Here is a 72,089-nt window from a genome sequence, read left to right on the forward strand (position 1 = left end):
AGTGGGCTGCTTTGTCCTGGACAATGTCAAGCTTCTTGAGTCTTGTGGGAGCTGCACTCACCCAGGCAAGTGGGAAGTATTCCATCACACTCCTGACTTGTGCCTTGTAGCTGGTGGATAGGCTTCGGGGAATCAGGAGCTGCGTAGTTTGTCGCAGGATTTCACATCTCTGACCTGCTCTTGCAGCCACAGTATTTATATGGCTGGTCCAGTTCAGTTTCTGGTCAGGATGTTGCTGGTGGGGGATTCAGTGATGACAATGCCATTGAACGTCAAGGGGCGATGGTTAGATTCCCTCTTGTTGGAAATGGTCATTGCCTGGCACTTGTGTGGCACAAATATTACTTGCCACTTGTCAGCCCAAGCCTGGACATTATCCAGGTCTTGCTGCATTTGGACATGGACTGGTTCAGTATCTGAGGAGCGGCGAATGTTGCTGAACATCGTGTAATCATCAGCGAACCCAAGGCAGTGTCAGGAACTGGACTTCAGTGAGAGTTGTTACCAAGAGTTATGAACCTCAGCCAGTCTCAGCTACCTCAGGAGAGGAGGGGAAGAAATAAATAGGAACAGTGTGAAATGCTCAAGTTATTGGGCAGTGAGACCCACACCAGCTTCACCTACTCAGTGAAGAAATGGTGGTGTGTCCCGCGGTTGGAGTGCAGCATGGCCACTGGGTTCCCACTTTCTGCCATTGCAGGAAACCCAAGAAATGAAACTGTGCAGACATGAAACCCGAATGTGAAATTGTTTTCTCCCGGGTCACTAACACCAGCGGCCGGCAGATCAATCTTCCATTCCAGGCGACTCCCAAACAGGGAGGGTTGACAATCCTGAGTGTGTGAACTGGAATCAATTGTAAAATAGCTTCCCGAGTGTTCAGACTTCCCGGGAACCGGCACTCTGAGAGTTAATGGTTTCTAATGTCAAGTAACATTTCCATAATGATTCAGCTATTGCGTTTCTTCAACACAATTTGTTGCTACCTGCAGCTAAACAAAATTGAAAATCATCTTCATGAAACAATGTAAAAAGACCTGAGCTCTCTGCTCAATCTGCAGATCCACCTGAAGGTGCTGAGAGTCATTCAGTGCGTTCACCTGTGATCTGAGCAGACACCAGGATGCTGAGACTCTTCCTAACTGTGTCTGTCCTCTTCTGGCAGCAACTTGCTGCACAGGATGAGCTCCAAGAGGTGATCGACTTCTGTAATGAAAGTGACTGCATTGAGCCCGCAGAAGTCATTCAGCACATGGTAAGTATTGTTCAGAGTTGACTGCGTTCTGTCATGTTTGTACGTGGGGAAATTATTTAATGCCCAATTTTGGGGTACATAAACTGTGGTGAATTGACAGCGCATCCCCCAACCCTGAAACATGAGAATGGACTGAAACATAGAAACTAGGAGCAGGAGTAGGCTGTTCGGCCCTTCGAGCCTGCTCCACCATTCATTATGATCATGGCTGATCATCCAACTGAATAGCCTGCTCCCACTTTCTCCCCATATCCTTTGATCCCTTTCGCCCCAAGAGCTATATCTAACTCCTTCTTGAAAACATACAATGTTTTGGCCTCAATTACTTTCTGTGGTAGCGAATTCCACTGGCTCACCACTCTCTGGGTGAAGAAATTTCTCCTCATCTCAGTCCTAAATGGTTTACCCCATATCCTCAGACTGTGACCCCTGGTTCTGGACTCCCCCACCATCGGGAACATCCTTCCTGCATCTACCCTGTCTAGTCCTGTTAGAATTTTATAGGTTTCTATGAGATCCCCCCTCATTCTTCTGAACTCCAGCGAATGTAATCCTAATCGACTCAATGCCTCCTCATATGTCAGTCCCACCATCCCAGGAATCAACCTGGTAAATCTTCGCTGCACTCCCTCTATAGCAAGAACATCCTTCCTCAGATAAGGAGACCAAAACTGCACACAATATTCCAGGTGTGGTCTCACCAATGCCCTGTATAATTGCAGCAAGACACCCCTGCTCCTGTACTCGAATCCTCTCGCTATGAAGGCCAACATACCATTTGCCTTCTTTATCACCTGCTGCACCTGCATGATTACCTTCAGCGACTGGTATACGAGGACAACCAGGTCTTGTTGCACATTCTCTTCTCTCAATTAATAGCCATTCAGATAATAATCTGCCTTCCTGTTTTTGCTACCAAAGTGGATAACCTCACATTCATTCACATTATACTGCATCTGGCATGCATTTGCCCCCTCACTCAGCTTGTCCAAATCACACTGAAGCATCTCTGCATCCTCCTCACAGCACACCCTCCCACCCAGCTTTGTGTCATCTGCAAATTTGGAGATATTACATTTAATTCCCTCATCTAAATCATTAATATATTGTGAATAACTGGGGTCCCAGCACTGATCCCTGCGGTACCCCACTCATCATTGCCTGCCATTTGGAAAAAGACCCGTTTATTCCTACTCTTTGTTTCCTGTCTGTTAGCCAGTTTTCTATCCATCTCAATACACTACCCCCAATCCCATGCGCTTTAATTTTACACGCCTTCTGAAAGTTCAAATAAACCACATCCACTGGCTCCCCCTCATTAACTCTACTCGTTACAGCCTCAAAATATTCCAGTAGATTTGTCAAGCATGATTTCCCATTCGTGAATCCATGGTGACACTGTACGATTCTGCCACTGTTTTCCAAGTGCTCAGCTATTAAATCTTTTATAATAGATTCTAGAATTTTCCCCACTACCAACGTCAGGCTGACTGGTCTATAATTACCTGTTTTCTTTCCACCTCCCTTGTTAAATAGTGGGGTTACATTAGCTACCCTCCAATCTGTAGGAACTGTTCCAGAGTCTATAGAATCTCGGAAGATGACCACCAATGCATCCACTATTTCTAGGGCCACTTCCTTAAGTACTCTGGGATGTAGATTATCAGGCCCTGGGGGTTTATCGGCCTTCAATCCCATCAATTTCCCCAATGCCATTTCCCTAATAATACTGATTTCTTTTAGTTCCTCCCCTCACTAAACCCTGTGTTCCCCAACATTTCTGATATGTTAGTTGTGTCCTCCTTTGTGAAGACAGAACCAAAGTAACTATTATATGGTCAGCCATTTCTTTGTTCCCCTTTATGAATTCCCCTGTTTCTGACTGTAAGGGACCTACTTTTGTCTTCACCAATCTTTTTCTCTTCACATACCTAAATAAACTTTTACAGTCAGTTTACGATTTTCCCCTTTTTAATCAATCCCTTGGTCCTCCTTTGCTGAATTCTAAACTGCTCCGAATGCTCAGGTCTGATGCTTTTTTTAGCCAATCTGTATGGCTCTTCCTTGGACCTAATACTATCTCTAATTTAAAAGCAAAATACTGCGGATGTGGAAATCTGGAAATCTATCTCTAATTTCCCTTGTAAGCCATGGGTTGGCCACCTTTCTCGTTTTATTTTTGCGCCAGGCAGGAATAAACAATTGTTGCAGTTCACCCATGTGCTTTTGAATGTTTGCCATTGCCTATCCACCGTTATCCCTTTTAGTAACGTTCCCAATCCATCATAGTCAACTGGCGCCTCATACCATCGTAATTTCCTTTATTAAGATTCAGGACCCTACTCTGAATCAAGTACGTCACTCTCCATCTTGATGAAGAATTCTTATTATGGTCGCTCATCCTGAATCATGAAATTGGTCCTTGGGTCTTATTAACATTTTATACATGAGCTGCTGTCGGCTGATTGGTCTCCACTGCCAGTTTGTGTAGTCATAATATCAGGGTTTCCATCTCCAGCAGAGGGTCAAGAGAGCGGTTGGCGTGGTAGTAGAGAGGTTAGAGGGACGATGAGAAGGTCTCTAGAGTCGGGAACATTCCTCCCACTCCTGTATTCACTGAATCTAACCCAATTTCGGAAATTTATAACAGACTTAAGTTCACTATGTTACATCTGTAAGAAGCCAAGTCTTGTTTTAGGCGATACCCCCACACCACAGATACCTGGAAAGTCACATCAATACAGCAGTGTCCTTAAAGCAGGTTTGGCTGTGACAATTACATTCCATCCTTGCTAGGGTAATATAAATTGGCCCAGAACTTCTGATCTCTGGGGAGTTTTACCCAGGAGGTTCCCCTGAAGATGTGCTGGGGACACCGCAGATGTGCCCATGCAAGGACTGCACAGGATTTGTCCAGGAATGTTTAAACTCCCGATGGGCAATTATCCTATACTGGGAACTATCCGATACTCCGATTTACATCAGTGACTTTGGATGGTTCCGACTCTCTTAGCAGAATAGTTACCCAGGAAAAGTTAGACAGATTAAACCCACTTCTAACTCCTGGCTACCTATGGTATTGAACCTCCAACTCCCCATTGGAACAAACCCCACCCCCACCCTGACCACCCCCCACTGCCCAACTACCCCTATCCCCAACCCCAACTACCCACTAACCACAAATAACCCCCCCACCCATCTGACTAAACCTCCCAACCCTGATTGCCCCCACCCATCCAATTACCACCCCTGGACTAACCACCCCAACCCCAACCATTTCCCGACTACCCCCACCCCTCCAATAACCACCCTCGGACTAACCACCCCACCCCAAACATTTCCCAACCTCCGACTACCTCCACACCTATCTAGGCCCCAATTTCCATCCAAGCCGCTCACTGCACCCCAACCCTTCCACCCAAACTCCAGATCTTCCCCCACACCGTGACTATCTCCGACCACCCCAAGCCCCATCTACCCCCCACCACAACCCAACCCCCCCCCAGACTACCCCCTGGTCCGCTCACCCCATGATTGGTCCACAACCCACTGACTAACCTTCCCACTCCCCGAGCTCCCATCTGATAGCCCACCACCCAAACCCCAGACACTCCTCCCATACCACAAATACCTCCCTCCACCTCGACTACTCCCCACCCCCTCCACCTACCCCTGGCCCTCCCACCTCCTGATTTCCCAACAGCCCCACAAACTCAGCCCCACTCCCTGACTACCCCACCACCCCGACCACTGGACCCCCGCCACCCGTCTGGCCCGCCTCGGCCCTCCTCCACTCCAAGGAGGTTGTGAGCCATTAGCATGAGTGAGGGATTGGATAATAGACAGAACGAGGACAGAAAGACCTTCCACCACTCTGACCACTCACCATCCAACCCGCGATTATCCCCTGACCCTCCCACTCCCTTATTACACTACAGCCCCCTGACTAACCCCCACACCCCACCCCTTCGAACACTGGACTCACTGCCCCTCCTCCAATCCATGACTATCCCAAAACAATCCCACCCCTGACCATCCCCCAACCACCCCCCCCACCCCCACTTACTACCTCAATGACCCTCTGACTAACCCCCACTGACCCAACTATCCCACTAGTCACGTCTATAGTCCCACCTATCACCTGAACTCCCACCTCCCCGTGAATATCCCCCGCCTCCCCTCACTGCTCCCTACCCTTCCCGACATGCTGACCCTCCCCCACACCTGGGTGAGTGAAAAGGAACGGAGTGGAAATCCGAAGGCGATTGTCACTCCCTGGATGTTATGAGCCATTAGCATGAATAGGGGATTGGATAATGGACAGAAAGAGCTATGGGAGGTTGATAAACAGCCTCAGTGAACAGGTTATTTCTAAGCAAGTGCTCCATGATAGCATTGTTGATAACCCCTTCCTTTTCTTTACTGTCGAAACTCTTGCTATCCGTTTTTACATTTCTAGCTAGCTTCCTCTCATACTTTAATTTCTTCCTTCTCATAAGCCATTTAGTAATTCGCTGCCATTCTTTGTATTCTGACCAATCACCTGACCTGCCACTCAACGATGCACAATTATCGGCTTTTTTCTTCAGTTTGGTGCTTTCTTTAACTTCTTTAGTTAACCATGGATAATCGGTCCTCCCTTTAGGATTTTTCCTTATCATAGGAATATACTTATTCTGAGTATTCTGAAATATCCCCTTAAATGCATTCAGCTGCTTCTCTGTTGATCTATCCCCTAGCCTAGTATCCCAGTTCACTTCAGCTTGCTCAGTTTTCATGCCCATGTAGTTACCCTTATTTAAGTTTAAAATACAAGTCTTAGACCCGCCTTCCTCCCTTTCAAATTGGATATAAAATTCAATCATAATGTAGTTGCTGCTATCTCAGAGTGCCTTCACTCTGAGGTCATTAATTAAAAACAAAAACAGAATTACCTGGAAAAACTCAGCAGGTCTGGCAGCATCAGCGGAGAAGAAATCAGTTAACGTTTCGAGCCTCCATGGCCCTTCAGCATCCGCAGTAGCTTTTAGCTTTTTGTTTTTGTCATTAATTAATCCTGTCACATTACACAGCGCTAGGTCTAATATAACCTGTTCTTTGTTTAGTTCTGCTGCTCTAAAAAAAAATCTCGAAAGCATTCCATGAACTCTTCATCCAGGCTATCACTGCAAGCCTGATTTGTCCAGATTATATCTAGTTTAAAGTCACCCATCCCTTTATCAAAAGCACCCAATATTTCTTCTTATATACTTTGTCCTATACTGTGGTTACTTTTAGGGGACCTGTAGACCACTCCCACGAGTGACTTCTTTGCCCTACTATTTCTCATCTCCACCCAAACCGACTCGACATCCTGATCCCCTGAACCAAGGTCATCTCTAACCATAGCACCAATGCCATCCTTGATCAACAGTGCTACCCCTCCACCTTTACCGAGCTTCCTATTCTTCTTGAATGTCATTTGCCCTTCAATATTCAGAACCCAATCCTTGTCATCCTAGCAGCTACTTCTCTGAAATGACTCTCAGATCATATTTATTTACTTCAATGTGTGCTATCAATTAATTTACTATGTACTGAATGTTTTGTGCATTCAGATACAGAGTCTTTGGTTTTGTCTTTTTGTTATCTTTGTAATAAATAGCCTTGACTGTTGGTGTATTCTTAAGTTTTTTTTCTCTCTGTCCCTGCCATTCTCTAACCCTCATTTCCTATATTACTATTTTGCTCCTCTGCCTTGTCTCTACACCTTGATTTTCAATACCCACACAAGCTTGATGCCTCACACCCTTTATTTAGTTTTACCCCTCTCTGTTTCCCCAGCTATGTAGCTCGCTAGAACACTTGTCCCAGTCAATTTGTCTTATGCCAATTTACACATGGCTCAGGGAATAATCCAGAGATTATCACCTTTGGAGTTCTGCTTCTTAATTTGGTGCCTAGTTCCTCACACTGACTATGTAGTTCCTCCTTCTTTCTCCTGCCTATGTCATTGGTACATGGACTATGACAACTGGGTTCTCCCCCTCCCAGTGCAAGTTGCTCTCCAGCCCTGAGCAAATAGCCCTATCCCTGACATCGGGCACGTAACACAGCTGCCTGGACTCTCATTCTTTGCTGCAGAGAACAGTGTCATTCTCCCTCACTATACTGTCCACGACTATCACTATATTCATTATAGCTCCCTCCACTTGAATGGCTTTGTGTTTGCCCTGGATGACAGTGGTATCCAGATCCCACATGCTGCAGCTGTGTCACATCACCTGTGCTGCCTTCCTTATGTGTTTTAATTAACAACTTAATTATTTTATTGAATTATTTATTTTATTTTATGTATTTTATTAATCTTACCATTAGTTCCTATGCTATTTGAAACCTTAGGAATAGAATAGACCTGCACCACAGACCAGATCCTCACCAAACAGCTAGCTCCTTCCCATGTAGTAGAGCAAGTACCAGTTCCTACAGGTGAAAAAGTGAGAAAAAACAGAATTGCACCTTCCTCCCTTCCTCACTGAACTCCCAGCAGTGCGATGAGGTCACACTCCAGTGCTAAGTTGCACTGAAATGTTTGAATTCATGTGCTCTGAAAATAATGGCACTAGCTGAGCCCAGGTACAGAAAAACATTGCAAGCTATCTACAGCTGCACCCAGTGTTTAGATACTCTCTCCCTGGTTGGGCCGCTGGATGAGATTTAGAATTTAAGCAGTATTGGCAGTTAATTTTTAAATGCCAAATATAAACATTATTAGACATTTAAAAAGAGATTTATGTTCCCTCAATTGACCAAACTCTCAGGACTCTGTTGAGGTCACACTCCAGTGCTCGGTCACACTGAAAGTTGCTGTCACTTTTTTTTTTCCTTTTAGGGATTCTTCTGCATAAATTACACTTTTCCACTTAATTTCCCTCTTTTGCACAGATCTCAGGAACAAGCAGATTTTTAAAAAAATTGTATTTTGACATTTATTTAGTGCAAATGAAATGCAACATCATATTGAACCTGTGGATAGGCTGTAAATTCAGTGCTCAACACAACTTGTACGACAGCTTCTGGGCGCAGGGGAATCAATCCAGTTCTTGAGTGATGGCCGTACGGAATGTTTGTACCATGTATCATTCTACTCTGAAAAATTCAGAACAACGATTCTCTCTACAATTTTTCTGAGCTGCTGGTAGATATCAGAATGTCAAATCCTTGGTTAGTGGCATTAGCATACAAGGGACCGATGCCATTTAAGGTATACGATGAGTTGGTGCCAGTGAAGTCAGAATGGCAAGGTTATATTGTTACAGAGTTGAATTGTTTTGTAAATGTAGTGTTTTCTTTGTAGCCACTTTGCTAACACTAGTCAAGTGCTCTGTGATTAATTATCCTAAGAGAATCAGCATTGGTCCTGCAATATCACCATTGCTACAGTCACTCTGCCTATCCATGCAGGTGTAATGAAAGAAAGTTAAACATGCATTTATACAGCACCTTTCACAATGTCTCAAATCACCTGATAGCCAATTAAGAGCTTTTGAGTTGTAATCACTGTTATAATTTAGGGAATGTTGTTAAATGGCAGAGCAGGCTTAATGGGCCAAATGGCTCACTCCTGCTCATAATAGTATGTTTGTGTGTCATTCTGGATGGATCCGATAAGCTGGTCCAAATGGCCTTTATCATCCATAATTATCTTGCCATCAGGAAGTTGAATCATTTCTGGAGTTCTGTTTATTTTCTTGCTGATGGAAGTTTACTGTGAGCATGTTTTGTGGAGTGGAATTACAAGGACACAAGAGCGTAATGGGCTCATAGAGAATCAGTAATCTATTTTACACCCTATGTGATTCTTAAGAGCCTTTTCCCTTGATTTCAATCTTTTTATCTACTTAACTATTAGCTTACTCTATCTTGGTGCTTTTAATGTTTCCTTGAGGCATTGAAACATCAAGATGAAGTTGTGTTGCATACTAGATATTAAAAATATATCCTAGTAAGAAGCAGCAATCAGAAGAGTGTTCAGACTTGCTGAACAAGAAAATACAAATACAAATGTGAACCATTCAGACTTTGTCCTCTGGCCTTCTAAATATTGTGTTGCACAGAGGCACATTAGGGTTCCAATGCTTCTCATTGACAGTGAAGACCATGTTGTTCCATAATTGCACTTTGTTGATCAGGAAGTATTTGATATTTCTAGCCTATGAGATTACTGATAAAGTAGAATCCAGTAATAGTCCTTGTGTGAAATAATTGTATTGAATAATATGCACCTAAGGCAGAATAAAGTATTCTACTGCTTTTATAGAATGGGATAGATCTTCTGTAGTTAATCTGAGGTGCAAGTTTAGAATATTTCCACAAATATTAATTTACTGTCATCACTGCCAGGAAGGACAATGCGTGGAATATTATAATGAGGGCTGAGGCAGTGAACAAAATCAGTGTTATCGTCTGCAGTGTTATAAATAAGTAATGGGGTATATTATACAATGCTGTTAAAGTAATATCTGTAATATCTGGTTCGTTTAGTGGTCGTGGTGGGATCACCTTTTGGGTGCAATCAAACTAACACTGCATTGTATCATTCTTGCTCTTACTATTAATGAGCCATGCTGCATAAATATCAGATGATATTTGCAGCCAGATGCTAACAATGGGATTTCCCATTTTACTGGGACCTTTCTGTGATCGTTTAGTGAATTAATTGGTGAATGTTGAATGGGGATAAATCATCCTGCATGATTGAGGGAAGAGGGTTGGGGGCCGGTGGGGGGAGGAGGTGGGGGTGGGATTAAGGGGCCGGGAAACAGGAGAAGCACTAGGGCTCAAGACTTCTCTCCCTGGCCCTGAGAACACTCAGAGGGGCTTGATTCAGTGTAAAAGGCTTCCAATAACACTCTCTAATTTTTTTTTATTGAAAACCCAAGGGGAGGAGCAAGGCCAATAGTGCAGGACAACGCTAAAGCTGAAAGAGTGAAAGAAAAAGGAAAATGAACCAGGAAGTGTTAATGCCAAGAATTCCATCAAACCTCCTAACTCTCTTTCAATCCCAGCCCATCCAGGACATGAATGCTGCTACCACACCTGGGAAACTAGGATGCCCTCTGAACACTGACGCTTTACAGAGGGAGTTCAGTTGTTTCATATGGTAATACATTCTGCTCTTTTTGTCTTAGAATTATGAAGAGGAAGAATTCCTACATTTCCAATGGATTGGAACAATGGTTCATGGAATGGATTTGAATAGTGCAATAGAGACCGGCCTGGACAGACTTTTCAATTATTCACATTTCTCTAATGCTGCAGGTACATCCAATGTTCCCTCAAAATAACAAAGGAATAGAAAACAACCTTTCGATCTTTGATCTGTCTTGTTTCAACCTAAGTGTGTAGACTGAGACACTGACCGAAAAATCCCCCCATTGTCAATCCCAGAGGCTTCATTGTTCACTTGTTCCCAGTGGGTAGAAGTGCCACTTGGGCTATTCCTTTGATATCTGCAGACTTTATGCTCCCAGAATAGGAAGGTTTCCCACATATGGGGCGGAATCTTCCCAGATTCGTACTCAGTGCCGAAGCAGGCAGGTAAAACGATGGTGGGTTTTCACGCCGTATCATCCCAAACCCACCACATTATTTATGTACTCCCGGGAAACGCGCTATTTCCATGGCGGGCGGGCTGTCATTCGCCCTCTCACCATTACCCCGCCGCTGCATCACGCCGAGCACCACATTTAAAGTCCAGCTGCAGGCACACATCTCAGTGCTTCCAGACCACAACTGCTGCACCTAAGACATGGCCCTGAAACGGAAAAGACTGCAGCCCACAGGTTCAGCGACGCGCCCCTCGAGCACCGTTTAGATGCTGTGGGGGCTCCCGGGATGTCCTCTACCCCCACTCTGGCCACAGGAAGGGCATCAACAGCACTAACCCGGCTTAGGAGGTGGTGGCATTGGTGGTCAGTGCCAACGCCCTTCAATAGAGGACAGCCACCCAGTGCTGCAAGAGGATGAATGAACTTCCTCATTCCGACAGGTTAAGTCAGGGTAAGATCTCCCCCGTTACACCAGGGTAATTAGGGCAGGTGGTAGTGTAGTGGTATTGTCACTGGACTGGTAATCCAGAGGGTAATGCTCTGGGGACCCAGGTTCAACTCTCACCACATCAGATGGTAGAGTTTGAAATTTTAATTCAATTAATATCTGGAATTGAAAGTCTGATGATGATCATGAAACCATTGTCGATTGTCATAAGAACCCAGTAATGTTCTTTAGGGAAGGAAATCTCCTGTCCTCAGCTGGCCTGGCCTACATGTGATTCCACACCTACAGAAATGTGGTTGACTCTGAAAAATGCCCTCTGAATAAGGGCAATTAGGGATGGGCAATAAATGCCGGCCTAGCCAGCAACGCCTACATCCCAATGAGCAAACAAAAATAGAAAAGCCATTCTTCTCATCGCTTTCAACACACACACTCAAAAACCCATCGCACATCCATAGGGCCATCACTCACAGCTGGCTCAAGAGCCCAATGGCGGAATGGCTGAAATCAAGGTCCTCACGGAATTTGAAAACAGAGCCGCCCAGCTGGCTGGTGATGATCTGGACCGGTCCAGTGCTGACGGTGAGGTCAGCGGTGCTCTTACAAGTGAGGGTCCAGCAGTGCAACATCCATTAGACAACTATGCTGTGAATGACATGTTCTCTTTCACAGGCCAATGCCGTGCACTAATTATCTCCCCTTGCTTGCGCAAGCACATCTGCCAAATAGCCGATGGAGTCCACAACCCAGCGCCTCCAAACAAGCCCCGAAGAAACCTCTGTGCAGGAATCTGGAGGCACCCTCCCTGAAGTCCCATCACAGTGCTGACCCTCACCCTCCACCAGCGCAGAGATACACTTTGGTGGGACCGAGCCTTAGAGTAGCCTTGGGATCACAATGTGGTGAGCACATCGCACAGCAGGCGGAGGCAGTGACCCCCGAGGTTTCTAGCACTCCGAGGACCGCTGGAGGCCAGAATTGTGCTGAGTCCGAGTCAGATGACGAGCCTCTGGACTCAGTCATGTCACAGTTGCTGGAGCTGCAAAGGCAGGCTCAGGAACATCAGGAAGGGATGTCCACTGCATTCCTCAGTTTGTAATGCATGATGGAGGAGTCTGTCAGCCTTCAGCCTGAGGTGACAGTGCCGACATGCCAATGCACTGAGGTTAACACTGGACCAGGATGTTGCTTCTGCACTGCTGTGTGGGCTCAACTCCATTGCTGATGCTCATAGTAAGCCTCCAACAATGTGTACGCAAGATGGGTGCCAGGCAGCTCGATCTCAGCCCGGCTACCCCTGCTAGTGGTCAGCCTGGGGCCCCTGGGCACCTGTAGGGAGGAGGATCAGCAGGTGCACTCTCCAGGCCCATCCATCTAAATGACTCATAGAGTATCCAGCCCACCCGACTCTCAAGAATGTCTCCCTGCCTATGGCCCCTTGTCCTGATGAGCAGTGCTTTTGTCACTCAGATATGAAACCTTTCTGCACAAGATAAAGGCAGGTGTCTCAGTCCAGGGCCTCTTCCCTCTGCTCTGTGCAGCCCTCAGAGCAAAGTGATGGTCCGGCCTCACACTCCCTGGGGCAGAAATTTGCCCTCATTGGGCGGGCTCGCTGGGGGCAAAGTGGAAGTGGTCGGGAAGCCAACAGCCACCCGTGAATGGGCCACAACCGTGATTTGACGCTGGCGGGCCAACTAAGGCCTGCCCGGTGTGAAAGGTGCAGGACAGCGCTCAGCACTGCCTGTGTAGGGGGAGGGGGAGAGGAGGGCCAGCACAGAAGTTCACACATGCACACGGTTAAGCAAAGGAAAAGCTCCCTGAGGCTCAGAGCTGCCTCACGGAGATGGAGAGTCATGGAATGAAAAGAAAGATTGTAAACATTTTAATAACATGTCCCTGCTCATGTGACTCTGTGAGATGAGCAGGGATGTGTTAGAAATTAGTTTAAACATTTAAATTTTTTTGGATGACTGATCGAAACCTCATCCTGCCCGTGGATGAGGTTTCACAAAAAATCCAAAGGCCGCTTGGCCTTTTCACCCACCCACCAACCGTAAGGTCGGACGGGTGGTGAAACATTTCATTCAATTGGACCTTTAATGTCCTTAATGAGCCTGTTAATTGTCGGCGGGTGAGCTGCCGACTGCTGCACGCGCCTGCCCACTGAAATATCGCGTGAGGGAGCGATGACGTCGGGATGCTCGCCTGATGTCATCCTGCATCATTTTACACACGTTCAGACCGGGCGCACACCCGCACGACGAACGGAAAATTCTACCCCGGGAAATATTACTGATGTCTGCACCTCGACAGTGCTTGTCATTGCTGCCAGAATGTAGTGGGCAGGTGCCACAGAGCTCGCTCATTCTCTCAGTGTGCTCTCAGCACCTTTAAGGAGGGGCTGACCCCCGTCTCTTCAGCATCTGTGACCAGTGACGCTGTGCTCCTGAAGGGCTCAGATGCTGAAGGTGGATAAAGGATCAGATGCTTCTAGAGTTTCATGGCTGTGTCTCTATATGTCCCTGATCACAGAGCACAGCCGACCTGCCCCTCAGCCAGACAGGAGACAGTCTTTGTCAGAGGCTATGTGAAGATCTATGGAGTGTCCTCACTCCATGTCATCATCATTCTCCTGCAATTAAGCAACTATTAGGGCCTCCACTGTGTCTCCATGACAGGAGAATTATCACAGAGGGTATTTGCGCTGCCATAAGCCAGACTGGAGTCAAACATTAACAGATGTGATGTGAGGAACTATGGTGTCTCCTCACTGTATGTCATCATCATCCTCCACAAATCTAGCAGCTATGAGGGCCTCCTGAGCACGCCTGCCTCATCTAGTCAGTGCGAGGGCTTCATGACCATCATCGCCGCCTCCGAGGGCCCCCTCACCCTCACCCTCACCCCCTTCAGCGTCCTCCTCATTAGAGGAGACGTGCAGCTCCTCCATTTCCTCTTCAGCCAGCTCCTCTCCATGTTGTAGGATCAGGTTGTAAAGGGCGCAGCAATGTGTGTCACCCTCTGTGGAGTGTATTGCAGGGCTCCACCAGACTTGTCCAGGCAGCAGATCCTCATCTTCAGCATCCTGATGTTCTGCTCCAGCAAGTTACGAGTTGCAGCGTGAGCCTCATTATACCATTGTTCTGCTGCAGTCTGAGGCTGCCGCACGTGTCATCAGCCCCGGCCTCTGCGGGTAGCCCTTGTCCCCAAGGAGCCAATCCTGCAGCCTCTGTGGACCCTGCAAAACTCCAGGGATCTGTGACCGACTGAGGATGTAGGCATTGTGCACACTCCCTGGAAACCGTGCGTACTCCTGCAGGATGTGTTTCTAGTGGTCGCACACTAGCTGCACATTCAGCGAATGGAACCACATGTGGTTGATATAGTCCACTATGTTGCAATGGAGACCTGAGCACCACATGGTGCAGTCAATCGCACCCTGCACCTATGGGAAACCTGAGATCTGGGAGAATCCAATCGTTCTTGCTTCCTGGCTGTCCTGGTCCCTGGTGAAATGCACAAAGTTGTGTGTCCTCGTGAAGATGGCATCCGTGATCTCATGGATGCATTTGTGGGTGGAAGCTTGTGATACCCCACAGAGGTCACCCGTGGAGCCCTGAAAGAGGCACTGGCATAGAAATTGAGTGCCACTGTCAATTTCACAGCCACTGGCATCAGATACCCTCCATGTCCCCATGGCACCAAATCCTGCAGGAGCCGGGAGATGGGACCGACCAGTTCCCCAGACATGTGCAGTCTTCGGCGACACTGGTTCCTGGTCATCTGCAGGAATGACAGGCAGCATCTATAGACCCTGGATGTGGCTAGGCGCTGGCCTGCAATGGCTCGTTGGGGCTCTTGGGTGACGTTTGCTGGAGCACCAGCTGCCCCTTCTTCCTGAGGTTGCTGCTCCTGCCTCTATGCAGCCAGGATCCTCAGTCGCTCTCTCCTCCAACGTCTTTGCATCCTGTAGGCCATCAGGCACACAGCTAGTTCACCAGGCTCCATGATCCTGATGTACTCAGCCTGCAGGATGAAAGTGAGAGACATGTGGTTAGCATGGGTGCACTAAGAACCTGTCCTGGTTAAGTGTAACGGCCCCATAACACTTCCCGGAGAGTGCTGGCCACCACTTGGATGGTCAGAGAATAGTGCGCTGCATGGCTGCCCTATTAGCTTGAGCTATTGGGGAGACGGGTCCAAACTGGAATGCTGACATTGCAAGGAGCTGTGAGCGTCTCCTGCAGTGACTGCTCCACGGCCAGCTTTAGCGAGGAGATTGTACAATGTGCGCAGTCATCCAACTGCTCTGCAGCCCACTAAAATGCTCATGAATTTGCAGTCTGCCTGTGGGGTGGGCTGAGGGCGGGTGGGTCGGCTGTGGTGTACGTGGAGCTCTGGGGCACTTGGTGGTAATTTGCTGCCTCTGTGTTGCTTGAGTGGGCAGGTTAGCCAGCAGCCCGACCCCAACCATATCAATGTGGCTGCACCTGAGCTGTCTCAGTTGCAGAGGAATGACCACTTTATACAGGTTCCCTAATGTGTAGCCACTTCCCTCACCCACCCTACCCACCCGCACTGAATACTTGGGCACTATATTCAATGCCAGGCCTGCCTTTCCCCGCCCTCCTCCCATCAGTCGCCTCAATGGCAGGGCTGCCCTTAACCCCGAACCCCCCGATTCTCCTGAAGCTTGAAGTCCAACAGGTGACCCTGGCGAGAGCTGCACAAAGTTACTGTGTACTCACCTCCGAGTTCCCCTCAAAGTGCAGGCCACCAAGCTCACTCCTTTTATGTGCTGTAGTGAAACACGTTGGCGGACTATCCTGCTGACATGGACGGATGACCCGGGGAAGGGGGGTACGATTCTGGCGGGCTGAATGATAATGATATGCAGATGTATTACAATGAGTTTCCTAATGAGTTACAATGATGTCCGATAGCGGGCTGAGCGGGCAATCGCAAACTGGTTTACTGCTGTCATGAAACCAATCGCGCCATATTATCCGCTCACGCCACCGATCATGCCGACTCCAGTGGGCACAGAAAATCCTGCCCATGGTGGGATGGGATTCCAAACTCATGTTCCTACTCCAGCAGTGGCTGCTGAATTTTCCTAGTGTAATAAAGGCTCCATATGCCAGGCATGAATCCCACTACTGCAGTCGACATGTACCCTTGTGGAAGCTGATACATTGCATCTCTCTCAGGTTACTGGATGCTGCTGGAATGCTGGGTCCAGACTGAGGCTCAGTGGCAGGAAATTCTGTCTTGTTACAGATAAATCATGTTTGACTAGCTTCATTGAGATATTTAATGGTTAATGTTGGATGAGGGCAGTTGACATTATGTCTATACACTTTCAAAAGATGTTTGACAAATTGATACATAATAGACTGTTCGTAAAATTAAAGCCCATGGGATTAAAGGGGTTGGCAGTGTGGATACAGAATTGGCTAAGAGACAGAACACAGAGAGTAGTGGTGGACAGTTGTTTTTCAGACTGGAAGGAAGTTTACAGTGGTGTCCTCCAGGGGTCAGGGAGTCTTACACTTTGGATACAAATTAATGACCTGGAAATGCCAACATTTGCAGATGATATTAATGTTGGGAAATGCAGTAAAAAATAAGGAGGTTCTAACAGAACATCCAATATGAGCGTAGGAGCATGGGAGCAGGAGCAGGCCATTTGGCACTTTGAGTCTGCTCCACCATTCAATAAGATCATGGCTGATCTGGCTGTGGTCCCAGCTTCACTTTCCTGTCTGCCTCCCCATAACCCTTGACTCTCTTGTCTAACAGAAATCTTCTAACCCTACCTTAAATAAATTCAAAGATGTAGCCTCCACTATTTTCTGGGGAAGAGAATTCCATACACCAATGATCCTTTTGGAGAAAAAGTTTCTCCTCAGCTCTGTCTTCAAAGGGATTCCTCTTATTTTTAAATTATGTTTCCTAGTTTTAGTCACCCCACAATAGGAAACATTCTCCGTGTATCTACTCTATCAAGTCCCCTCACGAAGATCACCTCTCATTCTTCTAAACTCCATTAGATATAGGACTAACCTGTTCAATCTGTCTTCATAAGACAACCCCTTCATTCCAGAAATGAATCCAGTGAACCTTCTTTGAACTGCTTCTAAAACAATTATACCTTATTTTAAATAAGGTGATCAAAACTGCCCAGATATGGTCTCACCAAGGCCCAGTACAGCTGTAGTAAAACTTCCTGACTTTTATATTCCATTCCTCTTGCAATAAACACCAACATTCCATTTGCCTTCCAAATCACTTGCTGTACCTGCACACTAACCTTATGTATATTCATGTATGAAGACACCTAAATCCCTCTGTACAACGAGGTTCTGCAATCTCCCTCCATTTAAATACTATACTGCTTTTCTATTCTTCCTGCCAAAAGGAACAAGCTCACATTTACCCATGTTACACTTAATCTGCCAAATTTTTCCCACTCACTTAATATTTATATCCCTTTGCAGACTTACTACCTCTTTTTCATAACTTACTTTCCTATATACCTTGGTGACCTTGGCAAATTTAGCAACCATACATTTTTAAAAATTCATTCATGGAATGTGGGCTTTGCTGGCTAGGCCAGCATTTATTGCCCATCCCTAATTGCCCTCGAGAAGGTGGTGGTGAGCTGCCTTCTTGAACTGCTGCAGTCCCTGTGCTGTTAGAGAGGGAGTTCCAGGATTTTGACCCAGCAACAATCAAATAACTGGATTCGCGTTCCATCCCTTCATGCAAGTCATTGATATAGATTGTGAATAGCTGATGCCCCAGCGCTAAACCCTTTGGCACTCCACTCGTTACAGCTTGCCAATTTGAAAAAGACCCGTTTGCCCCTACCCTCTGCTTCCTGTTAGCCATCCAATCTTTTATCCATGCTAATATGTTACCCACTAAATCGTGTGCTCTTATCTTGTGTAGTAACCTTTGATGGGGTCCCTTATCAAATGCCTTTTGGAAATCCAAGTGCACCACATCCATAGACTCCCCTTCATCCACCTTGAGTGTTACTTTGTCAAAAAATTTGGACAGATTTGTTAAAAACGATTTCCCTTTCACAAAGCCATGTTGGCTCTGCCTGATCAAGTATCCTGCTGGACCCTCCTTAATAATGCTTTCTAGCACTTTCCCTATGGCTGATGTTCGGCCAACTGGCCTATATTTTCCTGCCTTCTGCCTCCTTCCTTTCTTGTATGAAGGTGTTACTTTAGTTATTTTCCAGTCCACTGGATCCTTTTCATAATCGAAAGAATTTACAAGATTATAACTCATGCATCTCTAATCTATGCCACTGCTTCTTTTAAGACTCTCGGATGCAGGCCATCCGGTACTGGGGGCTTCTCAACCTTTAGGTCTTGTTTCAGCTGCAGCTGATGTTAATGCTCAGCAAGCCAGATCTCAGATTGAAACCCATCTCGGCTGATTGTAATTTTTTTTCTGTATTGTAGAAACGAGGAGGGAAAGCTACAGAACACAAAAGTATCAGGACTCCAGTTATTACTTTTAAAAATTGAAAAATTAACATGTTTATTAAAAGAAAAAAAGAAAAGATGAATCTTAAACACACAAGATAGAAGATACAGTGAGAAAATAAGTCGTACAAAATGATACCCAAAATGCTTTATCAAAGTTACACAATAAAACTATTTTTTCGCAACAGCCTTTACAGATTCTTAACCATAAAATCCAGGAAATATTCCCCAAACTGAGAATTTGCTTTCACTTTAAACAGAAGTAAAATCCACGACTTCACAGAACAAATCCACACTTATGTGGCTCTTCCAAAGGGAGAGTTCGAACAAACTGTTTCTCAGGACACATATTCTCCTGGCCCAAAACTGTGCTGCTTTCCTCAATTAAAAGGTTTTCCGAGCTTTTCTGCACACTCCAAAACACTGGGGTTGGCCTTCAGTGGGACGTCCCCCACAGCAACTGCTACAGCTGAAAACCCATTTGTATAAATACCTTTTCACCCCTTTCATCTTAGTTCTCCATTGCCTTTAATTATCTCTTTGAAAACTCAGGTTCCCAAATATCAAAACCTTCCATGTTCCTATTTTACCTCTATTTCGGGTCCATAAAATTTAAAACGCCTGCCCCTGTTTACTCACAAGTCTCCTGTAAAATGCAAATGTTCTTGTATCTTTGAGATTCGTTTGAAATACAGCAGCTACAAATCAATTTCAAAACTTATCCCCAAATGCTGATTTCAGACCAACTCTGTTTCCTTGTAATTTAACACTCACTATAAGGTCTCATTCCGAAATGCAAGAAGATAACACCCTTAGTCTTTTGTGCCTTAGACTCTACAGAGAATCTAACTCCAACAACCTCACTTTGATTAAAAAGAAAAATTGCCGGAAAAACTCAGCAGGTCTGACAGCATCTGTGGAGATAAAGACAGAGTCAACATTTCGAGTTCGTATGTCTCTTCATCAGAACTCTGCATCCGCAGTATTCTGCTTTTATCACTTTGATTAAGCCTGGACACAGACAGACACAAATTACCCTTACCTACATAGGATATACACATAAACAGAGAAATTTAAAAACGTACTCCTATCATCATGGTCCAATAGTTTAAAAGTAAAATATTGTGGATGCTGGAAATCTGAACTAAAAACAGAGAATGCTGGAAAAATGCATCAGGTCCGGCAGCATCTGTGGAGAGAGAAACAGAGTTAACGTTTCAAGTCCGTATGATTCAGCTCTGAGAAAGAACCATACAGACTCAAAACCTTAACTCTGTTTCCCTCGCCACCGATACTGCCAGACCTGCTGAGTTTGGCGGCATTTCCTGTTTTTATTTTAGGCCTAATAGTTTTCCTAGCACCCTTTCCCAGGTCAAGGTGATTGTATTATGTTCATCCCTCCCTTGAATCTGAAGGCTCTTTGGGAAGTTTTCTAAGTCCTCTACTGTGAAAACAGACACAAAATCCCTGTTCAACGTCTCCACCATTTCTTTGTTTTGTGTTACCGATTCCCCAGAATCACTCTCTAGCTTTCGTTATTCTTTTCCTATTCAAAGACGTGTAGAAACATTTTCTACCTGTTTTTAGATTACTAGCGAGCTTTCTCTCATACTCTACTTTCTGCCACTTAATTATCTTTTAAGTAATTATTTGCTGGTTGTTAAAATCTGTCCATTCTTCTGACCTACCACTAATCTTGCACATTTGTACAGTGTTGCTTTGAATTTGATACAATCCCTTTAATATCACCTTCAATTTTGTCAATGCAACTTTACTGTATTAAGTTTTAGTTTCCAAGTTCACCTAAGCCAACTCTGCCTTCATAGTTTCATATGGGTTTATTATTTATTTATTATCTGGGTTTAAAACACTAGGCATGGACCAACACTTCTCCATTTTAAACTGAACATGAAATTCTATCACATGACTGCTGTCCCTTGAGGCCACTTTACCATGAGGTTATTGATTTATCCTGTGTCACTGCACATTACCAGATTTTATCTGTTCCCTGGTTGGCACTAGAATGTACTGCTCACAGTACATTTCTTAGATACCCCATTTATTTCTTCCTGTATGCTTTGTCCTACACTGTAACTACAGTGAGGAGGCCTATAAACTCCTCCCACAAGTGACCTCTTACCTTTTAGTATTTTTTATCTCTTGCCAAACTGATTCTACACCTTGCCTTTTCGAGCTAAGTTCTTCTCTCAGTATTGAGCTAATGCCCTCTTTAATTAACAGAGATACCCCACCACCTTTTCCTAGCTTCCTGTCATTTTGATAAATCAAAAATGCTTCACCATTCAGACCCCAGGTTTGGTCCCCTTTCGACCATGTCTCTGTAATGCCTATCAGGTCATCCATATTTATCTCTAGTTGTGCTAATAATTCATCTCTTTTGCTACAAATGCTGCGTACATTCAGATGCAAGGCCTAAAACTCTGCTTATCTTACCATTTTCTGCTTCATCTGCTGGTGCACTCTTATGGTTGTATTTTCTGTCCCTTCCTGACACACTCTGGAACTCATTCCCCAAATTTCTGCCCTGCTCCATTGCATTGTTGTGTCCCTTTACTTTACTGAATATCATTACATATGACCCCTTCCCCCCATTATTTAGTTTAAAGCTCTCTCTACCACCTTAGTTATAAGATTCACCAGAACACTGGCCCCAGCACGGTTCAAGTGTAGACCATCACAATGGTACGCTCCCACTGCCTGCACCCCATGAATCGAAACCCATTTCTCACACACCAATTCTTTGAGCCATGGATTCATATCTCTAATCGCAATTACCCTGCACCAATTTGCTCGTGGCTCAGGTAATAATCCAGAGATTGTTATCTTTATGTTCTGCCTTTTAATTTAACCCCCAGCTGCTAATAATCTATAAGCAGGGGGAGGGGGTGGCATAGTGGTATTGTCTGGTATTACAGAGACCCAGGGTAACGCTCCGGGGACCAGGATTCAAATCCCACCACAGCAGATGGTGAAATTTGAATTCAGAATGAATCTGAAATTAAAAGTCTGATCATGGCCACGAAACCATTGTCGATTGTTGTAAAAACCCAAATACTTCACTAATGTCCAAAAGGGAAGGAAATCTGCCATCCTTACCTGGTCTGGCCTACATGTGACTCCCGGCCCATAGCAATGTGGTTGACTCTTAAATGCCCTCTGAATAAGGGCAATTAGGGATGAGTAATAAATGCTGGCTTAGCCAGTTATGCCCTCATCCCATGAATGAATAAAAACAGGATGTAGAAACTCTTTCCTAGTCTTATCTATGTCATTGGTACCTACATGGATCACAACCACTGGATTCTCTCACTGCCACTGCAAGTTCCCCTCCAGCCCAGAGCAGATATCCTGAACCCTGGCACCAGGCAGGCAAGACAACTGCCTGGATTCATGTTCTCAACTGCAGAGAACTGTATCTATCCCCCAGACTATACTGTCTCCTATCATTACCACATTCCTCTCTGCTCACCCACTTGAATGACATCCCTCACCATGGTGCCATGGTCAATCTGCTCATCCAACTTGCAGTCCTTCTCCTCATCCACACAGGTAACAAACACCTCCGCTGGGAAACTCCACTATGCACCTTCCTCCAGTCCGAAGAACAGGCTGTTTCTGTTTCCTGTTGCTCAGCCAATTTTGTATCCAAGTTGCTACTGTCCCTTTTATTTGATGAGATAAATCTTTGCTCAGCTGTCTGTTGTGCAGCACTGTATCGAATGCCTTTTGGAAGTCCATGTACACCCACATCAAAAGCATTAACCTCATCAACACTTTCTGTTACCTCATCAAAATGTTAGCTAAACACGATTAGTGCTTAATTGCTCTGGGCTGGTTTACCTTCATTAACCCATGTTTGCTGAATTGAGTATAAATTTTGTCTCAACTTATTTTTTCTAGAAGTTTCCCCAACTCCAAGTTTAAACTGACTGGCCTGTAGTTGTGTTTATCTTGATATGCTGTTTTGAACAATCATGTAACATTTGTAATTCTCCAGTCATCTGGCACCACCCCTGAGTCTAAGGTAGGCTGGATAATTATGGCCATTGCGTCTGCAATTTCCTCCCTAACTCCCCTCTGTATCCTTGGATGTATCTCATCTAGTCCTGTTGCCTGATCAACTTTAAACAAGACAATCTATTCAACACCTCCTCCTTATCAATTTTAAACCTTCCAAATGTCTAAATTACCTCCTTTTTCACTATGACCTGGTCAGAAACTTCTACTTTGGAAAAGACAGATGCAAACTATTCATGTAATACCTCAACCCTGCCCTCTACCTCCACGCATTCATTCCCATTTTATCCCTAATTGGCTTCACTCCTCCTTTTACCACTCCTTTACTATTTATAAGCCTACAGAAGGCTTTTGGATTCCATTTTATGTTAGCTGCCAGCCTCATCTCATTCTCTCCCTTTGCTTCTTTCATTTGCTTTTTCAATTCCCCTCTGAACCTTCTATATTCAGCCTGGTTCACAGCTGCATTACCAACCTGACACCTGTCATGTGTACACTTTTTCTTTTTCAGCTTAATCTTTATCCATGTTGTCATCCAAGGAGATCGGGATTTGTTTGCTCTAACATTCCCTTCTGTGGGAATATACCTTGATGGTGAGTGAACGCTCTCTTCTCTAAAGGCAGCCTGTTGTTTAATCACCTGCTTACTTGTGACACCAGATTATCTGGGCCAGATCCATTCTTACCCCACTGAAGTTGGCTTCCCCCTGTAATTATTCTGACTATGGATTGTTCTTTTTCTTTTTCCATCATCAACCTATTCCCAATGATTAATGTCCCATAAATGTTCCCCTTCTGATCCACTGGACCCATCACATTCCCAAGAACCTGGCCAAGCACTTCCTCCTTTCTCATTGGACTAGAAAAATACTGCTGAGGAAAATTCTCCTGAACACACTCTAGGAACTCTTGCCCCTCACTATCCTTTCCACTCCGACCATCCCAATCTATATTCTGATAAAGTTCCCTATTATAAATACTCTGTAATCCTGGCACCTCTCTATAATCTCCTTGCAAAATGTATATCTTCCCGACTAGTTGGTGGCCTTTAGACTACATCAAACAATGTAATTATGAGACTTTTTCTTCCTTAGCTCTAGCCAGATAGTTTCTATCCTTGACCCCTCTGGGACACAATCCCATCCAGCTTTGCAATGTTCTGTTTAATCAATGCTGCCACCCCTCCCCCTTTCCTATTTTTCCTGAACACCTTGTACCCAGGAATATTTAATACCCACTTCTGCCCGCCTTTGAGCCAGGTCTCCGTTATAGCCACAATGTCACATTACCATGAGGCTATCTCCGCCTGCAACTCATCAATCTTATTAAGCACATTCCATGGGCTGAATCTTCTGGCTGACATGCGGGTGGTGGAGCCTGCACGTCAGCGCTTAAAATCTCACGGCATCGCGATCTTTAGGTTGGCGGGCGCTATGCAGCGCCACACGTTCCCGCCGTTAATTAAAGGCCCTTTTAAGGCCATTAAGTCACCAATTGTCGATGATTTTGAGGGGCCCATGCGAACTTTGGCTCTGCGCATGGGCCCAACGGGCAGGCGGGAAAGTGATTTTTTTAACAAACCTCATCCACTGGCGGGATGAGGTTTGATTTCAGATTTTAAAAAGTTTAGTAAAGTTTCTGTGTACTTCATTAACATGTCCCATTTCGTGTGACACTTTCACATGAGGGGGACATGTTCATGATTTTTTAATTTTTCTAGTTTTGAACTTTCACCACCTTTCAGTGATCTCCCTGAGGCAGCACTTAGCCTCAGGGAGATGTGCGCTCTTTCGTGCGCATGTGTGAAAGAGCGCACTCTCGCAGTTGGGGAATCCCCCCCCTCCCCGCACAGGAGTGCACAGCGCTTCCTGTCCAGCATCACACTGGAATCCCCCCCTGCCCACGTAAAATGGTGGCGGGGCCCGTTTCAGCGGCGGCGATCGGCTGCCCGCCCGCTGCTGAGTCGGTCGGGCCTGCCCGCCCATCAAGGGCAAAATTCAGCCCCATGGATTCACATACCTGCACAGTAACGCTAATTTAGACAATGTTACTCTCCCCCTTGCTCTGAACCCACCTTGTATACTTTAAAATGGAACACCAGTAAAACTAGGAAATAAGAATGCCGGTCAAAACTGTTTTTACCTTCAAGTCATTAGCACCACCATTGGCTCAGCTGTAGAGAGACACATGAAGAAGACTGGAATAGTAATAGGGCAATAGTAACTTGCTATTCAAACAACTTGCTATTTCACACTGTAGTGCTATCTGTCTCTCCCAGTGTTTTGTGCACCTTGGGAACCCCTGGTTTCCATATCCCTGCCATGTTAGTTTAAACCCTCCCCAGTAGCATTAACAAATCACCCCAAAAGTAAATTGGGCCCGGCTCAGTTTAGCTGCAACCCATTTGGCTTGTTCAGATCCCATCTCCCCTAGAACAGGTCCCAATGTCCCAGGAATATAAAGCCCTCCCTCCTGTCCATCTTTCCAGCTATGCACTCATCTGCTCTGTCCTCTTATTTCTATACTCACCTGGATGTGGTACTGTGGGTCATCCGAAGATTGCTAATCTTGAGGTCCTGCTTGCTATTTTCCTACCTAGCTCCCTAAATCCTGACTGCAGGATCACATCCCTCTTTCTACCTGTGCCATTGGTACTGCTTTGGGCCAGACTGCTGGCTGTTCACTCTTCCCCAGCAGGGTGCTCCGCAGTTGGCCAGTGACATCTTTGACCCTGGCACTAAAGAGGCAATACACCATCCTAATTCAAGTCTGCTGTCATCGAAAAAAACAATCTGTCCCCTCATGATTGAATTTCCTATTATTATTGTTCTTCCTGTGTTCTTCATGTGTCCATCTACAGCTGGGCCGTTAATGACTTCCGCAAAGGTAAAAACAGTTTTGACAAGTATTCCTAGTTTTACTGGTGTTCCATTTTAATGTATACAAGACCAGTTCAGACCAGTATTCTTATTTCCCAGTTTTTACTGTTTTTTCCTTCTGGGTTGACTCTAGTCCCCACATAAACCAGTATTTTCATCAGTATTCAGAACTGAATACTAGTTAGACAGTGTGGTGCACAGAGGGGGTTCCTGCACTACCTGCCTGTTTCTCCTTGACTGCCTGGTGGTCACCCATTCCCTTTCTCTCTGCATACTTTTCAGCTGTGGGGTGACCACATCAAAAACATGCTATCGCAAAGCTCTCTAACTTACAGATGTGCCATAGTGATAACAGCTGCTGCTCAAGCTCTGAAACCCGGAGCTCGAGCTGCTGCAACTGATGACAATTCCTGCACAAGCATCCTGGAGTTCCTACGTAGCGCAGGATGTGCATTCAACAGGTCAGAGCTGCCCTGCCATTCCTCTATCTATTAGGTAAGAAAACTTACTACCACTAATACAGCTTACTACTTAAAAAGATAAAGACTCACCAACAACTCACCTTCTTTTTGCTGTTGTCATTTAAACCGAGGGAAGATAATGAAATGTTTTATTTAAACCTCATTTTCTCTCCTAATTTTTTTTTTTGTTGCAGTTTTTAATTTCCCAGCTCCTTAAACCCTCTCAGAAACTTTGCAGATAGGGGAAAAAACTACACTACTCACCAGCCAATCAATTCATACTTTCCAGTGATGTGACATTTTGATTTATTTTTTGTCTCACATTTTATTTCAAACTCTAGCGTGCCCATCCCAATCCTCCTGCCCAGACTGTCCTCGAGTAATGGAGTTGAATATAGAAGTCGTGATGGTTTTCATGTAGTTGTATAGGGCATTGTTGAGACAACATCTAGAATATTGTGTACAGTTTTGGTCTCCTTATTTAAGAAAGATAATTGCCTGAGAAGCAATTCAGTGAAGGTTCAGACGACTGATTCCTGGGATGAGGGGTTATCTTATGAGGAAAGGTTGGGCAGGTTGGGACTGTGTCCATTGAAGTTTAGAAGACTTGAGGAGATTTTATTGAAACATATAAAACCCTGAGGAGGCTTGACAGGGTGCTTGTTGAGAGGATATTTCCCCTTGTTGGAGACACCAGAACTAGGGGACATGGTTTAAAAATAATGGGTTTCCCATTTAAGAGACAGATTAGGAGAATTTTATTCTCTCAGAGGGCCATGAGTCTATGGAACCCTCTTCCCCTGAGAGGCAGGTCATTGAATAATTCTAAGGTGGAAATAGATAAATCCTTGACCAACAAGGGAACCAAAGGGTACAGGGGGTAGGCAGGAATGTGGCACTGAGGCCACAATCAGATCAGCCATGATCTTACTGAATGGTGGAGCAGGCTCGAGGGGCCAAATGATTTACTCCTGCTCCTAATTTGTATGTATGAATGTAAGTAAGATCAGGCGATTGATTTGCAAAACACATCCCTTCAGCCTTCAAGCCTCTGTTCAACTGTCATTTTAATTCTCCACCTTGCTTCCATGCTGATCTTGCTGTCCACAGTCTCCTGCCATGTTCCAATGACTCTCATCAGAACCTCTGCCTCCATTTCCTTTCCTTTCTCTTTGCTGGTTTCCTTTTTTCTCTCTTGTTTTGTTCTTTTTGTTTTCAGGTGGTAGTTGTTCAGATTCTGTCAATCACACCTCCTCCAGGCACATCTTTTGTTTCTTTACGATAAGAAGGAAATCAAGGCATTGGAGAGGGTGCAGAAGAGATTTACTAGAATGATAGGAGTGTGGATGGACCTCAGTTACATGGAGAGACTGGAGAGGTCGGAGGTCATTTCCTTCGAGCAGAGAACGTTGCCAGGAGATTTGAGAGAGGTTTGAAGAACCAGGAATGGATTTGACAGAGTAAATAAGGAGAAACTGTTTTCAGTGGCAGAGCAGCCGATACCCAGAGTGCATAGAATTAAGATGATTGGCAAAAGGATCAGGTGCAACATTTATTTAAACAATGAGTCACTGTGATATGGAGAGCACTGCCTGAACTGGTGGTGAAGCAAGTTCAATAGTAAAATTCAAAAGACAATTCTTGAGATAATGGGATACATTTTTTGTGTGTGGGAAAAGAGGAGGTCAGGGTGATTAGTCGGATATGTCCACCAAACAACACAGGAGCATCTTACCTGGAGGCTGTATCATTCTGTGTGTCTATGATTCAATATAGCCACATCAGTGTTTTCCACATCTCAGTAGTCTCCCTGACTCACCATTAGCAATGCTGTAACAATGTGTTTCTTTGTCTACAGGTACAATTGTTCCCATCTCTGCACCTTGGGTAGTTTCTGGATACATGGAAAATGGCACAATGGGACAGGCACTCTTGATATCTGTTATGATAGTTGCTGAAGTCATCAATCCACCAGAACCAACAGATCAAACAGTTCAACTAGGAAGTATGCCTGCTGATTGGTGCTATATCAGGTGAATTTAGTTACTGATTTGTATTGTGTTTGATATTGCTTTAACTCAGCTCTTGTGTCAACTTCACTCAACCGAGAGTCGGGCTGTGATTATTGGGCTCATCCGGGTACAGGGGAACATTGGTCAATATTAATAGTATAATGGAATGATTCATATCTCACAATCTGCAGTTCCTTCTTCTGAGAACACAGCGAGACCTCCCCATTCACATTAGTCAGGTTCATATGGAGTTGGCTCCTGTTTTTCCGACATTCTCACATCCACCACGTTGTTTATATTTTGAAGAACAAATTCAAATCCGTGTTCTCATTAGATACAATAAGCATAGTGGGAGAGGAAGTACTGGAGGGACTGCCATCATTGAAGGTGGATAAACCACCAGGGCCGGATGGATTGTATCCAGGCTGTTGTATGAAGCCAAGGAAGAAATCGCAGATGCTCTGAGGATCACTTTCCAATCCTCACTAGACACAGGCGAGCTCACAGAGGATTGGAGGCCTGCGAATGTCATACCATTTTTTAAAAAGGGTGTGAGGGATATGCCAGAAAATTACAGGCCAGTCAGTCTGATTTTGGTGGTGGGCAAATTATTGGAGACAACTCTGAGAGACAGGATAAACTGTCACTTAGAAAGGGGCAGATCGATCATGGACAGTCAGCATGGTTTTGTTAGGGAATATTGTGTCTTACTAACTTAATTGAAATTTTTGATTAAGTAACAAGGAGGATTGATGAGGGTAGTGTAGTGGATGTTGTCTACATGGATTTTAGTTAGGCATTTGACATTCCCCACATGGCAGACTGGTCAGAAATGTGAGATCCCATTGGATTCAGGGGAAGGTGGCAGGTTGGTTACAAAATTGGCTCAGTGACAGGAAACAAAGGGCAGGATTTTACGCATCGGCGAGTGGGGATGGGGCCTGCATGCCGACACGTAAAATGACGCTTGGTGAAGTCGTGGGGAACTCCCGACGTCACCACGTGCTATTTAAATTCTTTGTACAGTTCTCGTCACTGCATTACAGGAAGGACATAATTGCTCAGGAGAGAGTGCAGAGGGGATTTACAAGAATGTTGCCAGGGCTTCAAAATTGCAGCAATGAGGAGAGATTGGATAGGCTCAGGTAGTTTTCCTCAGAACAGAGGAGGCTAAGAAGTGACCTAATTGAGGTGTACAAAGTTATGTGGGGCCGAGAATGTGTAAACAGGAAAGACTTGATTCCCCTGGCTGAGGGGTCAGTTAGCAGAGGACATAGATTTAAGGTGATTGGTAGGAGTATTAGATGGGACATGTGGAAAAACTTTGGAATTCACTGCTTAAGTTATTGGTTGAGGCTGAAAAGCTCAACTCATTTAAATGGTACCTGGACCTGCATCTGAAACACTGTAACCTGCAAGGCTACGGACCTATTGCTGGAAAGTGGGATTAAAATGAGCAGCCAGTTTCTTTTTCCTCTTTTTTGGCTGGCACAGACATGATGGGCTGAATGGCCTGTTTCTTCACCGTAACTTTTCTATGGTTCTATGGTTAATCAGTGCCTCACCCAAAGCCATTTCAATTCATCATCTTCTCGTTGAGATGTCTGATGTTCTATTCAATTAGTTTAAACGTCCCTTTATCTAATCTCTCTGTGCGTAGCCATAAATGGCACAGTTCCAATGTTACTGGCCATCCTCCCATCGACTGTGGAGGGGACATTTTCCTCATATGTGTCTGGACAATGAATGTCGGTGTGATTTGCTGATCTCAGAGAGGATCAACCTGGGCCCAGTTGTTCCTTCACTAAACATTCACTAACTCACACTATCAGTGAGGGTCATGACACAGGACGATCTCCAATCTGGAAATTGTCCTCCTGGAGTAATGAACGGTGATGCTATTTTGTCATCTCTATTATTGCACATTGAGCTTTTACAGTGAGCAGCTGTGATTGCAAAGATTGCTGTTTGGGAAAATTACAGCCTAGTTTTTACTCCATTTAAATTATTGACAGAAATTCAGGCACTTCGGGCCTCTGAATTCCCAACCAGTGAGCCCTGTGAACAACAATTCACTCCAGGAATTCCCGATCAGGAATTCTGTCCTCATATTTTAAACAATCAAAGACATTTGAAGTTTTCCCTTCAAGGAGCAGAAGTTGGGGTGGGAGGAGTATCTGAGATATCAGCTGGGTGTGGGTCATCCTTTATATGGGTTGGCAGTATGTGGTAGAGTTGTAGAGAGCAGGAAATGCTGCAGGCAATTTGTGCACAGCAAGATCATACAAACATACAAATTAGGAGCAGGAGTAGGCCATCAGCCCCTGGAGCCTTCTCTGCCATTCACTAAGATCATGTCTGATCTGATTGCGGCCTCAATGTCACTTTCCTGCCAACCCCCTGTACCTTTCACTCCCTTAATAGTCAAGAATCTATCTCCCTCTATCCTAAAACTATTGAATGACCCTCTTCTGCTCCCTGGGGAAGACAGTTCCACTGAGTCAAGAGCCTCTGAGAGAAAAAAAAAAGCCACCTCAGCATCTTCTATGTTTCAATAAGATCACCTCATTCTTCTAAACTCCAATTGGCCCAACATGCCCAACCTTTCCTCATAAGAGATCTCATCCCAGGAATCAGTAGAGTGAACCTTCTCTGAACTGCTTCTAAGGCAATTATGTCCTTTCCTAAATAAGGAGACCAAAACTGTCCACAGTGCTGTTGATGTTGCCTCACCAATGCCCTGTAGAACTGTAGCAAAAGATCCCTACTTTTATATTCCAGTCACCTTGCAATAATGTTAACATTTCCCTTCCTAATCACTTGCTGTATCTGCATACTAACTTCTTGTGATTCATCTACCAGGACACCCAGATCCCTCTGTACCTCAGAGTTCTGCAATCTCTCTCCATTTAAACAATCTGCTGCTTTTCTATTCTTCCTGCCAAAGTGGACAAGAGTAATTACATTCACTATTTTCCAATCTGATGGGACCCTTCCAGGATCTGGGGAATTTTGGAAAACCAAAGCCAATGCATCTACTATCTCAGCAGCCGCTTCTTCTAAGACTCAAGTATGAAGTCCAGCAGGCCCTGGGGACTTGTCAACCTTTAATTCCAATAATTTTTTCAGTACTCTTTCCCTGTGAATATAATTGTTTCAAGTTCCTCCCTTCATTTCACGTCTTGGTTCACAATTATCCCTGGGATGATATTTTTTCCTCTACAGTGAAGATGGATGCAAAATATCTGTTAAATTTATCTACCATGTCCTTATTTTCCATTATTAATTCCACACGCACTCTCTAGGGGATAAACATTCACCTTAGTTATTCTATACCTTTTTAAATACTTGTGGAAACACTTATTATTCATTTTGATATTTCTACCAAATTTTCTCTCATAATCTAATTTCTCTTTATTTTTCTTATTATTATTATTCTCATTGTTCTTATAGCCATTCTATGTTATTTATATACCCAGTCCAATTTTCTGATCTTCATGGAATTTTATGCTCTTTCTTTCAATTTGATGCTATCTTTAACTTCCTTAGTTGGCAATAGATTGTGTGTTCCTCCCCAGAATCTTTCTTTCTCACTGGAATATATTTTTGCTGAGTGTTATAAAATATCTCCTTAAATATCTGCCACTGCATCTCCACTGAACTATCTCTAAACCTATTTCCCCAGTGCACTTTAACCAGCTCTGTCGTCATACTTCCATAATTGCCCTTATTTAAGTTTAAAGCATCAGTCTTAGACCCGCTGGCCCATAACTTCTGTTCTCCGGGGCGTCAAACCCAGGAGATAGCCCAGAAGATGCACTGGGCATCCCACGGAAGTCCCCATGCAAGGATTGTATTCAAGTTCAAACTTCCCATTGGCAATTACCCTGCACTGGGAACCATCCGATGCTCCAATTTAATTCAGAGACTTTGTTGATGGTTCCAACTCTCTTAGCAGGATAGTTACTCAGGAAAAGTTAGAATAATTAAAACCACATCTAAATCCTGGCTAACTATCGTACTGACCTCCCCCTCCCCGTCCAGAAACACCCAGGGGGCACCCTGGACACCCCACATCCCCCAACCACGCCCTGAATCTCCTGATTGTCCCCAGCTTCCTGACTACTCCCCCACTACCTGACTACCCACCACCCGCCGAGGACTCTCCCATCGCCCCCGACTGCACTCCTGACCCTCCAACCACACCCCACTCCCCTGACTACATTCTCTAACCCCCAACAAAATGGCAGCACACTGACTACAATCCCAATCCACCAACTACCCCTCTAGCAACCCCCACCCGCACACTCAGCCGCCCTTCCGACACCCCTAACAACCTCCCACTACTCTCCTGATCTCTCAAATACCCCCTACCCATCCCCGACTACTCACCCAGCACCTTCTAGAACCCTCCCCATCCCACGATCAACCCCCATCCTCCCCGGATACCCTCCCATTCCCCTGCCAGCCCCAGACTCATCCTACCGCCACACCACCCCCACTGACCACCAGACCTCCCCCAATCCTACACGCTTACCTTGCACACTTACCTTCTCCCTTGCTTCTCAAAGTGGCTAGGTCCAAAAGTTCATAAGACGTAGGAGCAGAAGTAGGCCATTTGGCCCATCAAGTATGCTCTGCTGTTCAATGAGATCATGGTTGACCTGATAACCCACATTCCACTTTCCTGCCTTTTCCCATAACCCTTGATTGCCTTACTGATTAAAAATCTGTCTATCTCAGCCTTGAATGTATTTTGCGGCCCAGCCTCTCCAGCTCATTAAACTTTAAACTTACCTGCTTTATAGCAGCTGGTGCCATAAAAAGGGGTCTGACCTCCTCTCAAATGATTCTGCTGCCCTCGACTGAAGGCCTCGGGAACACGCTGCACTGCACATTTCTCACCTGGCCCGAGGAGAAAGGTCGGGAGAGGAAGGTGCAGCTCCTGAGTAAGGTCGGAAAAAGGAGCAGAGTGGCAATCCAATAGTCGTTGTCAATTCTCGGAAGTTCTGGCCCAAGTTCTCTGCCTCAAACTGAAAGCAAAATTCAGTCATATTATGGTCACTGCTGCCTAGATGTGCCTTTACTGTTACGTTCATTAAATAATCCTGTCTTGCTGCCCATGACCAGGTGTAGCATCGTCTGCTCTCTGGTTGGCTGTAGAATGTGCTGCTCTAAGATACTGCCCCGAAAATACTCTTATGAACACATCGTGTCAATCTGATTCATCCAATTTATATGTAGATTAAAATTACCCATGGTTAACACTGCACATTTGTCACAAGCCCCCATTATTCCTTTCTGATACCCGCTCCTACAGTGTGGTTACTGTTCCTGGGCCTATAAACCAATCCCATAAGTGACTTCCATCTCTAAACAAACTGATTCTACATCTTGATATTTAGAACTATAGTCATCTCTCTCTAAATTACTAATGCCAAACTTAATGAGCAGAGCCACCCCTCGAAGTTTTCCGAGCTCCTGTCCTCCTGAAATGTCACATACCCTCAAATATTCACGTCCCAGCCATTGTCATCGTGCAGCCATGTCTTTGCAATGGCTATCAGATCATACACATTTATTTATGTTTGGACTCTCAATCCATTTGTTTTATTGTGAATGCGACATGCAATTAAATACAGAGCCTTTAGTTCTATCATTTTACTATTTTCACAACCTCCAGTCTTATCTGCTGGCACACTTATAAGTTTGTACCCTCTGTCCCTTCCTGCCACACTCCGACTATCATTTCCCCTATTGCTTCCTTGCTCCCCTGGCTTGTCTTCTCTCATCACATCCTGTAATACTTGATCCCTTGCCCCCACTAATTATTTTAAACTCCTACCTGCCAACCTCTTTACTTGACTCAGCAGATCACTGGTCGCAGCACAGTTCAGATTCAGACTGTCCCAGCAGAACAGCTCCCACTTTCCCCAAGACTGGTGCCAGTGGCCATGAATCAAAACCCAATTCTCCCACACCGCACTTTGATCCACCCATTTAAATTTCTAATCTGATTTATCCTATGCAAATTTGCTCGTGGTTCAGGTAATAATCCAGGGAATATTACATTTGAGGTTCTGCTTTTTAATTTAACCCACAGCTGCTCATTATTCCTAAGCAGAACCTCTTTCCTCATTCAACATATTTCATTGGACCCCACGTGGGCCATGACAACTGGATCCTCCACCTCCCACTGCAAGTTCCTCTCCAGCCCTGATCAGATGTCCCAAACCCTGGCACCTGGCAGGCAACCCAGCCTTCTGCACTCTTGCCCTCAGCTGCAGAAAACTGTGCCAATCTGCCTGACTATACTGTCCCCTGCACCCACTACATTCCTGTCCACTCCCCCTGCTTGACTGGCTTCCAGTACGATGGTGCCATGGTCAGTTCGCTCATCCACCCTGCAGCTTCCACTTTCGTCCCTACAAACTGCAGGAACTCAAACCTGTTGGACAACTGCAAGGGCTGAGGCTCCTCCACTTCTAACTCCTCGATCCCATATCTGCCTCACTCACAGCGACACCCTCCTGTCCCTGACCACTGACCAAATCAGCTGACCCTATCCTAAGGGGTGTGATCGGCTCCTGGAATGAAGAGTCCAAGTAACTTTCCCCCTCCCTGATGCCTCGTAGTGTCTGCAGCTCGGCCTCCAGCTCAAAGACTCTGAGCCGAAGCTCCTCGAGTCTCTGGCACTTACTGCAGACATGTTTGCCCTGGATCACACACGTGTCCATGAGCTACCGCATTCTGCAGTCGCAACACGTAGATACCATGAGAAGTCCCACAAGCGACATTTTCTCAATTCCTGGAAAGTACGAAACTCCCTCTATAAAATACGAACATATCAACATATCAACATATAAACTGGGAAGAAACCTGTGATTCCTTCAGGACACTTCTTTTAAAAGTACTGTCCCAAGATTCACTTTTCCAAATCAGACCTTGTAGAAGGAAGGATATGAGTGAGAGAGTTTTCTCCACAGGGCAGAGCTAAAGTTAGTAAATTGAGTAGAGGTGTGGATCATAGACACATAGGGCGATATTTTAATGTAGGCAATGGGGATCTCTGCAGAAGAGCTGACAAAGGCCCTGCATCACCTCCTTTAGGGAGGGCCTGCTGCATTAAGTGCCTTTCAGGTGGCCAATGGCAGGTCTTCCCTGGGATCAAGGACCCCAGGAGGCAGAGTCCTCGCCCTCCAAAAGCAGCTGGCCAATAAGAGGCCAGCAGCTCTCAGCGCTTGTCAGCATCAAGGAGGTGTAGTGTCTGCTGTTGGCTCTGTTCATGAGAGGCCGAGGATCAGTGCTGGACCCCAGGATAACAGGTGACTGATGGCAGGAAGAGGATTGCAGGAAAGGTGGTCATGGGGGAGGGGGTGAGATGTGTAGGAAAAAGAGGCAGAAGGTGGCTCTCCACGGCTCCACCCACCTTCCCGATGACAGTCCCTCGACAACAAAATGGCCCCTCCAAAAAATCCGAAAGCAACCAGCGTAGTGACAGGCCCTCCTGCCTCTGGGTTAAGGACATCAGCTACAAGAAGAGACTCTAAGTGGATGTGAATTGTCCATTTAAGTGCCTCCATCGATGGTGGGTTGGGAAGGGTTGGGCTGCCCGTGCACGAACCTCCCCACACTGAATTTAATCTTGGTGGAGGCAGTAAGGCAGCGGGGTGCCCATCCGCCACCAACACAAACAATTAAATGCCCTCTCCGCCAGCAAACTTGCCTCAAGGGAGCACAATAAATTTGGCACGTAGAATCATGACTGCACAGAAGGAGGTAATTTAGCCCATTGAGACCATGCTGACTATATAGAGCAATCCAATCAGTCCCATACCCTCCCTTTAACCCTGTGAACCTGCAAGTATATTCCCCTCAAATGCCCATCCAATTTCCATCTGAAATCATTCATCATCTCTGCTTCCACCGCCTTAATAAGCAGTGAGTTCCAGATTATTACCACTCGCTGCATAAATGGTTTTTCCTCAGATACCCCCTGAATCTCTTGTCCAAAGTCTTCTCTCTGTCTCCCCTAGTTCTTGCACCATCAGCTAATGAGAGCAGCTTTTCCTTTTCTACCTTATTGAACCCTGTCAGAATCTTGTACAGCTCTATCCAATCACCCCTCAACCTCCTTTGACCCAAGGAGAACTACCCCAGCTTCTCCAACCCAACCATGTCACTAAAATCCCCCACCCGGGGAACTATTCAATTACGTCTCCTCTGCACCCCCTCAAGGAACCTCACATCCCTCCTAAATTGTGGTCTCCATCAATGGATGCAATACGCTAATTGTCGCTTCTCCAGATCTTTAAACAGGTTCAGCATCAATTCCTTGCTTTTGTAATCAATACCTCTACTTATGAAACCCAAGTTGCCAGATACATTGCTGAACATTTTCTCAATATGTGCTCTCACATTCAAAGATCCATGCAGCCCAAGGTCCCTCTGTCCCTGCACACTCTTTAGAATTGTGTCATGATGTCTCCATTACCTCTCCTTATACCTTCTGCAAAATGCATCACCCCACTTTGTTCTTAGTTCATTCATGGAGTGTGTGCACCACTGCTTAGGCCAGCATATGTTGCCCATCCCTAATTGCTCTGAGAAAGTAGTGGTGAGCTGCCTTCTTGAACCATTGCAGTCCATGTGGTGTAGATACACCCACAATGCAGTTTGGAGTGTGTTCCACAATGTTGTCCCAGCGACACTGATGGAACGATGATACGTTTCCAAGTCAGGATGGTGAGTTGCTTGGAGGGGAACTTCCAGGTGTAGGTGCTCCCATGTGTCTGCTGACCTTCTAGATGGTAGCAGTTTTGTGTTTGAAAGAGGCTGTCTAATGAGCCTTGGTAAGTTCCTGCAGTGCACCTTGTAGATGGTACACACTGCTGCTACTGTGCATCAGTGGTGGAGGGAGTGAATGTATGTGGATGGGGTACCAATCAAGTGGGCTGCTTTGTTCTGGATAATGTCAAACTTCTTGAGTGTTGTTGGTGCAGCACTCATCCAGGCAAGTAGAGAGTATTCCATCACACTCTTGACTTGTGCCTTATAGTTGGTGGACAGGCTTTTGAAAGTCGGGAGGTGAGATATTCACCACAGGATTTCTAACCTCAGACCTTATCTCGTAGTCACAGTATTTATATGTCTAGTTCAGTTCCGTTTCTGGTCTATGGTAACCCACAGGAAGGTGATAGTGGGGGATTCAGTGATGGTAATGCCATTGAATGCCATTTCCCTGTATTAAATCCAATCTGCCACTTGTCTGCCCATTGGGCTATCTTATCTATTATGTTACTACAGCTGTGGATGAACTGAATGGTGGAGGGTCCTCAGTGGACTGAATGTCCTGACAATCCATTTGGCTTCCATACGGGCTTTGTCAGGAGGAACAAAAATGAAAATTATATATTCTTAATTCTGTTGCAGGACTTTTGACCAGAAGGTTGATGGGCAACAATATGAAGGACATGTGACTGAATTCCAGCAGGACTTGGAACAAGACAATCAACACTTTGATCCAGGATTCATCATCAGTTTTTATAACACACATGGGCTGATGCAAATAGCTTTTAGAAAATTGTAAAAGCTACCTGGTAGGGTTTGTTACCCCTATAGATATAAAACAGTGAGATGTGCTTAACTCTATTCTTAAACTGATTGAACCTTCCACTAATTACACAATGAGTTTAAGCCGGAGTACTGTGCAAAGTTCTGGTCTCCTTTCCTAAGGAAGGATATATTTACCTTAGAGGGAACGCAATGACTGTTCATTAGACAGATTACATACATGTGCCGGTATTGGGGTTTTGAACAAATCCACCAATGACGCATTCAGCACTGAGACCCTGTTTAGAAATATTGGCCAAAATTTTTCCCTTGATGGGCGGGCGGGCAGCCGAACTCCGCCACCGAAAAGGGCGATGGGAAGCACCATATGCTTCCTGTGCAGGGGGGTAAGGATTCCTCATCTGTCAAAGTGCGCTCTTTTGCACATGCGCGCGAAATAACGCACATCTCCCTGAGACTAAGTGCTCTCTCAGGTAGATTAATGAAGTGTAAAAAACTTGAAAAATAGAAAAATATAAAAATTATTAACATGTCCCACTCATGTAACATAAGAAGCACGTAAAATTTATTGATGTTTTTAAAAACGGACATGAAAACTCATCCCGCCAGTGGATGAGGTTTCATGTATTATCAGAAGCCCACTGGGGCTCCTGGCTTGCCCGCCAACCTTAAGGTTGGACGGACAGGGCCTTTAATTATCTTAATTATCCTGTCAATGGCCTTAATTGGCCATTGACAGGTCGGTGGGCGGACAGCTGATTTCGCTGTGCCCCCGCCTTCCTCAATATTTAAATGGACCGGGATGATGTCGGGGGTTCCTCCCAACATCATCCCACGTCATTTTCCCCTCGGCGAGCGAGTCCCGCCCCCAAATCACTGAGAGGAAAACTCTGCACATTGCCCTCTATTGACAGTTAATTCTGACTCCCACACACACTGTTGCATTTATTCTTTTTTTAAAATTATGCAACCATGTTAGCATCAACAGTGAGCATTTCTTCTTCATTTACATAAACTGCTCCCTTTGGTTGTTTTGTTCAGTGATTCTAAACAACGGCTCTTGCCGGGTGTCCAGCTCAATGTCTCCCACACTATCCTGTGACAGACAGGTCATGGTTCTCACCAGGGGCTGTCCCTCCTTGTCTTTCCCAAAGTCAAATAAAACAAAGGCTCTTCAATCCTGCTCCACCATTCAGTAAGATCATGGCTGATCTTCTACCTCAATTCCACCTTCCCACACTATCCCTCGAGTGTGTAATCTGTCTAATAAACAGGCATTGCAGTCCCTTTAGGGAAAGTTCATCTAACCTTAGGTAAGGAGACCAAAACTACAGGTGTGGTGTCACCTATATAATTGAGGTAAGATTTATTTGCTCTTTAATCCCTTTGTAATAAAGGCTAAAATACCATTTGTATTCCTGATTGCTTGTTGTAACTGCATATTACCTTTCTATGCTGCATGTGTAAAGACACCCAAGTCCCTCTGAATAACAACATTTTCCAGTCACTCACCCATGCAAAATATTCAACTTTTATATTTTTCCGATATTTGACTGACTTCATACGTCCCCAAATTATATTCTGTCTGCCACATTCTTACCCACTCACTTCGCCAACCAAATATGGAGAAACCACATGGTCTTCTACGTTAACCAGACATGAGGATCCAGCCCTGGCAGATCTGACTGTCCCTGACAGAGGAGCCCTGACCGCTGCTGTTGCTTTTCCTGTTGTTTATAATTAGGTTCCTCCTTCAATTCAAACTATTTGCCAAACTTGCAGATTCATTTCTGACCAACCACCTCTGTGGGCAGCAATGGTGAAATGAGTCTAACATCTCCGCACTGAGCATACACAGGCCTAATCCCAGTTGGACATGGGTAGTGGGCCCTCCATTGGGGAACAGGGATTAATCACTGCAGTAATTTGCCTTTTCTATAATGTTGCTTTAATTGAATCATGAACAGACTGAGATTGAGATGGTCCTAGTGACTGATATAGTTCCAGAATGTTCTATCTTGACACAGCGATGGATTATATTTATGTTTATCTCAGTCATTCTGATCAGAATGTTTAAAGGTGAAGTGAAAAGATCTAATTGAAAATGGGATGTGTTGCAGAGCAGAGAGAATTGAAGTTGTTACGAATGAAATTATGGAGTGGTCAGATGTGGCATTGTACCTGAGCTCAGGGAGGGGAGCATGAGAATGGCAGCTTGCATTGAGGCCCAGGACCGACACGAGTGACTCAGTGTTGGAGGGTTAAGTGGAGTTGAGTCGGGGTTCAGGGGCATGCAAGAGTTAAAGAGTGTGTGAGGTGCTCGGTAATAGAAACAGCCAGAGACACCTAGAGTTAAAGTGCATGAGCAACATGGCTCCTTGTATTAAAACATATTCTTCAGACTCTCCACTTCTTCCTGCAGACTCCCTCTGTGGGTATAATTCTGTAAGGAAGATTCCAGTGAACAATATGTACAGATTGCAATTTCAAAACAGTAATCAATGACAGAAAGATCCAAGGAGGGCAGAGGGTGGACTTGGGGCAGGCAGAAGTGAAAGAGGAGGGGCCTGGCATCTTGGTATGGTAGGGGTGAGGGTAGGGGAGGTGGGGAAAGGCAGTCAAGGTAAGAAAATGAGGGACCTAAAGGACAATATCAGGACATGTGGGTCCATTTCTAATTGTTGGTTGGCTGAGTCCTTGAATTCACCTACAACATTCCAATTATCCCTGCTGAGAGTGATCATCGACAATCTCCTTTACAATGCATAGAAGGGAGAGCCAGCTGAGCCAGCAACTCCAACCATGTTCCACAGAGCAGTGAGTGCAACACTGGACACTAACATAAACATTCAGTAAAGAGTGAACCTAGACACACAATATTATATCTTCCATGATAAAGATATGTCCCTGATTCTTTTGTAACCATCAATGTGTGCCAACTATGAGCTGTGCCAGGACATTGAGTTTTCTGATTAAATGAGTCTCAATAAATAACGATGGTGCCGACATGAATAAAGAGAAACCAATGTAATGTGAAATACTTACAAGTGAAGTTTAAATTTGAAAAACACGCATGCCACCTTTCTGCTTTCTATAAGTCTCCTGTTAGTAGCAATAGAGTTGGGCAGGAAAATTGTGGTCATGATGAAGACCCTGTTTGTCCAGGAGACTCTTTTATCACCTGCCTGTACCTGCTGCCTTGTCAGCTGACGACAGTAATCACCACTGAAAAGCTTCCCCGCAGCATGATCACACACGTCTCCCATGCACACCACCAGCACTTTAAATTTTCATTAGAATCATGAGGAAACTGAAGTGGAAGTTTTGACGACTCCGGTTTGAAGCAGCTTAAAACTGAGAAAGAATCCCAATCTAAGATTAGATTCCAGAGACTAAACATGGAATAAAGTTCAGATTCCCATCTCCTCACACCCATACTGGGAACTCACATTCGGAACATCGACAGACTGAACCTGTGATTGAGAACATGATCTATTCAGATATTACCCCTGTTAACAGGTGACCCATTCACAGGCTTCTCTCATGGAGTAAATTAGCCATTGTCTTCTAGCTTTTGTTTGTCTTTTGTTTTTCAAACTGCTGGGAATGTATTCTCACTGTGAAATAAAGAGGGTGATGCATTTCAACTTTTGGTCTCATGTTAGTTTCTTACTCAGAAATAAGGCTGAGTAACGCATTTGTTATTTCTGGGGAGATAGTGGTGTAGTGGTAATATCACTGAACTAGTAATGCAGAGACCCAGGATGATGCTCTGGAGGCAGGTGTTTAAATCCCACTATTGCAGCTGGTAAAATTTAAATTCAGATAATAAAATCTGGAATTGAAAGCTTGTCTCAGTAATAGTGATAAAAGTAAAATGCTGCAGATGCTTGAAATCTGAAATATAAACAGAAAATGCTGGATAAACTCTGCAGGTCTGAAAGCATCTGTCACCCCTACTTGAAAGATCATATGGACTGGAAACATTAACTCTGTTTCTCTCTGGTAGACCTGGTGAATTTTTCCAGCATTTTCTGTTTTTATTTCAGATTTCCAGCATCCGCAGTGTTTTGCTTTTATCTTAGTGTTTAATTCAGTGCCACCTCTCTTCCAGGAATGCCTGCATTGAAGAAGTACTGCTCTTCTCTCAGTAATAGTGACTCTGAAACTAACATTGATTGTTGCAAAAACCCATCTGCTTCACTAATGCCCTTACCTGGTTTGGTCTACATCTGACTCCAGATCCAGAGCAATCCACAGCCAGGCTTCGAATTAACCGTGTCACGTCCTGGTCTGTATTTAATTGGGTATCCTGGATCCCCTGTCCCCACCCCAAAATCTCCTTAAGCTTAAAGCTCAGTGTACGGACCTTCTGATCAACAGTTGCTAGGTTGATGGAATTAATTATTGATGTCCCTGTATTGAATAATGTGGCAGCGTCATTTGTCAGGCTGCGCTTAGCTCGGTCTCCCTCTGGGCCTGATCGCAACCCGCCATTAAACTGGACCGCTTCAGCCATCAGCTGGCCCGTCAGAACCGTATAGAGTGCTTAGGTATGGGTTAAGCACCACTGGGTCACGATGATTCCGGATATGTTCAAGACGACGGTTACCAGCACATGGTGTACATTATCATACAAAACTTCTGATTAACCAGGGCCAAACCATTCGTCGGTCCTGGATGCATAGTCGGAAAAGGTGGGTCAGTCGGTGTGGTTTGCGGGGCTTCAATTATCTCTACTCGGACTGTGAAAGTAGAGGTGGGAGGTGGCTGGATAGTGGCGGACCTCCCATGCCCGATCTGAAGCAAACTCTTGCTACAATTCGAAAGCACTTGTTCTCTCACTGTTACATTTATCATTCCCCGTTGCGTGTCGCATTCGGCACTATCCGTGCTGTACCAAAGTTCCTCCTGCGGTGCGGGATGAGCAGTGATGATCCCTGACCTTGTTGCCAGTACTGATACGCCCACAACCAGGATCATAGATCTTTGGAGACATTAACAAAGAAAAGAACAAAGAGCAAAGAAAAGTACAGCACAGGAACAGGCCCTTCGGCCCTCCAAGCCTGCGCCGATCATATTGCCCGTCAACTAAATCATTTTGCACTTCCGGGATCCATATCCCTCTATTCCCATCCTATTCATGTATTTGTCAAGCTGCCTCTTAAACACCACTATCGTACCTGCTTCCACCACCTTCTCTGGCAGCAAATTCCAGACACTCACTACCTCTGCGTAAAAAACTTGCCCCGCACATCTCCTCTATAGTTTTCTCCTCTCACCTTAAATCTATGTCCCCTAGTAATTGACTCTTCCACCCTGGGAAAAAGCTTTTGACTATCTACTCTGTACATGCCACTCATAATTTTGTAAACTTCTATCAAGTCGCCCCTCAATCTCCGTCGCTCTAGTGAGAACAATCCGAGTTTCGCCAACCTCTCCTCAAAGCTAATAACCTCCAGACCAGGCAGCATCCTGGTAAACATCCTTTGCACCCACTCCAATGCTTCCATATCCTTCTGGTAATGTGGCGACCAGAATTGCATGCAATATTCCAAGTGTAGCCTAACCAAGGTTCTATACAGCTGCAGCATAACTTCCCAGCTTTTATACTCAATACCCCTGCCAATGAAGGCAAACATGCCATATGCCTTCCTGACTACCTTATCCACCTGCGTTGCCACTTTCAGTGACCTGTGGACCTGTACACCCAGATCCCTCTGCCCGTCGATGCACTTAAGGGTTCTGCCATTTACTGTATAATTCCTGCCTATATTAGACCTTCCAAAATGCATTACCTCGCATTTGTCCGGATTAAACTCTATCTGCCAATTCTCCGCCCAAGTCTCCAACCGATCTATATCCCATTGTATCCTTTGAAAATCCTCTTCAATATCTGCAACTCTCCAACATTAGTGTCGTCTGCAAACTTACTAATTAGCCCAGTTACATTTTCCTCCAAATCATTTATGTATACTACAAACAGCAAAGGTCCCAGCACTGATCCCTTCAGAACTCCACTAGTCACAGCTCTGCATTCAGAAAAGCACCCTTCCACTGCTACCCTCTGTCTTCTATGACCAAGCCAATTCTGTATCCATCTTGCTAGCTCACCTCTGATCCCGTGCGACTTTACCTTCTGTACCAGTCTGCCATGAGGGACCTTGTCAAAGGCCTTACTGAAATCTATGTATATAACATCCACTGCCCTTCCATCGTCGATCATCTTTGTCACTTCCTCGAAAAACTCGATCAAGTTAGTGAGACACGACCTCCCTTTCACAAAATGATGCTGCCTCTCACTAATACGCCCATTTGCTTCCAAATGGTAGTAAACCCTGTCACGAAGAATCTTCTCCAATAATTTCCCTACCACTGACGTAAGGCTCACCGGCCTGTAATTTCCTGGATTATCCCTTCTACCCTTCTTAAACAATGGAACAACATTGGCCATTCTCCAGTCCTCTGGGACCTCACCCGTAGCCAGTAGGGATACAAAGGTTTCTGTCAAGGCCCCAGCAATCTCCTCCCTTGCCTCTCTCAGTATTCTGGGGTAGATCCCATCTTGCCCTGGGGACTTATCCACCTTAATATTCTTCAAGACGCCTAACAACTCCTCTTTTTTGATCTCAACATGATCCAGGCTATCTACACATTCTTCCCTAGACAAATCGACTGCTAAGTCCTTCTCTTTGGTGAATACTGATGAGAAGTATTCATTTAGTATCTCTCCCATTTCTTCTGGCTCCACACACAGATTCCCACCTCTGTCCCTGAGTGGGCCTACCCTTTCCCTGGCTACCCTCTTGCTTTTTACATATGTATAAAAGGCCTTAGGATTTTCCTTAATCCTGGTTGCCAGTGACTTTTCATGACCCCTTTTAGCCCTTCTGACTCCTTACTTAAGTTTCTTCCTACTTTCTTTATATTCTCCACGGGCTTCATCTGCTCCCAGCCTTCTAGCCCTTATGAATGCTTCCCTTTTCTTTTTGACTAATCTCACAATATCCTTCGTTACCCAAGGTTCCTGAAACTTGCCATGCTTATCCTTCATCCTAGCAGGAACATGCCGGTCCTGAATTCTTATCAACTGATGTTTGAAAGCCCCCCACATGTCAGTTGTTGATTTGCCCTCAAACATCCGCCTCCAGTCTAGATTCCTCAGTTCCTGCCTAATATTGTTATAATTAGCCTTCTCCCAATTAAGCACCTTAACCCGAGGACTCCTGTTATCCTTATCCACCAGTACCTTGAAACTTACTGAATTATGGTATTTTTCCCGAAATGCTCTCCTACCGAAACTTCGACCACCTGGCTGGGTTCATTCCCTAATTCCAGGTCCAGTATTGCCCCTTCCCTAGTTGGACTATCTACATATTGTCTCAGGAAGCCCTCCTGGATGCACCCTACAAAATCTGCACCATCCAAACCCCTAGCACTAAGTGATTCCTAGTCAATATAGGGAAAGTTAAAATTACCCACCGCAACAACCCTATTGCTTTTACATCTTTCCAAAATCTGCCTACATAAATGTTCCTCAATCTCCCGCCGGCAATTGGGAGGCCTATAGTAAACCCCCAACGTTGTGACTGCACCCTTCCTTATCCGGAGCTCTACCCATATTGCCTCGCTGCATGAGCTCACCGAGGTGTCCTCCTGTCGTACAGCTGTGATATTCCCCTTAGCCAGCAGTGCAACTCCCCCACCTCTCCTACATCCCTCTCTATCCTGCCTGAAACATCTAAATCCTGGAACGTTTATCTGCCAATCCTGTCCATCCTTCAACCAAGACTCTGTAATAGCAATAACATCATAGTCCCAAGTACTAATCCAAGCTCTAAGCTCATCTGCCTGGCCTGTTATACTTCTGGTACTGAAACAAATGCATTTCAGACCCCCAGTCCCACTGTGTTCAGTCATTTCTCCCTGCCTGCCCTGCCTCTTAGTCCTACTGGCCATATTCACTGGTTCCCAGTCATTTATTTCACCTGCTGACCTATTGCTCTGGTTCCCACCCCCACACCCTCCCGAGTGACACTAGCAAACCTCGCAGCCAGGATATTGGTGCTCCTCCAGTTTAGATGCAACCCATCTTTCTTGTACAGGTCCCACCAGCCCCGGAAGAGATCCCATTGATCCAGATATCAGGAACCCTCCCTCCTACACCATCTGTTCAGCCACGTGTTCAGCTGCACTATCTTCCTATTTCTAGCCTCACTGGCACGTGGCACAGGGAGTAATCCTGAGATTACAACCCTAGAGGTCCTGTTTTTTAACTTTCTGCCTAACTCCCTGAACTCCCGCTGCAGGACCTCATCACTCTTCCTGCCTATGTCGTTAGTACCAATGTGTACCACGACCTCTGGCTGTTCTCCCTCCCCCTTCAGAATGTCCCGTACCCGATCAGAGACATTCTGGACCCTGGCACCAGGGAGGCAACATACCATCCTGGTGTCTCCTTCACGACCACAGAAGCGCCTATCTGAGCCCCTGACTATAGAGCCCCCTATGAAAATTGCTCTTCTGTGTTTTGACCCCCCCCCCTGTTGAACAACAGAGACAGCCATGGTGCCACTGCTCTGGCTTCTGCTGTTGTTTTCCCCTGATAGGCCATCCCCCCCAACAGTATCCAAAATGGTATACCTGTTAGAGAGGGGGACAGCCACAGGGGATGTCTGTACTGACTACCTGCCCCTTCTAGCGGTCACCCATCTATATGTCTGTACCTTGGGTGTGACCACGTCTCCAAAACTCCTGTCAATGACGCTTTCCGCCACCTGAATGCTCCTAAGTGCATCCAACTGCTGCTCCAACCGATCCATGCGGTCCGTGAGGAGCTGCAATTGGGTACACTTCCTGCAGATGTAGTTGTCTGGGACACTTGAAGTGTCACAGATTTCCCACATCCCACAGGTGAAGCACTTCAACCCAGCAACTGCCATTTCTAGAACTATTTAATAAATTAATTTAAATCTAATAACTGCTTATTGACTCCTTATTAACTATATATTCCCTAGGGCTAGATTTCTAGTACAAATGCTAAATTCTAAGAACAGTAATCCCCTGATTCTGGTCTAGATACCCTCTACTTATTAATTAAGTAATTAATTTATTTTGTTTAATTAACTTAACAATGTTTTAGTCTCAAATTCAGTTTAGATTCTCTACCAGCCAATCAGGTCACAGATTTACCGTGACGCCACAGTTAATTTTTTTTTAAGACCCGAGGTCCGCGAATCCTCGAGGTAAGGTTTTTATACTCACCTCTCTGGAACTCCACCCTCCGACTCTGCTCCCTGGAACTAGGCCGCGAATCCCCGAGGTAAGGTTTTTATACTCACCGCTCTGAAACTCCGCCCTCCGACTCTGCTCCCTGGAACTAGGCCGCGATTCCTCGAGGTAAGGTTTTTATACTCACCTCTCTGGAACTCCGCCCTCCAACTCTGCTCCTTGGAACTAGGCCGCGAATCCTCGAGGTAAGGTTTTTATACTCACCTCTCTGGAACTCCGCCCTCCGACTCTGCTCCCTGGAACTGAGATAATACACTTTCGAAATTATATTAAATTTGTTTTAGGAACTGAAAATGCAATTCACTTTTTATGGTAAATCAATCACAACATTGACAGTTCCAGGAGAAGTAAGTATATTCTTGATTATAATAGAGAATCCAGATCTTATTCATGTTACAAAAAAAATTGATATCTATTAATATTTGTAGTTGTTTTGTAGTAGAGAACATGATCATTGCTAAAACAGAAACATGTCAAAGTTTTTCATCTTGCACTCATCAGGACACTCCTCAAGAATACCAGTATAAGGGGAAAACAACTGTTTACACTTTATGATAAGAGAGTGCTGATTGATTGGCAAGTGCACTCTGATTGGTAGAGGCATTGATATTATGTGAATCTGCATTAATTGAATCTATGATCTTGGTAACGTATGCAGTTGACTTCAGTTTTAACCATGCCACGTAGCCCCAAATAGATGGTGTTGTCATAGGATCCCCTCTAGGCCCAGCTCTCATGAACATCTTTGTTGGGTTCTATGACAAATGTCTCTTTGATGTAATGACACCTAATCATCTCCCTCTCACACATTTCTGATATGTGGATGATACGTTTGCCATATTTAAATCTGCAGCTATATATTATAATTTCCTTACACATATTAATGGAATCCACCCCGTGCTCTGATTACCCTGGAAAGGCAAGGTATCCCAATAATTTATGCAGCAGCAATAAGAGTGATATTCACTAGTAGCAGGTTGCTGCCATCAAGCCAAAGGTCATTCTGCCTATCACACAAATGAGTAATGTGGTATATGATTTCTCGTGCCAGTGTGATGCTAGGTATGTAGGCTGGACGTGCAAAGACAGGGGATCACATCAAACAGCATGTCCCAGCCGCTGTTCACAACGGGCAGGGTACAGGCCGTATCCAACCAGCCCTTTCTTGCAAAAATCAAAACACAGTGTCCAACATTAGATGTGATTCGGCGAATGGACAACATTTGCTAATTAATCCTCAGTGTGCTAAGAATGACGCTGACAACCAATTGAAGATTGTCAGTTGAGCTCGCAATGTGGCACTTTTGCATGAACTGGAAGCTACACGTATTAATACACAGGGCCCTGCTCATTGCAGACAGAAAGACAATGTACACATGGGGAGGTGAAGGTCTTGTGGTATTTTCACTGGGCTAGTAATCCAGAGACCCAGGGTAATGCACTGGGGACCCAGGTTTGAACCTGCCAGCGCAGATGATGGAAATTGAATTCAAAAACAATCTGGAATTAAAAGTCTAAAGATGATCACAAAACCATTGTCGATTGTTCTAAAAAAATATCTGGTTCAATTATGCCCTTTAGGGAAGGAAATCTGCCGTCCTCAATGATGGGGGAGCCCAGCCCATCAGTTCAAAAGATAAGGCTGAAACATTTGCAACAACCTTCAGCCAAAAGTGCCCCGTGAATGATCATTCTTGGCCCCCAGTTTCACAGATTCCAGTCTTCAGGCAATTCGATTCACTCCACATCTGAAGGTACTATAGAGTGCAAAGGCTGTGGGCACTGAAAATATTCCGGCCATCGTACTAAAGACTTGTGCCTAAGAACATGCCATGCCCCTAGCCAAGATGTTCCAGTGCACCTCCAACGCTGGCCTCCACCCGGCAATGTGGAAAATTGCCCAGGTATGCAAGACAAATCCAACCTAGCCAATTAATGCCCCGTCAGTCTACTCTCGATCACCAGTAAAATAATGGAAGGGATCATCAACAGTGCTGTCAAGCAGCACTTGCCAAGCAATAACCTACTTATTGATGCCCAGTTTGTGTTCCTCCAGGGCCACTCAGACCCTGACCTCATTAGAGCCTTGATTCAATTGTGGACTAAAGAGCTGAACTGCTGAGGTGAGGTAGAAGTTACTGCCCATGACATCAAGGCAGCATTTGATTACTGTGGTGTCAAGGAGCCCTAGCTAAACTGGAGTCAATGGGAATCAGGGGGAACATTCTCCACTGGTTGGAGTCTAACCTCACACAAAGGAAGCTGGTTGTGGTTGTTGGAGGTCAGTCATCTCAGCTCCAGGACATCACCGCAGCAGTTCCTCAGGGTAATGTCCTCGGCCCAACCATCTTCAGCTGCTTCATCAATGACCTTCGTTCCATCATAAGGTCAGAAGTGGGGATGTTCACTGATGATTGCACAATGTTCATCACCATTCACGACTGCTCAGATACTGAAGCAGTTCCATGTCCAGTTGTAGTAAAACCTGCACAATATCCAAGCTTGGGCCTACAAGTGGCCATAAGACCATATGGTGTAGGAGCAGAAGTTGGCCATTTGGCACATCGAGTCTGCTCTGCCATTTAATGAGATCATGGCTGGTCTGATAATCCTCAACTCCACTTTCCTGCCTCTTCCCCATAACCCTTGATTCCCTTACTTATTAAATATCTGTCTATCTCAGTCTTGAATATACTTAACAACCCACTCTCTACAGCCGTCTGCGGTAAAGAATCCCACAGATTCACTAGCCTCTGAGAGAAGAAATTCCTCCTCATCTCTGTCTTAAATGGGTGGTCCCTTATTCTGAGATTATGCCCTCTGGCCCTAGACTCTAGCACAAGGGGAAACAATCTCTCAGCATCTACCCTGTCAAGCTGCCGAAGAATGTTATCTGTTTCAATAAGTTTGCCTCTCATTCTTCTAAACTCCAAAGAGTACAGGCACAACCTACTCAAAGTCTCCTCAGAAGAAAATCCCTCCATACCCGGGATCAACTCAATGAACTTCTCTGGGCTGCCTCCATTGCCAGTAAATCTTTCCTTAGATAAGGGGACCAAAACTGTTAATAGCATTCTAGGTGTGCGCGAACTAGGGCCTTGTATAGTTTTAGCAAGACTTCCTTATTTTTATACTCCAATCCCTTTGAAATAAAGGCCAACATTTCATTTGCCTTCCCTATTACCTGCTGAACCTGTATGCTAGCTTTCTGTGATTCATGCACGAGGACCCCCAAATCCCTCTGTGCTGAAGCTTTCTGCAGTCTTTCTTCATTTAAATAATATACAGCTCCTCTCTTCTTCCTGCCAAAGTGCATAACCTCACATTTTCCCACATTATATTCCATTTGCCAAGTTTTTGCTCGATCGCTTAACCTGTCTATATCCCTCTGTCGACTCTTTATGTCATCCTCACCAATTACCTTCCCACATTTTAACGTGTCATCTGCAAACATGGCGATAGTACATTCACTTCTCTCATCTAAGTCATGAATGAATATTGTAAATAATTGTGCCCCAGCACTGATCCCTGTGGCACTCCACTAGTTACAGATTGTCATCCTGAAAATGTCCCCCTTATCCCAACTCTCTGTCTTCTGTTCGTTAGCCAATCCTCTATCCATGTGAATATACCACCCCAAACACAATGGGCTCTTATCTTATTAAGCAGCCTTATGTGCGCTACCTTATCAAACGTCTTTTGGAATTTCAAATAGATTACATCGACTGATTCCCCTTTATCTCTCCTGCTTGTGACCTCAAAGAATTCCAATAAATGTTTCAGCCATGGTTTCCCCTTCATGAAGCCATGTCGCCTCTGCTAGATTATATTATGCATTTCTAAATGCTCTGCTATTACATTGTTGATAATAAACTCTAACATTTTCCCAATGACAGATGTTAAGTTAACTGGCCTTTAGTTACCTGTTTTTTCTCTCCGACCCTTTTTGAATAAGGGTGTTACATTGGCAGTTTTCCAACCCTCTGGGACTTTTCCAGAATCTAAAGATTCTTGGAAGATTGCTATCAATGCATCCATTATCTCTGTAGCTATTTCCTTTAATATCCTAGGATGCAACCCTTCATGTCCAGGCTATCAGCCTTTAGCACCATTAGTTTTCCTACTACTATTTGATAGTTATTGTATTCATTTCCTCCCCTTGCTCCCCTCTTTTCCCCTTGATTATTTAGTATTTTTGGAATGCTATTAGTGTCTTCTAACATGAAGACTGATGCAAAGTATTTATTCAACTCCTCTGCTATTTCCTGGTTCCCCATTGTTATTTCCCCAGCCTCATTCTCTAAGGGGCCTATGTTCATTTTAGCCTCTTCCTTCCTTTTTATATATTTAAAGAAGCTCTTACAGTCCATTTATCTATTACTCACTATTTTACCCTCAAAGTTTATTTTCTCCCGCTTTATTTTGTTTTGGACATCTTTTTGGGTTTTTAAATTTCTCCCAATCCTTTGCCTTACCACTAATCTTTCCCACATTGTATATTTTTTCTTTCAATTTGACACTATTTGTTATAGAGTTGATCTTCAGACTAGTTTTCTTTGTGGAAACATTTAACTTTATATACAAGACAGCAGCAGCAACTGCACGTGTGCATCAAACTCCATAACTAAAGAAGAACTCTACTGTAGAGCTTCCCCGCGCTGCTAACATATTGGTTTACACAGATCATGTGATCTTACAACACAGGGTTAATCTTAAAGCTACAGTCCAACATTTCCCAAAATGATAATTACTACTTTCCTCCCCCTTTAACTTTTCTGTACATTTTGTATTTACAAGGATTTTTATCTCATGACATTACAATGTTTACACAGGTTATGAAATTACAAGTTCAGTTTTTCATGTGGTTCCATGATCCGTGTGGAAAGTCGCAGATCCACGACTTCAGATTCTTTTGTAGGAAACACATTCTCTGGAAACTCATTAATATCAGGTACCTCATTATGCACTTGCAGTTCAGTGTCTTCCACTCCCACAGAGACTTCGGGCATGTCTGTCCTTGACTGAGCAACTTCAACAGGAACCACTGGCTCAGTAATGGTTACAAGTGGAACATCATTTTGTTGGGGTATTTCTCTATTTCTTAAACGATCCACATGTTTACGGGTGATCCGGCCCTCCACTTCCACATGGTACAACAATGGTCCGGTAACAGAACTCACTTTACCAGGTAACCACTTCAGTCCTCCACCAAAAATCTTTACACATTTTGCTTCTCCAACCGTAGATTGTCGCTCAAGACGATGCAAATCATGAGTCGGTTTTTGATTCCCTTGGCTTTACTCGACTTGCCCCTCCAAATTGGGAAGTATTAGGCTTAGTCTTGTCTGAAGACGGCGCTTCATCAGTAATCCTGTCGGTGTTGCTCCTGCCGTAGTGTGAGGGATTTGTTATGTAGTGAAATAGAAAACAAGCAAGTTTGGTCTCCAACGAATCCGCTGTTAACTCTTTCATTCCCGCCTTAAATGTTTGCACTGCCCTTTCCACCAGTGCGTTTGATGACGGATAGTACAGTGCAGTCTTCATTTGGTTGATACCGTTGAGGCTGATAAATCGTTGGAACTCAGCGCTTGTAAATGCCGATCCATTATCTGAGATGATTACCTCTGGCAATCCATGGATGGTGAAGTTCTGGCATAGTTTTTCTATAGTAGTGCCTGACGTTGGCGACTTTACCTCATAAATGTCTAAACACTTGGAATGAGCATCTATAATCTGTAGAAGCAGGTTCCAAGGAAAGGACTCACGTAATTATTGTGCTATTGCACCCAGGGTCTACCAGGATACTCCCATGGGTGTAATGGGGCTGCCAAGGGCAACTTTTGTAGCCATTGACACTGCACACAGTGTTTAACCACCTACTCAATATCACCATCCATCCACGGCCAACAAAGATAACTCCGCGCTTTCATCTTCATTCGGGAGATCCCTGGATGGGCACTGTGTAGCTCTACTAAAAATGGTTCCCTTCCTTGTGCAGGATTTACTAGCCGTGCACCCCATAATAGTAAACCATCATGACTGCTCATCTTCTGTCTGCGGTTGAAAAATCAGAGACTGGTTCCTGGGTCTAACCCTGTAACACTTGGTCTCTCACTCGAGACAGGACGGGATCATGGTTCATCCAGTTTCTTATCTGCCTGGCACAGACTGGTGAGGAATCTAGAAAATTCATCACTAACTTGAGCTCCTGTGGGACTGGGACATGTTCATCATTCTCTTGTAAAGGAAGGTGACTTAGGGCATCGGTATTTGCTTTGTGAATCCCTGGTCTATGTACAAAGGTGCATTCATATGCCTCCAAAATTCGGTCCCATCTTTGTATTCTTGCAGAGGCTATGGGTGGTATAAGATTTTCCTCGCTAAGCAGACCCAAAAGTGGTTTGTGTTCTGATGCTATCATGAAATGTCGCCCGTGCACGTATTGGTGTAATGTTTCCATGCAAAAAATAATTGAGAGACCTTCCATTTTGATCTGAGGATATCCTTTTTCAACTGTTGTGTCTTGGACACTCCTGCTTCTAGAAATCGCCTCAGGATTTCCTCTAAGTTAACCACGTGTTCCCTTTCAGTGAATCCAGTTATCAGTACATCATCCAGGTAGACCACAACCTGAGGTAGTCCCTGTAATAAGCTCTCCATTCTCCTCTGAAAAATGGCAAAGGCTGAGGAAACACCGAAGGGCAGATTGGGTGACCACTTTGCGGAACACCTTCGGTCTGTCCGCAAGCATGACCCAGCCCTCCCTGTCGCTTGCCATTTCAACATTCCACCCTGCTCTCATGCTCACATGTCCATCCTTGGCTTGCTGCAATCTTCCAGTGAAGCTCAACGCAAACTGGAGGAACAGCACCTCATCTTCCGACTAGGCACTTTACAGCCTTCCAGACTGAATATTGAGTTCAACAATTTTAGATCATGAACTCTCTCCTCCATCCCCACCCCTTTTCCGATCCCCCTTTTTTCCAATAATTTGTATAGATTTTTCTTTTCCAACCTCTTTCCATTATTTTAAATGTATTTCCATCCATTGTTTTATCTCTACCTTTTAGCCTATTTCGATCCCTTCCCCTCACCCCACCACCCCCCTAGGGTTATCTGTACCTTGCTCGTCCTGCTTTCTACCCTTCATGTCACCTATTAGCACATTCCTTAGATAATATCACCACAGTCAACACCTATTTGGCCTTTTGTCTATGACATCTTTTGGCAATCTCCACCTATCACTGGCCCTCTATCCAGCTCTACTTGTCCCACCCCGCTCCTTAAACTAGCTTATATTTCACCTCTCTTCTATTTTTCCTTAGTTCTGTTGAAGAGTCATACGGACTCGAAACGTTAACTGTGTTCCTCTCCGCAGATGCTGTCAGACCTGCTGCGTTTTTCCAGGTATTTTTATTTTTGTTTTTGTTTTGGATTTCCAGCATCTGCAGTTTTTTGCTTTTAAGTTTAACAAGATGCCTCGATCCAAGTTAAGTGGTGAACTATCATCACTACACTATAGCAGCATACCTTCACCTTGAGAGATGCTGGAGTGAATCCAACAAACTAAATATCCTACTGTGTCGTTCCAATATATATACACGAACATACAATTAAGGAACAGGTATAGGCCATTCAGCCCCTTGAGCCTGCTCTGCAATTTAATAAGATCATGGCTGATCTGATAGTAAGCTGAAATCAGTATCTCACATACCGCCGATAACCTGTCACCCCCTTGCTTATTAAGAATCTATCCATCTCTGCCTTAAAAATATTCAAAGACTCTGATTCCACCACTTTTCCAGGAAGAGAGTTCCAAAAACTCACGACCCTCTAAGTCAAAAACATTTTGTCTCATCTCTGTTTTAAATGGGTGATCCCTTCTTTTTAATCAGCGACCCTTAGATCTAGATTCTCCCACAAGAGGAAACATGTTCTCCACATCCACCCAATCAAGGCCCCTCAGGATCTTATATGTTTCAATCAAGTCACCTCTTACCCTTCCAAACTCCAGCGGATACAAGCTTAGTTTACCCAATCTTTCCTCATAAGACAACCCACACTTCCCAGGAATTAGTCTGGTAAACCTTCTCTGTACTGCTTCCAACACATTTATATCTTTCCATAAACAAGGTTACCAATATTGTACACAGTGCTCCAAATATAGTCTCACTAGTGCCCTGTAGAACTAAAGCATAACCTCCCTACTTTCATTCAGTCCACCTCACAATAAATGATAACATTTCAATTGCTTTCCTAATTACTTGCTGTAGCTGTATTCTAGCCTCTTGCGATTCATGCATGAAGACACCCAGATCCCTTTGCATCTCAGAGCTCTGCAATCTCTTGCCATTTAGATAATATGCTTCTGTTTTATTCTTCCTGTCAAAATGGACAATTTCACATTTTCTCACATTATACTCGATTGGCCAGATCTTTGCCCACTCACTTAACCTACCTATATCTTTTTATAGCCTCCTTATGTCCTCTTCACAGCTTACTTTCCTACCTATCTTTTTATCATCAGCAAATTTGTCAACCATCCCTCCAATTCCTTCATCCAAGTCATTTATATAAATTGTAAACTGAGGTCCCTGTGGCACACCATTCGTTACAACCTGCCAACATGAAAAAGACCCATTTATGCCTTCTCTCTGCTTCTTATTGGCCAGCCACTCTTCTATCCATGCCAATGTGTCACCCCCTATACCATGAGCTCTTATTTGCCGCAATTACTTTTGATGTGATACTTTATCAAATGCCTTCTGGAAATCTAAGTAAGGTACATCCATCAGTTCCCCTTTATCCACAGCACATGTTACTTCATAAAGAACTCCAATGAGTTGGTTAAACATGATTAACCTTTCATAAAAGCATGTTGACCCTGCCTGATGACCTTGAGCTTATCCAAGAGCGCTGCTATCATTTTTTAAAAAGCATAGTTTCTAACATTTTCCCTACAACAGATATTGAGCTGCCTGGCCTGTAGTTCTCCACTGTCTCCCTCCCTCCCTTTTTGAATAAAGGGGTTACACTTACTATATTCAAATCTAATGGGACTTTCCCCGAATCTAGGGAGTTTTGGGAAATTAAAACCAATGCATTAACTATCTCACTAGATCCTAGGATGAAGTCCATCAGGATCCTGGTTCTTGTTAGCCGCAGCTCCAAAAATTTACTCAGTACCACTTCTCTGGTGACTGTAATTTTCCTGATTTCCTTCCCCACTTCCATTTCCTGGTTTATAGCTGCCTCCTGCATGTTACTTGTATCCTCTGTAGTGAAGACTGATGCAAAATCCCTATTCAATTCAGCTGCCATCTCCTGGTTTTCCATGATCAATTCCCCAGACTCACTTACTCACTTTCTACAGGACAAGCCTATACCCTAAATGAACGAAACCAGCAGGAAGCCTGTTTAACACTCATGCTGGACAACATCCTTTGTTTATCGTCAACATCATTAAATCAAACATGATACTGAGAGGTGCAGACAATGGTCACTCCTTTACGAAACCCAGTTTCCAGGATTCAGTTAACAAGTTACTTAGAGTAATCTTTAAGGTTATCCATTGTTAGGTTGTAGCATCCTACAATCTACCAATGCCTTGCTGAGGTGATGTAATGGTCAGTTCCTATTTTTTAACAGAACCACCCTTCCACCTTCCCTCACTTCTTCTCCTTCCTAAATATCTTTTACCCTTTAATATTCGGGTCCCAATCCTTGTCCTCCTGCAGCTATGTCTCTGTAATGGCTATCAAATCATATTTATTTATTTCTATGTGCACTCTCAGTTCATCTGTTTTATTCCCAATGCTTCCTGCATTCAGATACAGAGCCTTTAGATTCATCCTTTTATTCTTTTTATCAGCTCGAGCCCCATCTTTTGATTTATTGTTAGATTTGTACTCTAACTCCCTTTCTCTCATGGTCTGCTTTTCATTTCTGGTAATAATAACTTTCTTTTTAGTTTTGTTTCTACTCTTTGATTTACCACATCTTCCCAATTTTGTACCCTTTTCCCCACTACTTAGTTTAAAGCCCTCAGCACCATTCATGACTCTTCAGATACTGGAGCAGTCCCTGTTCAAATGCAGCAAGACCTGGACAACATCCAGGCTTGGGCTGGCAAGTGGCAAGTAACATTCACAGCGGAGAAGTGTCAGGTAATGATCATCTCCAACAAGAGAGAATCTCACCATCGCCCCTGACATTCAATGGCATTGCCATTCAATCCCCCGCTATCAACATCCTGGGGGTTACCGGTGACCAAGTACTGAACTGGACTAGTCATATAAATATGGTGGCTACACGAGCAGATCAGAGGTTTGGAATCCTGTGGCAAGTAACTCACCCCCTGACTTCCCAAAGCCTGTGCACCATCCACAAGGCACAAGTCAGGAGTGTGATGGAATACTCTCCATTTGTCTGGATGAGTGCAGCTCCAACAACATTCAAAAAGCTTCACACCAGCTAGGACAAAGCAGCGCACTTGATTGGCACCACATCCACACCATTCACTGCCCCCACCACCGACCACAATAGCAGCAGTGTGTACCATCAACAAGATACACTGTAGAAACTCACAAAGGCTTCTTAGACAACAACTTCCAAACACATAACCACTATTATCTAGAAGGACAACGGCAACAGATAGATGGGAACACCACCACCTGGAAGCTCCCCTCCAAGCCACTCGCCATCCTGATTTGGAAATATATCACCGTTTCTTCACTGTCACTGGATCAAAATCCTGGATCGCCCTCCCTACAGTACGGTGCATTTACCTCTACCACAGGGACTGCAGCGGTTGGAGATGGTGGCTCTTCAGCTTCTCAAGGGCAATTAGAGATGGATGAGAAATGCTGGCCTAGCCAGTGATGCCCCAAGGGTTGTGCTGTACTGTACAGACCAGTTGTAAAAGGGAAAAATCTTAACAGTGATTTAAAGGGGACTTTGAGATAGTACGTGGAGAAGTTTGGGTATGACATACTCCCACTAGCTGAGCATTTGACTAGGTTATGAGAAGAGATAGACAAAATCCAGGAAAGCATATTATCAAATATAACCTGTCAAACATCGGATTTTGCAGAGAATTAAAGATATCCCAGAAACGTCATGGTGAGATGCTGGAGCAATTTTTGTAATATGTTCCTGCATGAATATAATATTGTATGTTCTGGTAGTGGTACAGCTTTGAGTTGTAATGTATTTAGTCTTCAAATCTTGTACTTAGTCTGTCAGAAGTGTAATAATGTTCTCTAGTGAAATTATACACTTAAGGGTGGATGCTGTAAAGGGAGCGTAGCCAAGGAACATCTGGAGAAAGCATGGAGATGTACAGTGATGTCATTAATAACCAATTAAAAAGATGAAAAGCAGGCTTTACTTTATTTGGCGTAGGAACATAGCAAAAAGTATATAAAGTAAGAGCCCACAGAACCATCTCTACTGCAATGGTTAGAGCAATTTGGCCAGTTGGTCAGAAGACACACACGGAGGATTCATCATTGGATTGGCCACTGAGACGGACTCCGGCTCACAGGGAAGCTAAGCAACCGGTATTATTGTGAGTGTGTAGACTTGCTTAGTGGTTTAATAAAGGGGAAATTTTGGTGCAATTTCATCCAAGTTGTTGTGTGCTGTTGATATCCAAGAAAAGAGCGCTTAGACCAGGAACAGGGTCTTACAATGGAATACCCTCCAATTTCCTGGATTAATGCAGCTCCAACAACAATCAAGAGGCTCAACACCATCCACGACAAAGCAGCCCACTTGATGGGCACCCCGTCCACCAGCTTCAACATACGCTCCCTCCACCACCAACACCAGTGGTAGCAGTGTGTACCATGTATATGTTGCACCGCAGAAACTCACCAAGGCTTCTTCGACAGTACCTTCCAAACCCACAACCTCTTTCGCCTAGAAGGACAAGGGCAGAAGATGCATGGGAACATCAGCACCTGGATGTTCCCCTCTAAACCACACACCATCCTTACTTAGAAGTATACAGTTGTTCCTACACTGTCGCTGGGTCATAAATCCTGGAACTCCCTCCAAACAGCATTATGGGTGTACCTACACCACATGGACCGCACCTGTTCTTCTGTCTTTGTCCTTCTTCTCCTGCACACATATGCAGTGTCCCAAATGTTATGCCACATATCCCACTAGTTACTACCCTATCTCATTCATGAGCCCGGGAGAAATTTTGCAGTCCAATAAAATATTCTCATAACGTGTTTAAAACAGAAATCAATCATTTCTGTTTGATTCAAGGCATTAATATATTTTGCTTCTTTGTTCTGTATCTTAGAGGACATCATAGTTTTACAAAAGTTACTTGCTCAATTAGAGGGCACTTTTCACATCTCAAAATTGCCCCAAATTCAAACAATTGGGCTGATAGATTTCCTTTCATATTTAATTTATCTCTTCTTCAAAAGAAACCTTATCTTTATCCATAATAACCACCTAGTCTGTGTGTTTATATCTTTTTTTCTTTTCCTCGAATCCCTTTGAATTTCAGGTAATTTTTCCTCAAAATGTTTGAAACACCAGCTCATATAAATTAAAAGTAATTCATCAATTCCAGTTTCTTGTGGCCAGACTTGGTGGTTTTTAAAAGTCTGATACTCATTGGTCAACGTGTTTACAACAGATTTCCCATACTCAAGCACTTTGTTTCTGGGAATTACAGATGGACTGAATGGGTTAAAGACAACTTTCTCTTAGTTTTTTTTATAAAACAAAGCCTTTAGTCCATGACTATGCTGTGACATTGAAAGTCTGCAGATAAATTCTCAAATCCTTGAAGCTACCGCAAATCCTGTTCCACTTGCACTTACCTGTAAACAAAACACAAAAGATTCATTCTGCTCGTGGCAAAATTCATCCAAACATACCTGCAATGCCCAATACATATAAATATAAACACATTTTGATTGAACAAGGTAGAACCAGTGATGAGTTTAAGCAGCTAGCAGGAATGAGTGAATTCTCGGCTTGGAAAGGGGTGGAGCAAAAGTTCTCAAATGGACATAATGATGTCACGGCCCCTTTTTAAATTTGTGTTCGAAAGGAAAAACCTGAATCTTCTCAAAGCTGTTTCTTTGCAGAGTCCAATCACAAAATGTTCCTTTCCCTTTGTGTCAATTGTGTCAGGGACAAACCTTGAAGCTTTGCAAAGAGTTTTTAACCCTAGATCAATCCAGCTCAGTATTGGTCATCGTCACTTTAAATATCCCAAAGTCAAATCCACCCGATTGAACTAATTCGTTCTCAAATGTGTAAATTTGTAGCCGGATTAAAATCCCCACAAATTTTATAAGAATACTCTGGAATCATGATTCTGGTCAGTGACCATGACTCCAGGTTCATAACTTGAAAATTGTACTTTCTTAATTACTCTTCCCTTTTGTTAGCTTTTAAACTTAAAGTACTGAAACTACTACCACAAAAATCACAATATCGGGAAGAGAAACACTAAAGCTTGAGGGACACGAACATCATCCACACAAAAATCAGTTTATTCCCCACACAGAGACAAAAGATACATGCTTTAACAAAAAGAGAACAAATGAATGAAGTCAGCGGTCTTGTGGTTCTTTCTTCAATTGCGTTTCCAATTAATTAATAATAACTAAAGAAACAGTGAATTCTCACAAGAAAACTTTCAGCATTCTTAGTCTAAAATACCTGGAACCTGTAAGCTCCCACACAAAAGAAAAGCAATCACAGAGTTTCTCGCAGCTCGCAAAATCCAAGCAGTCGAGTCTCAGCATTCTCTCACAGCTACACACAGGCTTTCAAAGACAGAACACTACAACCTCACAATGCCTTCATTAAATTACAAAATGAGAATTATCCATTCTTTTTCGCTAAACTTACCTTTTCCTGTTTAAATCAACTTCTAATTGCTGAGATGATTCCCATTACCCATTCTGCACTGAACCAGAATCTCAATCTTATTCTCACCCAAACACATCATTACCTCCTGCAGAATTTCTCCTCGTTTATCTGGCAGAGATGTGACAGCGCAACAAAGTTCCAATACTAACTGCACATCCCTCTGGACCAAGCTTATAATTCTCATATTTAACTGGTCACTGAGTTCCCACAAATCCACAAATAAACTTTATATTAAATTGACATAGGTTCATTCAACAGTCACATTCACACTTTCATATTTCCATGCGCCGCTAGAAATATGAACTACTATAATGAGATAAACTCAAAGTACATAAATTATCCCCAGATCGTGAACTCCAGGGGGGAGCGGAATAAAAACAAATTAGAGTTGAAGCCAGTTTAAAGTCTCAAACATTATATAAATGTATAAACACATTAAACAACCACGAATAAAAAACGTTAAGCATAGCGGAACACAGAGGGTTACTAATCCGTTAGTTCGGCGACACTAACCCAGCACTTACAGACACAAGTCAATCACATTCAGGCAGTAAAATGCTTTATACCTCAACAAAATACTCAAGCAAATACTTCCTCACACACCAGTTATCTCTTTCCTTTTTTTTTTGCCTTTTCACACAGCATCTTAACTATACTGTAGGTCTATCAGCTTAATTTTTACTTTCCCCGAACCATTTTCTTTAACCCCAAACATTCTTTTACATCTCCACCTTACTTGCCATGTGGTGGGATTTACAGAAACGGATTGTTTTAATTTATTATCTGACTCCTGAAAAAACTTGTCACATTTCTCAGGACAGTGAGGTGTCTGAACCGAAAAGTCTTCACTCTTTTCAGCTCTCGCTCTTTTCTCATACATCTGTCCTTGGATAACTGCTACTTCTTTAAAAGGAACCCTCTCCTCCTTCTCTAGACATTCGGGGAGCAGTGTCTGAACCTGTTTAATAAGCATCTTGTCTGCCTCATCCCCCTCCAGGTTCTGAAGAAGAGTCATACAGACTCAAAACATTAACTCTGTTTCTCTCCCCACAGATGCTGCCAGACCCGTTATGTTTATCCAGCATTATCTGTTTTTATTTCAGATTTCCAGCACCTGCGGTATTTTGCTTTTAACCAGAAGCTGCCACTTTTCAAGGGGTGATTTCCCTGCCACGTAATTTGTGACTAATCCATCCATAGTATGTTCTGCCATTTCTTCATCTTCACGATTCCTGGGCAAACTCGCCAAATCCTGTAAGACCCTGTTCCTGGTCTAAAGGTTCTTGTGTTGGATATCAACAGCACACAACAACTTGGATGAAATTGCACCAAAATTTCCCCTTTATTAAACCACTAAGCAAGTCCACACACTCACAATAATACCGGTTGTTTAGCTTCCCTGTGAGCCGGAGTCCGTCTCAAAGGCCAAACCAATGATGAATCCTCCGTGCGTGTCTTGACCAAATGGCCAAATTGCTCTAACCATTGCAGTAGAGATGGTTCTGTGGGCGCTTTCTTCATAACTTTTTTGCTATGTTCCTGTGCCATATAAGGTAAAGCCTGCTTTTCATCCTTTTAATTGGTTATTAATGACATCACTGCTCATCTCCATGCTTTTTCCAGATGTCCCTTGGCTTTGAAAGTCATACTTGAGGCACCATAACCAGCTTGACTTCTCTTTGTTATCTCCAACACTGTTACCAAACCCCAGAGCTGGGAGAAGGTGGCATATTTATTGTTCCTTAATGAAGCTCAGTCTGTTTATCTTCACTGGTCTGAGCACTTCTACAGGTTAAGTCATTTTGCAGAATTGCTGATTCTAGCAAGGCTTTCTCTTAATTCAATTAACCATCTTGCTTTGTGTTTTGAGCCCACAGAGCAGGTCAGTACAGTCCTTTACATATCTTCAGTCTGGGTCCTTCTTATACCTTGATGTTCCTTGTTACCACCATGAGACAGACTCCACACATCAATTAATATAAACAAAATAAAGTAACAGTTACATCGTTGAAAAGTGATTGCACATTAAAAAGGTAAATTGTACATTGGCTGACAGAACAGAAGGCACTAACCTGGCCCTGGTTCATTCTGTTTGCTTTCTCTCAGCCACTGCAACCCTCAAAGGTTCTGCCGCCCCCTGCAGGCCATCTAATTCTTTCTCAGCAGAAACTCTGCAGAATCGGTTGGTGCTTTTCAGTTTCCCTGGACTGTTGTTGACATGTGGTGGGTAGTAATGGGCAGCCAGCCAGGTTATTCCCCAGTAGACAAGCTTGGGATCACACTCACCATTAGCAGTCCCATAACAAGCTCACTCATTAAGTGATTTTCTTTTACTGAAGATTTCTCAATTCCTTCTCCAGTGAGTTCTTTGACGAGCACAATGGAATTTGTTCTGTTTCTGCATGGGAAACCTCCAATTATCCTCACGAACAGCGTCTATAAACACCCAGCATCTCGGAGAATTTTTACCGCCTTTCCTTGATCCTTGGAAACACGAGGACATCCAGTGAACATCTTCCCCTGTTTGCCGCATGTTACGTTTGAACAGAGACTCTTAGCTTTCAGGACCAACAACATGACTGGCCGCTGTTTCTCCTGTGCTTCATTCGGCAGCCAGCAGTTCACCTTGACATGTTTGTTCATTCATGCATGGGATGTGGGCATTGCTGTCTAGGCCAGCATTTATTGCCATTCCTTAATTGCCCCTGAGAAGTTGGCGGTGAGCTGCCTTCTTCAACCACTGCAGTCCATTTGGTGAAGGTACCCCCACCATGATGTTAGGGAGGGAGTTCCAGGATTTTGACCCAGCAACAGTGAAGGAATGACGATATATTTCCAAGTCAGGGTGGTGAGTAGGTTGGAGGAGAAATTCCATGTGGTGACGTTCCCATGTGTCTGCTGCCCTTGTCCTTTCAGGTGTTAGTTGTTGTGGATTTGGAAGGTGCTGTCTAAGGAGTCTTGGTGAATTCCTGCAGTGCATCTTGTAGATGTTACACACTGCTGCTACTGTGCATTGGTGGTTTCAGGAGTGAGTGTTTGTGGATGTGGTGCCAATTAAGCGTCTGCTTTGTCCTGGATGGTGTCAAGCTCCTTGAGTGTTGTTGGAGCTGCACTCGTTCAGGCAAGTGGAGAGTATTCCACCACACTCCTGATGTGTGCCTTGTGAATGGTGGACAGGCTTTGTGGAATCAGAAGGTGAGATACTTGGTGCAGGATTCAAAGCCTCTGACCTGCTCTTGTCGCCACAGTATTTATATGGCTCATCCAGTTCAGTTTCTGGACAATGGTCACCCCCAGGAAGTTTACAGTGGGGGATTTAGCAATGGCAATGCAATTGAATGTCAAGGGGAGCTGGTTAGATTCTCTCTGTTTGGAGATGGTCATTGCCTGGCACTCCTGAGGTGCGAATGTTATTTGCCACTTGCCAGGCCAAGCCTGGATGTTGTCCAGGTCTTGCTGCATTTGAACAGGGACTGCTTCAGTATCTGAAGAGTCATGAATGGTGCTGAGGGGTTTAACTTAAGTAGTGGGGGCAAGAGTACAAATTTGGGAAGATGTGGTAAATCAAAGAGTGGAGGCATGACAAAAGAGAAAGGTATTATCACGGGAAATATAAAACAGAAGTGACAGGAAGGGATTGAGAGCAGAAATCTAACACTAAATCAACAGATGAGACTAGAGGTTATAAAAAGAATAAAATGATAAAACTAAAGGTTCTGTATCTGATGCAAGAAGCTTTCGAAACTGAACAGATGAAGTGAGAGTGCACATAGAAATAAATAAATATGATTTGAAAGCCATTACAGAGGCATAGCAGCAGGAGGACATGGATTGGAACCTGAATATTAAAGTGTATAAGACATTTAGGAAGAACTGGAAGTGATGAAAAGGAGGAAGGGCGCCTCTGTTACTTAATTATGGGATTAGCGCAATAGAGAGAGATGACCTAAGTTCAGGAAACCAGGATGTGGAAATAGTTTTGGTAGAGATGAGAAACGGTAAAGGCAAGAAGTCAGGCGTGGGAGCCAGGTACAAGCCCCCTAATAGTAACCACATGGTAGGATGGAGCATAAAGGAAGAAATAATAGGAGCTTGTCAGAAGGGCACAACGATAATCATGGGAGATTCTAATCGACATATAGACTGGAAAAGTCAGATGGGCAAAGGGAGCCTAGGTGAAGAGTTCATAGAATGTTTCCGGCATAGTTCCTGAGAACAGCATGTTCCGGAGTCAACCTGGTATTATGCAATGAGATGGGATTAATTAACGACCTCCTACTGAAGGTGTCCCTGGTTAGCAGTGACCATAATATGATTGAATTTTACATTCAGGTTTAGGATGACAGGAACGGGTCTAAGACTAGTGGCTGAATTTTGCCCTTCACGGGCAGGCGGGCCTGACCGACTTGGCAGCGGGTGGGTAGCTGATCACCGCCACCAAAACGGGCCACACCGCCATTTTGCGCGAGCGGGCCAATTATGGCCCGTCCAGCGTGATGTCAGCCGGGAAGCGCTATGCGCTTCCTGCGCAGGCGGGGGAGGGGGGATTCCAGCAAATGGGAGAGTGCGATCTTTCACACATGCGCACATTGCCCTGAGGCTAAGTGCAGCCTCAGGGAGATCACTGAAAGGTTTTCAAAGTTTAAAAATAGAAAAATAAAAATATCATTACCATGTCTTCAGTGCTACTGAAGAGAAGGAGGAACTCAGGAGGCTACAAAAAGTTTCAGATAGGTTAAGTGAGTGGGCAAAGATCTGACAAATGGAGTATGATGTGGGAAAATGTGGAATTGTCCATTTTTGGCAGGAAGAATAAAAGGGAACCATATTATCTAAATGGTGAGAAATTGCAGAGCTCTGAGATGGAGAGGGATCTGGGTGTCTTAGTACATGTATCGCAAAAGTTTCATACGCAGGTACAGTAAGTAATAAAGAAAGCTAATGAAATGTTGTCGTTTATTGTGAGGAGAATTGAACACGTAACTTGAGAGGTTATGCTTCAATTAAATAGTGCACTAGTGAGGCCACATCTGGAGTACTGCGTAGAGCTTTGGTCACCCTATTTAAGGAAGGACATAAATGCGTTGAAAGCAATTCAGAGAATGTTTACCAGTCTAATACCTACAATGGGTGGTATGTCTTATGAGGAAAGATTGGACAGTCTCTAGAGCTGTACCTTGAGTATCCTGTCTTCCATTCTTAATTAGCACTTTTCTTAGACAATATCACCACCTTCAACACCTCTTTGATCCTTTTGTCTGTGACATCTTTTGATTATCTGCTCCTATCACTGCTTGCTTATCCCCACAATCACCACACCCTCAACTTCTCTCACCCCCAGCCCCCCCACCTTAGACCAGCTTATATTTCACCTTTCTCCTAACTATACTCAGTTCTGCCGACGGGTCATGAAGACTCGAAACGTTAACTGATTTCTTCTCCACCGATGCTGCCAGACCTGCTGAGTTTTTCCAGGTAATTCTGTTTTTGTTTTTGTTTTGGATTTCCAGCATCCGCAGTAGCTTTTAGCTTTTTGTTTTTAGGCTTGTTTCCGCTGGAGTTTAGAAGAGTAAGAAACAATTGATGGAAATATGTTTCATCCAGCAGGGTCTTAACAGGGTGGATGTGGAGGTAAAGTCTCCTCTTGTGGGAGAATCTAGAATAACCGTCACTATTTAAAAATAAAGTGTGATCCATTTAAAATGGAGATGTGATGAAATTTTTTCTTTCAGATGGTCATGAGTTTTTGGAACTCTCTTCCTGAAAAGGCGGTGGAAGCAGAGTCTTTGAATATTTTGAAGGCTCATGTGGATAGATTCTTGATAAGCAAGGTGGATGATAGGTTATCGGGAGTATGCGAGATGCAGATTTAAGGTTATTATCAGCTCAGCTGTGATCTTTTTGAATGGCAGAGCAGGCTCAAGGGGCTGAATGGCCTACTCCTGCTCCTTGTTCAGATGCTCATATGTAACGTTGTGCAATCATCAGGGAACATCCCCACTTCTGACCTCATGATGAAAGGAAGGTCATTGGTGAAGCAGCTGAAGATGGCCGAGGACACGACCCTGATGAACTCCTGCAGTGATGTCCTGGGACTCAGGTGATAGACATCCAACAACCACAACCTTTTTCCTTTCTGCTTGGTACGACTCCAACCATTGGAGAGTTTTCCCCCTGATTCCAGTTTTGCTCGGGCTCCTTGATGCCACGCTCAGTCAAATGCTGCCTTGATGTCAAGGGCAGTCATTGTCGCCTCACATCTGGAGTTCAGCTCTTTTATCCATGCTTGAACAAAGTCTCTAGTGAAGTCAGAAGCTGAGTGAAACTGCTGGAAAGCAAACTGAGCAGCAGTGAGCAGGTTATTGCTAAGAATGTCCCAATTAGTAACACTGTAAATGACCCCTTCCGTCACTTTGCTGATGATCGACAGTTGACTGATGGGACTGTAATTGCTTAGTTTGGATTGGCCCTGATTTTTATGTACAATTCATATCTGGGCAATTTTCCACATAGCCGGGTAGATGCCAGTGTTGTAGCTGTACTGGAACAGCTTGGCTAGGGGAGTGGCAATGTGCTGGGCTCCCCCAACATTGAGGATGGGGATATTTGTGGAGCCTCCTCCTCCAGTGAGGTGATTAAATGTCTACCACCATTCACGACTGGATGTGGCGGGACTGCAGAGCTTAGGTTTGATCTGTTGGTTATGGAATCGCTTAGCTCTATAAATCACTTGCTGCTTATGCTGTTTGCCAATCAAGTAGTCCTGTGTTGTAGCTTCATGAGGCTGGTGGGGGTATTTTCAGGATGGCAACCTGGAGTGCCACAGGGATCAGTGCTGGGACCACAGTTATTTGCAATATATGTTCATAATTTGGGTGATGGAAATGAATATACTGTTATGACCGATGCAGTTGTTAAAGTGGAGTTATTTAAAAATCCCAGAGGGAAACTTGAAATAACTGTCATAACCTATAATTTAAGTGTTATGTTTAAGGTGCGACTCTAAATTCAGGATTCAGACCACAAGTTCTCAAGGTTTTACATTAAACTAAATGAACATTTTGTTCATTAACACAACTAAAATATATATATTCACATGGCTACAAATTACTAATATCATAACTTTTATGAAATTCCCAAACTAATCTCCATTAAAGCAACAGCAACCCATAGACTTAACCAAACACCAGGCAAAGCATTTTCACCTTACAAATTCAAAATTAGGTTATTTTCACGTTAGTTCCTGTGGAGACAGTTGGAGTCTGACAGCTGCCGTGTGATCTCACGTTGCCTCCGCTCTGCACACCCGAAAACTGCTAAAGTTGTACCTAGCACTGCCCATTTAAAGTTAATTCTCATTGTATCAACAACCTCTGAACTAAACCTCTCTAACAATAAAACCGCTTTCATCATACCAATTTTATTAGCATTATAAACATATGGCTTGGTATCCGCTGGATCGGTATCATTTCTCACCCCACTTCTTGAATGCTCTATTCAAAAAATGCAAATGCACGCTACCTCTCTTACATATCAAAACCAATACACATCAAAGCACCCAGACCAGCTGGCTTTAATCCAATTAAGACTCACCCACAAACTAAACCTCTATTTTAAAAGAAGATTCTTTTCCAATAATGTTACAGACATTAGTAGCTTCATGAACATTGCAATAAATATTAATGAATGTGAAGAGAGTGCTGACTGGTTGGCAAGAGGACTCTGATTGGTAGAGGCATTGCCATGGAGAATGCATCGGTAATGATGACCGACAGTTAACTGCCACACATTGTTTGAAACCTCATCCAGTCACCTTGAGCCTGATTGGTTGAGGCATTGTCCTGACGAATGAGTCAGCGAATAGTGTCACTTATCTTGTTTAGCTGAAACAGGTGCAATGTGTGTACATGCTCTTTCTGTCTGCAAAGGACAGGGCCTTTAATATTAATGTATGTAGCTTCCAGCACACACAAATGCTCCATACTGTGAGCCCGACTGACAACCTTAGATTGGTTGTCAGCGTAATTCTTAGCACACAGAGGATTAATTAACAAATGTTGTCCAATCGCGGAATCACATCTAATGTTGGACACGGTGTTTTGAATTTTACAAGCACAGGCTGGTCGGGTACGGTCTGGACTTTGCCCGTTCTAAGCAGCGCCTGGGACAGACTGTTTGATACGATCCGACAGCCTTTGGCATGTACGGCCCACATACCTCGCATCACACTGGCGCTGAAATTCATATACCACATTACTGATTTGTGTGATAGGCAGAATGACTTTTTGGCTTGATGCCAGCATCCTGCTACTAGTGAATACCACTCTTGTTACTGTTGCACAAATGATTGGGGTACTTTGCCCTTCCAGGGTAATCAGAGGTAGACTGGGCACTTTTCAGGGATGTAAGCGACAGCCTTAGCCCCATTCATGAGTTTGCGTGATGAAATGAGCCATTCTTCTGCAGGATATCTTTGATACGCCCTATTTCAGCATCAAGCTTGCATGGGGAGCAAATGGCTCGGGCCCTATTAAGAAGGTTGCAGATAAGATCACTCGTATAGCATATGGAACTGTAAGAATCCCAACGCCATAATTGACCAGGGCAGGTAGGCTTGTGGTAGACTTTCGTAGAGAAACTCATGGCAGATTTCTAATCGAGCACATCAAGGAAGGGGAGTGAATTTGACTGCTCCATTTCTCAAATGAATTTGAGGACAGGATGGACCCCATTAAGAAATGTAAGGAAATTATTACATGCAGCTGAGGACTTAAATGTAGCGGAAGTATCATCCACATATCAGGAAATTGCAATGGTGTTATGGCGCAGCGGATGGTAAATGCTGAGCTGTTCAAATCCCAGAGGGAAACTTGAAACAACTGCCACAACTATTTTACAATTTCTATTTATTTCGAGTTGCGTGCTTTAAATTCAATACTTATAAGACCACCAAGTTTTATAGGTTTCTTGCAAAACTAAATTAAACCTTTATTAATAAAAATGATTTTAAGCACAAATATGTGTTTACAAATTGCTACTATGAAAGCTCCTGGTTCCTCTGGTTAATCTAACTCCCAGTTACACTTCCATTAATTCAACAGTAAAACACAGATTTTAAATGACCCAGGCAAAGTAACATGATGCCCTGAACAGTAGAATTCAAAGTGAGTTTTCTTCACTTCAGTTCGTGTAGAAGTAACTTGAGGCTAAGAGGATTTTCACACTTGTTAGATCTTAGAAATCCCTCCTCTTACACATAACCGCATCTCTTCTGTACAGGTTTCTCCCTTTTTAATGTAAATCCCATTGCCCCAATATGCCTTTTAACTCTAATTTGCTAATAAAAATCTTTTTTAAAGACCTTTCATAGTACCAATTTTATTACTAAGCTTTGGGAAAAATAAACACACTGTTTGGTTTCTTCTGACTAAGTGTAACATTTTAACGCCAATTTTGAAATTCAAACGACTCTGGTTTATCCAAAAATGCAAATTTCCCTTTACACCTCACATTCTAAAACTTCAGTCATGTTTAACTATTTATAATTTCAAACCCAGTTTTTCTTCTGTTACATCAAGGCCTTCAGAACATCTATCTTTAATTTAATTAAGTCCGACCTTACAATAAATTCCAATACCGTTATAAAAATTATTATATTTTCCTAACAAGAGGAAGGAGGTTCGGTGTCACTCCATCGAGGACACGGTTCTCATACAACCCAAAAAAGATGTTTGTGAGAGCTGGGCCTCAAGTGGAGCACATGGCAACACCATCTATTTGGGCTTGCATTGTGTCATTAAAGCTGAACTCAACTGCGTGAGTTGTCACGTTCATAAGTTCAATGAATAATAATTCACGTAATAGCAACGCCTCTACCAGAATCACAGAATGACAGCACAGAAGAGGCCCTTCGTCCCATTGAGCCTTCACTGACACGTGAGAAACACCTGACCTACCTACCTAATCCCATTCACCAACACTTGGCCCATAGCCTTGAATGTTATGACGTGCCAAGTGCTCACTAGGTACTTGTTAAAGGATGTGAGGCAACCCACCTCCACTACCCTCCCAGGCAGCACATTCCAGTCCGTCACCACCCTCTGGTTAAAAAGGTTTTTCCTCACATCCCCCCAAAACCTCCTGCCCATCACCTTGCATTTATGCCTCCTTGTGATGACCCTTCAACTAAGGGGATGCGCTGCTCCTTATCCAACCTGTCCATGACCCTCATAATCTTGAACACCTCGCTCAGGTTACCCCTCAGTCTTCTCTGCTCCAACGAAAACAATCCAAGTCGATCCAACCTCTCTTCATACCTTAAATGTTTCATCCCAGGCAGCATTCCGGTGAATCTCCTCTGCACCCCCTCCAGTGCAATCACATCCTTCCTATAATGTGGTGACCAGAACTGCGCACAATACTCCAGCTGTGGCCTCACCAAGGTTAAATACAACTCAAACATTTTGTAATCTATACCATGATTGATAAAGTCAAGTATCTCATATGCCTTTTTCACCATTCACACTAACGTGCCCTTCCGCCTTCAGAGATCTAAGGACACACACGCCAAGGTCCCTTTGTTCCTCAGAACTTCCTAGTGCCATGCCGTTCATTGAATACTTCCTTGTCAAATTACTCCTTCCAAAGTGTATCACCTCACACTTTTCAGGGTTAAATTCCATCTGCTACTTATCTGCCCATTTGACCATCCCATCTATGTCTTCCTGTAGCCCGAGACACTCAACCTCACTGTTAACCACCCGGCCAATCTTTGTGTCATCCTCAAACTTACTAGTCCTACCCCCCACATAGTCATCTAATTCGTTTATATAAATGACAAATAACAGGGGACCGAGCACAGATCCCTGTGGTTCGCCACTGGACACTGGCTTCCAGTCACGAAAGAATCCTTCTGTCATCATCCTCTGCCTTCTACAACTAAGCCAATTTTGAATCCACCTTATCAACTTACCCTGTATCCCATGTGCATTTGCCTTCTTTATAAGTCTCCCATGTGGGAACTTGTCAAAGGCTTTGCTGAAACTGATATAAACTACGTCAACTCCACCACCCTCATCTACACAACTGGTCAACTCCTCATAAAATTCAATCAAATTTGTTAGGCA

The 72,089-nt window shown here is 44.2% G+C and overlaps 1 protein-coding gene across 1 annotated transcript; it reads left to right on the forward strand.

Annotated features, from left to right (window-relative positions):
* The first annotated feature begins 1,073 nt into the window (after nucleotides 1–1,073).
* On the forward strand, nucleotides 1,074–37,777 carry LOC144680383 (heme-binding protein 2-like). Its single transcript, XM_078541350.1, has 4 exons — nucleotides 1,074–1,255; nucleotides 10,426–10,555; nucleotides 28,035–28,209; nucleotides 37,621–37,777. Exons 1-4 carry the CDS (start codon nucleotides 1,124–1,126, stop codon nucleotides 37,775–37,777), a joined length of 594 nt encoding a protein of 197 aa, XP_078397476.1. The 5' UTR covers nucleotides 1,074–1,123.
* Nucleotides 37,778–72,089: the final 34,312 nt, after the last annotated feature.

Source organism: Cetorhinus maximus, chromosome 5 (genome assembly GCF_964194155.1).
Source record: "Cetorhinus maximus chromosome 5, sCetMax3.hap1.1, whole genome shotgun sequence".
Taxonomy (NCBI): Eukaryota; Metazoa; Chordata; class Chondrichthyes; order Lamniformes; family Cetorhinidae; genus Cetorhinus; species Cetorhinus maximus.

Bases quoted from the DNA above. Each gene is read 5' to 3' on its own strand.
- LOC144680383 (XM_078541350.1), top strand. From the start codon at position 1,124: ATGCTGAGACTCTTCCTAACTGTGTCTGTCCTCTTCTGGCAGCAACTT. The intron at 10,556-28,034 runs GTACATCCAATG...CTTTGTCTACAG, and splicing joins ACATTTCTCTAATGCTGCAG to GTACAATTGTTCCCATCTCT. The intron at 28,210-37,620 runs GTGAATTTAGTT...ATTCTGTTGCAG, and splicing joins GCTGATTGGTGCTATATCAG to GACTTTTGACCAGAAGGTTG.